Source organism: Dendrobates tinctorius, unplaced genomic scaffold, assembly GCF_039654945.1.
Source record: "Dendrobates tinctorius isolate UK_male_01 unplaced genomic scaffold, ASM3965494v1 ptg000058l, whole genome shotgun sequence".
NCBI lineage: Eukaryota > Metazoa > Chordata > Amphibia > Anura > Dendrobatidae > Dendrobates > Dendrobates tinctorius.
The window spans coordinates 18,792,250-18,864,338 of NW_027361726.1; the positions used below are offsets into that span (position 1 = coordinate 18,792,250).

The following is a 72,089-nucleotide window of genomic DNA, read 5'->3' on the forward strand; positions in this document are numbered from 1 at the left end:
GGAGGATGCAGGAGAAAGTATAAGCATGCTAGAACCCTGTTGTTCCTCTGGTCGACCATGGTCAGCTGAAGGTAAATATTCCTCACCCCATTTATTAAGAAAAAATGTTTACATGTCTAACCTTATTTTTTGAAAAAAATTTTGGCACTCAACTTTTGCGATATGTGAAGGATTTTATTTGCAGTCACAAGTATTGAACATTTCGGCTATGACAATAAGCCTTCATCAGTACACTGCAAATTTGACAAAACATATACATGCAAACAAATCAGACACTACTTGTAGTACAGAAATACAAGAAATTTTTTTTTTAAAATCAATAGTAATCCAAAGAAAGAAACTAAAATCAGTGCACAAGTGATTAGGGAGGACGGATTGAAGGTATTGGAGGGAGGGGAAAAAAAAAAAGAGGCAAAGGAAAAAGAAAAAATGCAGACCTACCAAGACTGCTCATGTTCAAAGAATCATTGAATATCTAGGATAAGATAAGAATGTGCGAGTATAAGCTGCCGTTGAAGCCATAAGTGAAAGAACGTATTTAAGATCAAGCTGGGCTAGGTCTATATAACTCACTTGAATGAAGCACCACTCATAAGAAAAATATGGGCCAAAATGTCCACAAAAGATCTGGAGATCTAAATACAAATAATGTGTCATTAGGCATAGGAACCGATTTAATGAATGTCATCTGGGTTCAATAAATGCTAAACTGACCTGGGCAGAAAATTAGAAGAATGGACATCAGTATAATATCCTCAGTATATGTGTATTATAGAGTGGAATCCCTTGAAAGGTCTAATGGAGGAAAAAAAAAAAAACATACCATAAGTATTGATTTATGATCTGCCAGAAAGAGCATGATGTTGAGACTTACCAATCTCACACATGGGATTAATATATTTATATCAGCTATTGGAAGGTGACAGCTTTGATAGTGTGTGGATAGTGGTCTGTAAGGTAAAAGTAACACGGGGGTTAATACTGCTGTAATATGTATAAGTGTGTGAATGAGCCAGTTTACCGTTGGTGGGTGATGGCGCTGTGTGACCTGGAGGAATGCGGTATCCACCGCTAGTGCCTCAGGTGTTAGTGGCCAGCATTGCTGTGGTCTAAATAGACAGTGGGCGGGACTATCGCCCAGATTGATAGGACAGCCTCACAGGAAGTGATGCTGGAGCACATCTTTCCCACATGACTTGGGCATCAATTGTGTTAGACGACGACTATTAAGATCTAACATGGATATTAACATGGTCAATTTTTGTGTGGAATTACTGACATTGGTACTTACGAATAATTATTTTCTCTTCGAAGACACATTTTACTTGCAGACAAGGGGAACCGCGATGGGGTCCAACGTCGTGCCCCCTTACGCAAATACATTCATGGCGACCTTTGAGGACGACATAGTGTACCCTAACCCGCTATTTAAGACCCATTGTCTAGTCTGGAAAAGATTTACAGATGATATATTTTGCACATGGACGGGTCCACTACATACCTTGGAGGAATTTCATAACACACTGAATACAGCCTGGTCAGGTTTATCTTTCACCATCACCAGTGATCTATGCAAAGTGAGTTTCCTTGATACAAACGTTATCAAGAACAAGGAGGGTCATTTAAGTGCTGACCTTTTTATCAAAAGCACAGACAGAAATAGCCTCTTACACTATAAGAGTCTACATCCTCTCTCTACTAAAAGATCCATACCCTCTTCACAATTTAAGAGGGTAGAACGGATAGTCTCTGATTCGACTATCAGTAAAACTAGAGTCAATGAGATGTACAATAAATTTAAGGATAGAGGCTAATGTATTGAAGGGTGATCACTTCTATCACCCACGTTCAGGCAAACGATATAAGATCAAAGACTTTACCACCTGTGATACTTCTCATGTGGTATACCAGATTAAATGCCCATGCGGGCTCCTTTATATTGGTGAAACTACTCAACCGATAAGGGACCACATCAGTAAGCATAAGTCCACAATTAGATGCAGCAATACATTATTACCATTACCGCAACATTTTATTACAGCTGGACATACTATCCCACAATTAAAATTTTTAGTCATTGAACATGTCGCTTCCCCCCGGAGAGGTGGCAATCGTGTCCAACTACTCAATCAGAGAGAGGCCTTTTGGATACACGAGTTACAAACACTAACACCAAAGGGCCTCAATAGGGAATGACCTATTATCATTTTTATAATTTGCTCTCCATATTTAAGGGGGAATGTATTTATGTTGACGGTTTCTCTATATAGTTTGTGGTATCCACTGCGTGTTTGTTTACTGGACTTGAACGTATGCAATTGGATTAGGGCTATGTTTACGATGGGATACTGTATTTGTCATTAAACATGTGATCTATACAATATGATTATAATATATTGTCTTATCTTCACAGAGTCATTTATATTGATCGTCACGCAAATGTCACTCCTGGTCTCCTTTTTACCACTCGGACTCTCCCCTCCCGCCTCCTTCTGTTCTGATATATTTTTTCGAATATTTTTGAATATTTTTGTCTATTAATAATTCCTTATATTTTTTCATTTTTTCAATTTTTCTTTTTTATAATTTTTCTGAAACCCCCCTTTTTTATGAGTATATACTTCATTTATAGAATGGCATCTGATTAGCAAAAACATGGGCACTTCTACTTTGATGCAGGTCAGCGTCTCAGGTGTTATAAGATATATACAAGAATATACAACGCTGACAAAACAAAGACTCTTTTTGACACCGCCCCCTGTTATGATTGAGTCACCGTAGGAGGCAAAAACAAAAATGCTAGCTAAGTCCAGAAAACCAGAGAGGTTGGCAGCTATCGGATTGCAGACCCCTGATCCTATCACAACAACTAGCAGTAGCCGTGGGGGGTTCCTACGATGCCCTAGACCCTCGATCACAGCCGGAGAATTAAATAGGCCTAAAGAAAGAAAGGGGAAATCTAAACTGCCCCAGAGCAGACCCCAAAGCAATAGGCAGCCCCCAACATATAATGACGGTGAAGCAAGATGAAAACACTAACACAGACAGAAAGATAGACTGAGCAAAGATGGGGCCCCAAACTATCTAGATAGGAAAGGACAGGAAGGCTGCTGTCTGCAATCCGTGAAAAACCCTATGAAAATAAGAGCCAACAGACTGACAGTGAAAAAGGCCCTGAAGACGCTAGGCTTCAAAAAAGCTATGTCAGTACTCAGGAATATTCTGAAGACAGAGCAACCGGCAAAAGGAGACTCAGTTCATCCCAGCAGGGAATGGCAGAATCCAGGAAAGAAAGGAAAACAAACACAAAACAAAAATGCAAACAGGCAAAGCAGAAACTTAGCTTTAGGGAAGCAGGAATCAGACTGCTGTCCTAGAAGTCTACAGAGAAATCACCCGCAGGGCAGAAGGGCGTCGGCAGCCTTATATCCAGTCAGTGACTCCACTCAGCCAGTCATCCTCATTAGACTCAGGTGCCTGATAATCAGGCTCATTACCTTCCTTCCAGAATAGGGAGTTCACCAGACCTCAGTGACGAAGGGGAAAATGAACTCACAACAGTACCTCCCCCTTGAGGAGGGGTCACCGAACCCTCAACCACGCCACCAGGGCAATCAGGGTGAGCCCGATGAAAGGCACGCACCAATCTTTTGGCATGAATATCAGAGGCAGAGACCCAGGAATTATCCTCCTGACCATAACCCTTCCACTTAACCAAATACTGGAGTCTCCGTCTAGCCAGACGGGAATCAAGTATTCATATTCCATGTTACCTTCAACCAATACAGGGTCTGGAGGTGCCACCCCAGGAACAACTGGTTCAACAAACCTCTTCAACAAGGACTTATGGAACACATTATGGATTTTAAATGTGACAGGAAGAGCCAAACGAAAAAAGACCGGATTAATAATCTCCAGAATCTTGTAAGGTCCAATAAATCTAGGCTTAAACTTAGGAGAAGCCACCTTCATAGCAATATTTTTTGAAGATAACCACACCATATCACCAATCTTAAACTGGGGACCAATGGTCCTATGTCGATTGGAAAACCGCTGGGCCTTTTCCTGGGAGAGAGATAACTTATCCACCACTTGGTCCCAGATCTGGTGCATTCTCTCCACCACAGTGTCAACACCTGGGCAGGCAGAAGGCTCCACCTGCCCTGAAGAAAATCGAGGATGAAACCCAAAGTTACAAAAAAAAGGTGACATCAAAGTGGCAGAACTAGCTCTATTATTCAAAGCAAATTCGGCCAAGGGCAAAAATGAAACACAATCATCCTGATCAGCGGAAATAAAACATCTCAAATACGACTCCAAGGTCTGGTTTGTTCTCTCTGTCTGCCCATTGGTCTGAGGGTGAAAAGCAGAGGAGAAGGACAACTGAATTCCCAGCTTGGAACAGAAAGTCCTCCAAAATCTAGACACAAACTGAACTCCTCTGTCAGATACAATGTTCTCAGGAATCCCGTGCAAGCGAACCACCTATTGCAAAAACAGGGGCACCAACTCAGAGGAAGATGGCAACTTAGGGAGTGGTACAAGATGAACCATCTTAGAGAACCTATCACAAATCACCCAAATAACAGTCATTCTTTGAGAGACCGGCATATCAGAGATGAAATCCATTGAAATATGGGTCCATGGCCTCCTGGGGACCGGCAAAGGCATCAACAACCCACTAGAGCGAGAACAAGATTTAGACCGGGAGCAAGTCCCACAGGACTGCACAAAATTCCTGACATCATGAGACAAGGTGGGCCACCAAAAAGAGCGACTCACCAGATCTCTAGTACCAAAAATACCTGGATGACCAGCCAATGCAGAGCAATGAACTTCAGACATCACTCTCTTCTTCCACTGGTCAGGAACATACAACTTTCCACTGGGACAACGCTCAGGTTTGTCCTCCTGGAACTCTTGCAGAGCAAGTCTCAAATCTGGCGAGATGGCAGAAAGAACTACCCCTTCACCTAAGATGGTAGCAGGCTTGGTCACCACAGGAGAATCAGCAAAGAAACTCCTAGAGAGGGCGTCTGCCTTGACATTCTTAGTTCCAGGAAGAAAAGAGACCACAAAATCAAAATGTGTAAAAAACAAGGCCCACCTAGCCTGTCTAGGGTTCAAGCGTTTAGTCGACTCTAGGTAAATCAAATTCTTGTGGTCAGTGAGGACCACAACTTGATGTTTAGCTCCCTCCAACCAATGTCTCCACTCCTCAAATGCCCATTTCATTGCCAACAGTTCCCAATTCCCCACATCATAGTTACGTTCAGATGGAGAGAATTTTCGGGAAAAGAAAGCACAGGGATTCATTTTAGATGTTACAGGATCCTTTTGGGACAAAACAGCTCCTGCACCAATCTCAGAAGCATCCACGTCTACCTGGAACGGGAGTGAGACATCCGGTTGCCGCAAAACCGGGGCGGAGGTAAATCTTCGCTTCAGCTCCTGAAAGGAAGCAACAGCCTCCGGAGACCAATTCAACACATCAGCACCCTTCTTAGTCAGATCAGTCAATGGCTTGGCAATACTAGAAAATTTTGCTATAAATTTCCAATAAAAATTAGCAAACCCCAAAAACTTCTGGAGGGCCTTCAAAGAAGTGGGCTGAACCCAATCATAAATGGCCTGTACCTTGGCCGGGTCCATTTCAATAGTTGACGGAGACAAAATAAATCCCAAAAATGAAATCCTCTGTACTCCAAAAAGGCATTTCGATCCTTTGACATACAGGGAATTCTCCCTCAAGATCCGGAACACAGTCCGAATATGTTCCACATGAGAATCCCAATCCTTGGAGAAGATCAAAATATCATCCAGATAGATAATCAAAAATGTATCGACAAAGTCTCGGAAAATATCGTTCATGAAGCACTGGAAGACAGAAGGGGCATTAGTGAGCCCAAAAGGCATCACCAGGTACTCAAAATGTCCCTCCAGAGTATTAAACGCCGTCTTCCATTCATCCCCCTGCTTAATGCGGATAAGATTATATGCCCCCCTAAGGTCAAGCTTGGTAAACCAGCAAGCACCTCTAACTCTAGAGAATAGATCCGAAATCAGGGTTAACGGATACTGATATTTAATAGTAATTTTATTGAGGGCACGGTAATCAATACAAGGCCTTAAAGAACCATCCTTTTTGGCCACAAAAAAAAAAACGGCACCTAAGGGTGAAGAGGATGGTCTAATATGACCCTTCTCCAATGCCTCCTTAATATAGGACCGCATAGCCTCGTGCTCGGGTACAGATAAATTGAAGAGCCGACCCTTGGGAAATTTACACCCCGGGCTTAGTTCAATTGCACAGTTATAACTCCTATGAGGAGGCAAGGACGCAGACTCATTCTCACTAAATACATCATAAAAGTCCGCCAAATAGTCAGGAACATCATGCGACTGAGGAGAGGTGGAAAAAACCGGAGCCTCACTAAAGGCACACCGACAACCCCAACACACCACAGACACAGACTTCCAATCCAAAACTGGATTATGAATTTGCAACCAGGGAAACCCCAGAACAATGGCATAATGCAGACCATGCAACACCAAAAATCTGCAATTTTCTTGATGGTCTGGGGCGACCCGCATGACCACCTGGGTCCAAAACTGAGGTTTATTTTTAGCCAAAGGAGTAGCATCAATCCCCCTCAAAGGGATAGGCGTCTGCAGAGGTGTCATCGGAAATTCACAACGTTTAACAAAATCCAAGTCCATTAGGTTTAGCGCTGCTCCCGAATCCACAAAAGCCTTGGCGGAAAATGTGGACAGGGAGCAGATCAGAGTAATTGCCAGAAGAAACTTAGGTTGAACACCACCAACAGAAAATGTGTGTGCAAAGCGTTTCTCTCATTTAGGACAAACAGAAATAATATGTGAGGCATCTCCACAGAAAAAACAGCTTATTACGCCTTCTGAACTCCTGACGTTGCGCCTTAGACAAAACTCTATCACATTGCATAGGTTCAGACATTTGTTCAACAGGTGGCAACATCTCTCGTGTAGTTTTGCGTTCACGTAAACGCCGATCCACCTGAATGGCTAATGACATAGAATCGTCAAGACCAGAGGGAACAGGAAATCCCACCATAGTATCTTTTACAGTTTCTGACAAACCCTTCCGAAAGAGGGCTGCCAAGGCACCATCATTCCAGGTAGTAAGGACCGCCCACTTTCGGAATTTTTGACAGTACAACTCTGCCGAATCCCGACCCTGGCTTAATGCCAACAGGGTCTTTTCAGCCTGATTAATAGCATTAGGTTCGTCATACAACAACCCCAAAGCTTGAAAGAATGCGTTCACATTAGTCAGAATAGGATCATCTGGTTTCAAAGAAAACGCCCAATCCTGGGGATCGCCACGCAGCAAAGAGATGACAATTTTAACCTGCTGCGCGGAGCTCCCTGACGAGTTAGGCTTCAAGGCAAAAAATAATTTACAATTATTTTTGAAACTCAAAAATTTAGATCGATCCCCAAAAAATACATCAGGTGTAGGGATCTTTGGTTCAACAGCATGCGAACGAGCAAGGTAGGCGGAAATTCCCAGCACTTCCGCAGCGAGCTGCTCCACACGATCAGACAATTGCTTTATCTCCATTGAGAGAAAAAAAAATTCCCCCCTACGGCCTCAGAGATATAGAGGAAAGAATATACACACACTTTTTTTTTTTTTTTTTGATCTGTGGTATGGCGGGTGATTCTGTTATGATTGAGTCACCGTGGGAGGCAAAAACAAAAATGCTAGCTAAGTCCAGAAACCCAGAGAGGTTGGCAGCTATCGGATTGCAGACCCCTGATCCTATCACAACAACTAGCAGTAGCCGTGGGGGGTTCCTACGATGCCCTAGACCCCTTGATCACAGCCGGAGAATTAAATAGGCCTAAAGAAAGAAAGGGGAAATCTAAACTGCCCCAGAGCAGACCCCAAAGCAATAGGCAGCCCCCAACATATAATGACGGTGAAGCAAGATGAAAACACTAACACAGACAGAAAGATAGACTGAGCAAAGATGGGGCCCCAAACTACCTAGATAGGAAAGGACAGGAAGGCTGCTGTCTGCAATCCGTGAAAAACCCTATGAAAATAAGAGCCAACAGACTGACAGTGAAAAAGGCCCTGAAGACGCTAGGCTTCAAAAAAGCTATGTCAGTACTCAGGAATATTCTGAAGACAGAGCAACCGGCAAAAGGAGACTCAGCTCATCCCAGCAGGGAATGGCAGAATCCAGGAAAGCAAGGAAAACAAACACAAAACAAAAATGCAAACAGGCAAAGCAGAAACTTAGCTTTAGGGAAGCAGGAATCAGACTGCTGTCCTAGAAGTCCACAGAGAAATCACCCGCAGGGCAGAAGGGCGTCGGCAGCCTTATATCCAGTCAGTGACTCCACTCAGCCAGTCATCTTCATTAGACTCAGGTGCCTGATAATCAGGCTCATTACCTTCCTTTACCAGAATAGGGAGTTCACCAGACCTCAGTGACGAAGGGGAAAATGAACTCACAACAGCCCCCATTAGATGTCAGACATAAACAATGCCTCCCATGTGCAGCTCCATTACACAGGCTCATAGGGTGATGACGCTACTAAGCGCCGCCCCTGCCTGACGTCACAGACAGACAACCCCTCCCATGGGTTTCCAGGTTACACAGACTCACAGGAAGATGACGCGTGCTCCAGCGTCACTTCCTGTGACGCTGTCCTATCAATCTGGGCGATAGTCCCGCCCACTGTCTATTTAGACCACAGCAACGCTGGCCACTAACACATGCGGCACTAACAGTGGATACCGCGTTCCTCCAGGCCACACAGCGCCACCACCCACCAACGGTAAGCTGGCTCATTCACACACATACATATTACAGCGGTATTAACCCCCCGTGTTACTTTTACCTTACAGACCGCTATCCACACACTACCAAAGCTGTCACCTTCCAATAGCTGATATAAATATATTAATCCCATGTGTGAGATTGGTAAGTCTCAACATCATGCTCTTTCTGGCAGATGATAAATCAATACTTATGGTGTGGTTTTTTTTTTTGCTTTTTTTTTCCTCCATTAGACCTTTCAAGGGATTCCACTTTATAATACACATATACTGAGGATATTATACTGATGTCCATTCTTCTAATTTTCTGCCCAGGTCAGTTTAGCATTTATTGAACCCAGATGACATTCATTAAATTGGTTCCTATGCCTAATGAAACATTATTTGTATTTAGATCTCCAGATCTTTTGTGGACATTTTGGCCCATATTTTTCTTATGAGTGGTGCTTCATTAAAGTGAGTTACGTAGACCTAGCCCAGCTTGATCTTAAATACGTTCTTTCACTTATGACTACAACGGCAACTTATACTCGCACATTCTTATCTTATCCTAGATATTCAATGATTCTTTGAACATGAGCAGTCTTGGTAGGTCTGCATTTTTTTCTTTTTCCTTTGCCTCTTTTTTTTTTTTTCCCCCTTCCTCCAATGCCTTCAATTCGTCCTCCCTAATCACTTGTGCACTGATTTTAGTTTCTTTGTTTGGATTACTATTGATTAAAAAAAAAATTTCTTGTATTTCTGTACTACAAGTAGTGTCTGATTTGTTTGCATGTATATATTTTGTCAAATTTGCAGTGTACTGATGAAGGCTTATTGTCATAGCCGAAATGTCTAATACTTGTGACTGCAAATGAAATCCTTCACATATCGCAAAAGTTGAGTGCCAAAAATTTTTTCAATTACTTATTCTGGTGTGGGAACCTTCTTTTTGTGCACCTACTCAGTAGTGCCACGATATATTTGAAATTGTAGAACCTTATTTTTTGGCTTCAACCACTGCAAAGCAATATCAATATATTAATTCCTTTTTTTTTCTTCGTACCACAGCACCATTTGCAGCACTCAGGAGCCTGCTGCAGAGTTGAACCCTTCTGGAGCGATCCCCATCTGCACCTTCCCTCACGCCTGGTCCCTCGGCCCCATCCACCAGTGCTGGAGCATCATAGCAGACTTCTTTACATGAAGCTGCTTGTGACGAGGTAGCTTTCCCTTTACCCCACCCCTCTGACACTGCCACCACCTCTAGAACAGCGCCAGAAAGGTCAGGAAAGGAGCTATGCGCCCGAGTTCTTGCATCTAAATGCATCCTTTCAGAACTCGATCAAACTTTTGGCAGAGCAAATGACTGCTGGATTCTTGCACAACAGCATGGTTGATTTGAGCAGTCATCTGGATAGGATGCATTTAGATGAAAGTAAGTCACCGAATCATTGCTTTTATCAGGCAGTACTCGAGTACACGGACAAGCTGACTCCTGACTACCAGATACATGTCATGCAAGCCTGCCAGGCTGCTCTAGCACAGGTCACCTCCCAAGCCCCTCCAACCACCACGGTAGTTTCTTCCACACCTACCCCCCCTCCAGCCACTGTCCCGCCTTCCCAGTACCAGCTTCCTTCCCGGTATCAGCTTTCTTCCCAGTACCAGCTCCCAATCACACCATTTGTACTTCCACTCCTTGCCCAACCTGTACTCCCTGCCCAACCTCTTGTTTTATCAACCCCTTCAACTTCCGATCCATCACCGTCCCAACCTGGTCTCCATTCCCCCCACTATCGATGTGGTCCGCCCTGTCAGCCCCTCCACTGCTATCTCCACCCCAAACTATTTATAATTGGGCTATAAATAAAAAAAAAAATTTTCTCAAAAAGATTTATTGTCTGCCATTTATTTAATGATAAGTTACAAAACTTTGGGTAAAAGGTACAAAACATACAATACTTTTTGTATAAGGTACAAAACATACAACATTGGGTATAAGGTACAAAATGTACAAAACTTGGGGGTAAAGGTACAAAACATACAAAACTAGGGGTAAAGTTACAAAACATACAAAACTTTGGGTATCAAGGTACAAAACTTTGGTTAATAGAAAAAAATTATGGTATAATCACAACTATGAAAATTGCAATAAGTTTGGTACACCAACCTACATTATATCAAAAGCCAAAAGATATCAAGCCATCTCATCTTGCCATTCTACTCTTCCTTGAGTTGACATAAAGTACTCAGCAAATGTGTCCCTCATTCTTGAAACTGCCACAGGACTCCGAATTGTAATATTTTGATAATCACGCAAGGTGGTTTCAACCAAATTGTCATCCATAGTAACCTGTTCCTTACATATTAGAAAATTTTGCAGTAACACACAAGCTTTCACCTCCTCATCCACAGTCTGAGTCTTTAGGTTAATAGCTGTCAACAGAACTCGCCATTTGGATGTTAGAATGCCAAAAGCACACTCAACCATTCTTCGCGCTCATGTTAAGCGATAATTGAAGACTCTTTTAGTTAGCATCAAGCCACTACTTGCGTATGGCTTCAGCAGGGGTGGCCAGAGTTGGAACGCTTCATCCCCAATACATACAAATGGCATCGGTGGCCCAGAGGTTTGAGGAAGCGGTTTTGGTGGTGGAAATTGGAAACTGTTACCATATAAGTGATGCCCCATTGCAGACATTTTGAAAACTTGAGAGTCATTGGAGCGGCCATAGGCCCCAATATCAACCGCTATACACTTGTATTGCCTGCACGATGGAAAAATACTTCTTGTAATTAAAATATTCAGAGCCAGATCCAGCTTGTTTGAAGATCCTTATATGCTTACCGTCCACTGCACCCAAGCAATTGGGAAACTGACAAATCTTTAGAAATTTTTCTGCTATGTCCAGTCAACTCTCCATTGTGGGATGTGGGATATATTCTGCATGTAAAGAGTCCCACAATGCGCGGCAGGTGTGTTTAACAATCCCTGATATGGTGGAAATCCCGAGTCAAAATTGAAAATGGAGAGAGGAAAGGGATTCACCAGTTGCAAGGAATCTGTTGAAAAAGGCAAGGCAATAATTACTAAATCCTACCAACAAAATTACAAAAGTCTGCTTTAGATGAGGAAATACAATACAAATGGCTTACCTTAGAGTCACCATCAAACGCTCCGCCGGTGAAATGAAGAAGCGGTAATATGTGTCTTTTCTCCAGATGAGGTCTCCAACCCGTTCAACCAAGATGTCAAAGTTTTCCACTTTCATCCAAAGATAATCAAAGAACTTCTCGTGGTTTTGTCTCAGCTCCATATATAATGTAGAATACACCCCACGTGTCATTCTCTGTGCAGTAATTGGGTGGATCCAAAAACATCGCCGACGCAGACTCATGATGCGCTGTCTTTCTCGCTTCTTTTAACGAACGATCACTGCCAAACGATTTGCCTCAAAAGTAAAATCCACATAGATCTTCACAATGTTCTTAATACCATCTTCCATTTTTGCCACTTGCTCTACAATCTGTCAAAGATGGGGTATAGAAACACTGTATATAGGTTTTCAGTAGCCAATAACATTTGGGAGCCTCCCATTTGGAATTTTTTAAAAAAACGGATCCGTCGAAAAACAGAAGAAATGGATGGAAAAACTGATGCGATGGATCAGTTTTTTCACCACAGAATCATAGAATCATAGAATCGTAGAGTTGGAAGGGACCTCCTGGGCCATCTGGTCCAACCCCCTGCTCAAAGCAGGATTCGCTAAATCATCCCAGTCAGATGTCTGTCCAGCCTCTGTTTGAAGACTTCCATTGAAGGAGAACTCACCACTTCTCGTGGCAGCCTGTTCCACTCATTGATCACTCTAACTGTCAAAAAGTTTTTTCTAATATCTAATCTGTGTCTCCTCCCATTCAGTTTCATCCCATTGCTTCTAGTCTTTCCTTGTGCAAATGAGAATAAAGTTGATCCTTCTACAATTTGACAGCCCTTTAGATATTTGTAGACAGCTATTAAGTCTCCTCTCAGTCTTCTCTTTTGCAAACTAAACATTCCCAAATCCTGCAACCTTTCCTCATAAGACAGGGTTTGCAGACCGGTCACCATTCTGATCGCTCTTTTCTGAACTTGCTCCAGTTTGTTGATGTCTTTTTTAAAATGTGGTGCCCAAAACTGGACACAATATTCCAGATGAGGTCTGACCAAAGAGGAGTAGAGGGAAATAATGACTTCACGTGATCTAGACTGTATGCTTCTGTTAATACATCCTAGAATTGCATTTGCCTTTTTTGCTGCTGCATCACACTGTTGACTCATATTCAGTCTGTGATCTATTAGTATACCCAAGTCTTTTTCACATGTGCTGTCACTTAGCCCTATTCCTCCCATTCTATATATGCTTTTTCCATTTTTATTGCCCAGATGTAGTACTTTGCATTTCTCCCTGTTAAAAACCATTCTGTTAGTTGCTGCCCACTTCTCCAGTTTATTTAAATCTTTTTGAATCCTCTCTCTCTCTTCTCTAGTATTAGCTATCCCTCCTAGCTTTGTGTCATCAGCAAATTTAATCAGTTTACCCTCAATTCCTTCATCTAAATCGTTGATAAAGATGTTGAACAATACAGGGCCCAGGACAGAGCCCTGTGGTACCCCACTTGAGACATTCTTCCAACTGGATGTGCAGCCATTTACGACCACTCTTTGGGTCCGATCACTAAGCCAGTTATGAATCCACCTAACAGTTGCCTTGTCCATTCCATACTTAATCATTTTTTCAATAAGGATTGTATGAGAGACTTTGTCAAATGCTTTGCTGAAGTCAAGATATACTATATCTACAGCATTTCCTTGATCCACCCAATCAGTGATACCGTCATAGAAGGAAATTAAGTTAGTCTGACATGACTTATTAGTTACAAACCCATGCTGACTCTGTTTAATCACTTCATTCTTATCCAGGTATTGACATACATGTTGTTTAATAATTTGTTCAAAGATCTTTCCTGGTATAGAAGTCAGACTCACCGGCCTATAGTTACCTGGGTCCACCTTCTTCCCCTTTTTGAAGATAGGAACAACATTTGCTCTTCTCCAGTCTTCTGGCACTTCTCCTGTTCTCCAAGAATTTTCAAAGATTATAGAGAGGGGTTCAAAAATTTCTTCTGCTATCTCCTTCAGTACTCTGGGGTGTAATTCTTCTGGGGTGTAATTCACCACATTCACATCAGTTTTAGTCCATGAGCCAAGAGCCAATTTTGACGATATCGGTACCACCCGGAGTGACTAATTCTCTTTGGTGTTTTTAGGTAGATGCATGTCTGTAGTTTATGTTTTGATATGATAGCCCTTGCACATCAGTAGCTTAACCCCTTCAGGCCTATTTGTACCCAAATGCCTAGGCCATTTTTTGTAAATCTGACCTGTCACTTCATGCGGTAATAACTTTGGGACGCTATCACCTACCCACGCCATTCTGAGATTGTTTTCTCGTGACATATTGTACTTCATGGTAGTGCTAATTGTGAGTCAATAGATTTTACCTTTCTGCATAAAAAATTACAAAATACACGAAAATTTGGGAAAAATTCGCTATTTTTGAACTTTGAAATTCTCTACTTTTTACAAAAATGCTGATACCCCCCATAACAGTTATTAGTTTACATTCTCCACATATCTACTTCACATTGGCATCATTTTGGAAATTAAATTTTATATTTTTCGGATGTGATAAGGCTCATAGTTTTATACGCAATTTTTAAAGTTTACGACTAAATTTCCAAAACCCATTTTTCCAAGGACCAAGTCAGTTCGGACGTCACTTTATGGGTCTTGTATAACAGAACCCACCCATACATTACCCCATTTTGCAAACTACACCCCTCAAGGTGTCTAAAACGGATTTTCAAAACTTTGTTAACCCCTTAAGTGTTGCACAGGAATTCAAGCAAAATGACAGTGAAATATCAAAATTTCAATTTTTTGGCAGATATTCCATTGTAATCCAATTTTACCTGCAACCCAGCAAGGGTTGACAGCAAACCCAAACCCAAAATTGGTTACCCCAATTCCGCAGTTTATAGGAACACCTCACATGTACACGTAAACTAAATTATGGGCACGCAAGAGGGCTCAGCACAGAAGGAGAGCTAGGCGGTTTTTGGGATAATAGATTACACTGGAAGAAATCCAGTGGGCCATGTCGTATTGGAGAGACCCTGAGGTACCCCCAGAGTGGAAACCCCCAAAAGGTTACCGCATTTTGGAAACTACACCCCCTAAGGAATGTTTTAGGGGGTATAGTAATCACTTCGACCCAACAAGCGCTCCATTGGAGTTTCATGCACTTGGTTGAGGAAATTGAAAAGTACGTTTTTTACCGAAAAATGTCGCTTTAGGCCCACATTTTTCATTTTGAAAAGGAGGACCAGGAAAAAGTACACCCCACATTTTATTCCCCATTGTCTCCCGAACACGGCAATACCACAAGTGTTGTCTAAAACCACAGTATTGGCGCACGGCAGTCTTCGTAAGCGAAGCTGCGGCAAAATTCACTGTAAGAAATCTATGGGGCCATGTCACATTTGGAGACACCCTGAGGTCCCGCACAGTGGAAACCCCAAAAAAGTGACCCCATTTTTGAAACTACACCCCCTAAGGAATGTTTTAGGAGGTACAGTAACCACTTTGCACCGGGAACCGGCTCCCGACCCACGGCGATCGCCCGGCAAATGATCCGGGTACGATTCGCCGTACCGCTACGGCGGCCGGCGCGAAGGGGTTAATGGTATTTTTCACCTTTTGAATAGATCCTACCTATATTTCCAAAAAATAATGATTAAAGGTCGATTTAGGAGAAATGCCAAAATGTCAATACAATGCATGTAGTATTTGTAACAAAATTTAATCCAAGTTATGTAAATACACACTGAACATGTCATGGGCTTGTCCATACTAATGTGTGTGTGTGTGTGTGTAGGTGTGTGTGTGTGTGTGCCAAGGGTTTTAATGTTTTTCTTTGTGTTTGCAGGTGTTTACTGACATATCTAATGGCATGATGGAAGTACCAGCGAGGAAGAAATCACGGATCGACTGTATCATACACTGCTCTAATGATGACAGTGATGATCTGGCGTCCCTAAAGGATTTGGACTCCTGGAAAACATTGCTTAGGGCTGCAGAGATCAGACAGCATGAATCCCGTCCTGGAAGCAGCTAAGGGCCTTGAAGAACGAGAAATACCACACATACAATATCACCGTAAATGTCGTAGTCTCTTTACAATGAAGAAGTCACTGGATTCTATCCTTGCCAAGGGTGTAAATGTCAAAACAGCAAGCGAAATCCCCAGGACGAGGCTACCGAGGGGTACCCCCAGTGATAGCAGGGTGTATGCCAAAGTATGTATGTTCTGCGAGAAGACAAGCAAGTATCTCAAAGGAGAAAAAACAAGGGAGCCAATCGTCCAGTGTGTTGAGCTACGAGCAGATGAGACGATCCGCAGAGCAGCGATAAGAAAGGCACACAGAGAATCCTTGGTTTACTTAGAAGAGACCTTGTTGCTTCAGAGGGGCACTACCACAAGTCGTGCTACAAACTATTCACAAAAGATGATTCCCAAGTGGCCTGTAGGTCTGGTGCAGCAGAAAATCAGGAAGAAAGCAAGGAAGTACGCTACGGAGAGGCAGAGAGAGAAGCCCTTGAAGAACTCTTCTTGTATATAAAGACTGAATTGTTCCCAAACCCAGAAGTACTGCCTATGATAAACCTCACATCTAGGCTTCAGAGATGCATGATGTCCCGTGGTATCATCAAACTGAAACCATCGACAAAGAAACATGTTCACCGAAAACTGGAAACAGAGTTTGGTGAATCACTCCGCTTTCTCTCCTATGAGAAAGGTAAGCTTCTAGTCTATCCATATAGCCTATCAATGGACGACCTTGCCCGGCAAGCACACAGCATGTCAAAAGATCTGCAAGAAGCAAGAGCCGCTAACTCTGGAGATGTTGTAACCAAAGCAGCAATGCAGCTGAGGAATGAGATCAAGAAGCAAGATGTGAGTCAGCCATGGCCTCCCGATACAGATCAGAATGTCGTTCCTGCATTAGTCACTCAATTCCTGCAAACCCTGCTTACAGGAGATTGTGAGTGCCAAACTCCCTCTGAAAGAGCTCAACGTCTTGCCACATCCTTCGGTAGTGACTTGGTTTTTGCTGTTACCAATGGAAAGACAAAGCCACCCAAGCACGTACTGCTGTCCTTTGCAATTAAGTCTTTGACCGGCAATACAGAACTGGTTCGAACTCTGAATCGTCTTGGCCACTGTGTGTCATATTCAACGGCTGAGGAGATCGATACAGCCCTTTGTATCCAAAAGTTGGAATGTTCAACAGATGACATCCCACTGCCAGCAAATATCTACCCTGGTGTGTTCACAACCTTGGCCTGGGATAACATTGACAGACTTGAGGAGACACTAAGTGGAGCAGGTACATCTCATAGAGCCAATGGCATCGCTGTTCAGTCCAATGTTGCATGCTCTGTGACAAAAGTCCTGCCAGATGTAACCAAGTCGAAGAAAAGAAGCATAATTCCGACAGAATTAATGCTACCAATATACAATGTTGGGCGGCGGGGAGGGCCACCCAGGATTGAGACTGCAAATGTTAACACTACCGAGGAGGTCCAGGATTCAAAAACCAAGAACCATATCTGGCTTCTGGCTAGAATGTCAGACCATGAGGATCAGACCATTAGCAGTTGGACTGGGTTCAATATCCAAATCCGCAGCGACATTGTAGTGGCCCAGGACACTGTAAGCTACTTGCCCACTATCAATGCTCTTGCAACAGCCATGTCCACTGTGAATGAAGTCTTGGAGCAAACACATGCCATCATGCAGACCCTGAAGCTTAACAGAATTGTGTGCGTGTTTGATCAAGCACTCTATGCCAAAGCTGCCGAGGTTATCTGGAAACAGGAGAAGTTCAAGAACATTATAATTAGAATGGGTGTCTTCCACACAATCTGTAATCTCCTCTCCATCATAGGTAAGAGATTTCAGGATGCAGGCCTTGGAGATCTGTGTGTTGAATCCGGTGTCATCGCTGAAGGATCAGTGTCTGGAGTGATGGACGGCCGGAGGTACAACAGAGCAGTGAGACTACACAAGCTGGTCTATGAAGCACTTATGAGGCTTGCATGGAAAAACTTCCTTCCATGGCTAGAAGAAAACCATGCAAGGGACCTTCACCATCTGGATGAAACACTGAAGAACATCACAAACTTTTGCATCACTGTGTCGCAGGGATCCTTCGAAAAGTTCTTGGATAATGAATCTTGCACACTTACCCTGAAGCTCTTTCAAGTTTATCTTGAGACCTTCAGAAATGAACAACTCTCAGCATTCTGGATGTCATACTTGGACATGGTCGAGACCATGCTGGCCCTGGTTCAAGCTTCAAGAGAAGGCAACTGGATGCTTCACCTAGGAGCAATCCGACAGATGATACCGTGGTGTTTTGCCTATGACAAGGTCAACTATGCCCGATACCTAACCTATTACTATGCTACGATGTCTCGGCTGCCCATAGACCACCCAGAGGTCCATGAATATTTCATGAAAGGTGGCTTTTCGGTCCAGATCAGTAGCAAGAATCCTTTTGGACGGATTCCTGTGGACCAGACCATCGAAGAAACAATCAACAAAGACACCCAGACACCAGGGTGCACAAAAGGCTTCAGCCTCAAAGTTGGAGCTGTCGCCAGATTCTACCTGACATCGGAATACCGCAGCATGTACTTGAGGCAGCTGAGGGCCCTAGTAGGCCAACAATATACTGACTTCAGTCATTCAGACCTACAGGTGTCCAGGATTAGAAGAGATGAAGCCGATGTCCGATCTTTTGTTGAACTGCTGGAGACTGGCTGGTTGAACCCCTTCAACAAAGAGCATAATGGTGAACTTATCAGTTTATCAACAGCGACTGGAGCACCACCAGATGTAGCCAAAGACCTTCTAGGGGCATACAGTATAGGAGAGGATGCATATCACACATTCAAGGATGAGCGTTTGGGTACCGATACGCCAACTACACTGTTTCATGACAAGATGACGAAGAACAATCTTAAAACGTTCTCTAACATCAGAATGAAGACACACAGACAAGGCCTTGGCAAGGAGGTAATTTTGAAGGCTGACAGGAACCTATTTGGCCAGATGATACTTGTAGCTGAGAACAGAAAGCTACAAATGAGTGATGTCTTGACTCATCCCCTGGGGCCATTGCCATGGGCACTTGCCAGCGGTGATGGGTCTATCCGCAAGACCAACAAGGCTGCCCTAGCAAGGGAGTTGGAGAGGAATGCTCCTCCTGCAGAGGTGATCCCTGAGCCCTCTGCAACCATCATTGATGGGATGAGCCTGGTTCAGAAACTGAAGGGAAACGATGCAACATTTGCCCAGCTAGCAGGCACAGCAATGAGTCGCGCTATCCATGAGGGTGCTAAGAGCAAGCGCATTGATATTGTCTTTGACGTCTACAAGGAGACATCCATCAAAGATACAGAAAGAGTCAACAGATATGAAGGCACAGGGATCCATTTCAAGAACATTCAACATGGGCACAACATCCAGCAGTGGAGAAAGTTACTAAGTAATTCCTCCAACAAGGCAAGTCTCATAAAGTTTCTGGTAGAAGAATGGAAGGCGAAACACCACAGGGAGAAGCTTGAGGAGAAGGAGATGTATGTCACATGTGAGCAGCTCTGCTTTAAGATCACCAAAGAACAGTGGAAAGAGGCTGCTGACCTTAAGTCAAGTCAAGAAGAAGCAGACACACGCCTCCTTCTCCATGCTCTTCATGCAGCAGAATCTGGTTACAAGTCTGTCATCATCACTTCAGAGGATACTGATGTCATGGTCCTGTGTCTGGGCATGTGCCACAAAATCCCATCCCACCTGTTCCAGAAATGCAGTACACAGAACCGGACAAGATTCCAGGATATCACCACTATGAGCAGAACATTGGGAGGCAGTGTGTGTGATTCATTGATTGGTATGCATGCATTTACAGGCTGTGACACACAGTCAGTGCATTCGCTGGCCGTGGGAAGATGACAACACTCTAGCAGATGAAGATGAACAAGACATACCAGGATGCCTTTCAGGAAGTTGGTCGTTCATGGGAAGTGTCTCCCGAACTCTTTGAGAAGTTACAGGAAATCACCTGCCACATGTACCTGCCAACTACCCAAACAACTGAGGTAAACAGGCTCCGGTATCAGCTGTTCTGTGCCAGATGTGGAGTGGTAGAGTCAAGTCAACTCCCTCCTTGCTAAGATTGCCTTTTCATGCATGCACTGCGTGCAAACTACCAGGCTGCGATTTGGAGGAGAAGTCTGCAGAGCCAGCCATTTGTTGCAAACCCAACAGACTGCGGTTGGATGATAGATAATGACGGAAAGCTTGTTGTCAAGTGGATGCGAGGGGCACCAGCACCAGAAGCTATTATCCAGCTACTGTCCTGCAAGTGTGTGCGGTCATGCGAACTTCCTCAGTGTACTTGCCTCAGCAATGGCCTGAAGTGCACGGACATGTGCAGGTTACAGACATGCCAGAACAAGGGTATTGAAGACAAGCCAGTAGAACAACAGTCAGATTCAGAGTCTGATGTTGAAGATATTATGGAGTAACGTTATATAATTATACATACACACACAATATATATATATATATATATATATACACACACACACACACACCTACACACACACACACATTAGTATGGACAAGCCCATGACATGTTCAGTGTGTATTTACATAACTTGGATTAAATTTTGTTACAAATACTACATGCATTGTATTGACATTTTGGCATTTCCCCTAAATCGACCTTTAATCATTATTTTTTGTAAATATAGGTAGGATCTATTTAAAAGGTGAAAAATACCATTAACCCCTTCGCGCCGGCCGCCGTAGCGGTACGGCGAATCGTACCCGGATCATATGCCGGGCGATCGCCGCGGGTCGGGAGCCGGTTCCCGGTGCAAAGTGGTTACTGTACCTCCTAAAACATTCCTTGGGGGTGTAGTTTCAAAGATGGGGTCACTTTTTTCGGATTTCCACTGTGCGGGACCTCAGGGTGTCTCCAAATGTGACATGGCCCCATAGATTTCTTACAGTGAATTTTGCCGCAGCTTGGCTTACGAAGCCTGCCGTGCGCCAATACTGTGGTTTTAGACAACACTTGTGGCATTGCCGTGTTCGGGAGACAATGGGGAATAAAAAGTGGGGTGTACTTTTTCCTGGTCCCCCTTTTCAAAATGAAAAATGTGGGCCTAAAGTGACATTTTTCGGTAAAAAACGTACTTTTCAATTTCCTCAACCAAGTGCATGAAACTCCAATGGAGCGCTTGTTGGGTCAAAGTGATTACTATACCCCCTAAAACATTCCTTAGGGGGTGTAGTTTCCAAAATGCGGTAACCTTTTGGGGGTTTCCACTCTGGGGGTACCTCAGGGTCTCTCCAATACGACATGGCCCACTGGATTTCTTCCAGTGTAATCTATTATCCCAAAAACCGCCTAGCTCTCCTTCTGTGCTGAGCCCTCTTGCGCGCCCATAATTTAGTTTACGTGTACATGTGGGGTGTTTCTATAAACTGCAGAATTGGGGTAACCAATTTTGGGTTTGGGTTTGCTGTTAACCCTTGCTGGGTTGCAGGTAAAATTGGATTACAATGGAATATCTGCCAAAAAATTGAAATTTTGATATTTCACTGTCATTTTGCTTGAATTCCTGTGCAACACCTAAGGGGTTAACAAAGTTTTGAAAATCCGTTTTGGACACCTTGAGGGGTGTAGTTTGCAAAATGGGGTAATGTATGGGTGGGTCCTGTTATACAAGACCCATAAAGTGACGTCCGAACTGACTTGGTCCTTGGAAAAATGGGTTTTGGAAATTTAGTCGTAAACTTTAAAAATTGCGTATAAAACTATGAGCCTTATCACATCCGAAAAATATAAAATTTAATTTCCAAAATGATGCCAATGTGAAGTAGACATGTGGAGAATGTAAACTAATAACTGTTATGGGGGGTATCAGCATTTTTGTAAAAAGTAGAGAATTTCAAAGTTCAAAAATAGCGAATTTTTCCCAAATTTTCGTGTATTTTGTAATTTTTTATGCAGAAAGGTAAAATCTATTGACTCACAATTAGCACTACCATGAAGTACAATATGTCACGAGAAAACAATCTCAGAATGGCGTGGGTAGGTGATAGCGTCCCAAAGTTATTACCGCATGAAGTGACAGGTCAGATTTACAAAAAATGGCCTAGGCATTTGGGTACAAATAGGCCTGAAGGGGTTAAGCTACTGATGTGCAAGGGCTATCATATCAAAACATAAACTACAGACATGCATCTACCTAAAAACACCAAAGAGAATTAGTCACTCCGGGTAGTACCGATATCTGGCCCGGCTCATGGACTATTTTTCACAATCACGATCCGACGGATGGCGACTGACGCCAAAAAACTGATATGTGAAAGGGGCCTATGAACCTTCATTTTATGTAAGTACTTTTTATTCAGCAACAATGCAGTTTAGATCTCATATTTTCAGTGTTTGCATATATCTTGGCCCTTACAGAGTGCTGCTGTGATCTTTCTTTGTGCGCTCTCCAAACCATACGGATCATCATGGGCAGGGGCGCAACTACCATGGTCAGAGCAGTTGCCACTGCGATTAGGTCCGGAGGTAGTCAGGGGTCTGGCAGGCATATCCCATTTTTGAGCCTCCCCCCACCCGCGTCCCACCCGGGAGTCTATTTTTCCGACACTGCACTGAGCCGCCATGCTCCCCATGCACCGACCCCATCCTCGCCCTCCCGCAGAGCACCACACTGACAGCAGCCCCCCACAGCCTGCAATGAAGTCGCTAGGCTGTTTTCTCTAATGTGCCCACAGGGCCTGTGATGAGGTCACTTGAGGGGAGGAGTCAGGGATCACATGATCAAGGGCCTCGGTGTCTGCAGGACTCTGCTGTGCAGGTTGTCATAGTGCTGGATGAGGTAAAGTTTATGTGTGGGGTCAGGAGGGGTTTATAGGGTGGATGTAGCAGAGCCATGTGTGTACAATTTTGGACGGAGTGGAGCCAAGTGTGTGCGAGGTGTACGGAGCAGAGACGTGTGTGTGCGAGGTGTACGGAGCGGAGCCGTGTGTTTACAAGGTGTATGGAGCGGAGCCACTTGTGTACAATGTGTATGGAGCGGAGCTGTGTGTGTACGAGGTGTATGGAGCGGAGCTGCGAGTGTACGAGGTGTATGGAGTGGAGCCATGAGTGTACGAGGTGTACGGAGTGGAGATGTGTGTGTATTATGGCATGGGGGTCCCATTTGAAAGTTCGCATCGGGGCTCATAACTTTGTAGTTACGCCACTGGTCATGGGACATGGCCTTTAATGGATTATTGCTGAAAAGGTGATAATAACTTTGTTTTTTGATTTTTGGTGAATAAATGGGTAAAAAAGCATCGGGGAGTTTTAATTTCAAATGAAGGAGTCTGTGTGTTTATTTCAATTAAAGGACTTTTCTCGGTGTGAGTCTTTATTGCATTTGACTATGGGGTTAGTAATGGGGATGTCTTATAGATGTCTTCCAATTACAAACCCCTGGGCTTGTTGTTAGCTGACATTACAAATTTGACATCTACCCCAATACTATTACCCCAATTGCCACCTCACCAGGGCAAGTGGGAAGAGCCTGGCAAAGCGCCGAAATTGGTGCATCTAATAGATCCCCACTTTCTGGGGCCGCTGCAGGCTGCTATCTTTAGGATGAAGAGGGTCCAATATCCATGGCCCCTCCCCAATCTGAGAATGCCTGCTTCCACTGTCTACTTTAGCTTGGCTGGTTATCAAAAATGTGTGGTAAATAATTAAAAAAAATGACATGTGGGCCCCTCTATTTATGATAGCTAGCAAAGATAAAGCTCACAGATGAGGGTATTGGCTGCACTAGAAATAACAAATAGAAAAAAATACACATTTTTTTTTCACAGTGTTTGCCGGTCAATCAAAACCATGCCAATACTTACCTTTCAAATTTCATTCAGGCTGCCAAACCTGAATAGTGTCATGGACTTCCTGAAGAAGTCAGTGTTTGGGGTCCATGCAAGAATACTAGGTGTCTGACACGGACCCCAAACTTTACTGTTCAAGTTTGCCCATCCCTACACAGTAGCCGTCAACAGAGTGAATACTCCTGTGTATGTAGAAGCGTTACATGCCAGCCAAAACAACATTTGTCTGTTCATTAATGTGTATGGATCAAAGAATATAGCAAATATGGGCAGCAAATAGTTTGAGACATCTCAAAAACAAATAATTTTAATTGACTTTGGCAAAGACAATCTCGCAGGGTGCAGGATACATGGTTAATGATTGGCGAATGAAACTTTCACAATAGGATAGAGCCATCATCCTATATAAAGTCATTTGTGACACTGAAGCCACCTGCAAGTCTGGAGGATCCACAAACACCGTGAGTACAAAGATGGTTTATATAATGGATGTTTTTCCCATTTGCAATATTGCTGACTTTGAAGAATTTTCTCATGTTTTTCTTCTCTTTTCTGCCTCGATAATAAGACTCATTGAATCCAGTGGTTTTATGATGTCCCAGATCTGCCTACCCTACCTTAGTGTCAGGTGCAGATATAGCAGAGCTTAATATGCCTTTAATCTGCATTTAGAACTAGGCGATATGTATTTTATGAAGCTCACTATATTTAAAGGGGTTTTCTTCTTTGAACAGTTCATTTTGTTAGAAGGATGAAACAATGGGGGACTTAGGGTATTACATGGAGGTCTATGGAAACCTTTATACTGTCCTAAAAATGCACTGATGGCCAAAGTAATTAAAGCATCCAGATCACATGTCTTAACTTATCTAGCATCTAAAGGGGATATCCAGTGTGAAGAAACAGGATTATATCTTAATTATCCAGAAAACTATTTTAGCAAACCAAGAAGAAAAGTCTGTTATCTATACTTTTGCTTGTGTAAGCCTGTAATATTGAATTGTAAGTTGATATTTCATGTAACATAGTGTGCTCTTCACCTTGATGACTAGTGATGTTTGCTGATATGCTAATTATGCATTGTGTTATGGAGTCAGCTTGTTGACACATCTCCATTCTTCCACTTTTCTGTGATGCTGGACTGAAGGATACTTGTTAAATCTAAAAATAGGTTGACTCTATATAAAGAGACTCAGAGACACAGAGAGAACCAGCCAGAGATTCTGCCAAGACATTCTAACATCCAACAGACCAGAGACAGGACTGCATTCTACAGGAAACAACCTAAGGGTTTGAAAGAATGCTGATCTGCTCCATTGACCATCGCTGAACCATGGATATATTAGGAGAAAGCCAGAATTGGGACCCGCTGGTTGCCTGGCTCCATGGAGACATTTGGAGAAGCCAGGTTGTGACTCTCGGGTTAACTAGCCTTGTACCTTGGATGGTCTGTCTTCTTCCTATGCTTGTCGTTACCGTCTCTCTGTGTGTATGCCACAGGTGGGGTAGTCGACCCTGGAATATGAAGCCAGGTGGTGATTCTCGGATCATCTGGCCTTGTATGGCCTGAATGGACTGTCATCTTCCTATGCTTGTAGTTACCTCCTCTCTGTGAGTACCACAGGTAGGGTAGCTGACCCTGGGAACTCTGATGTAGCATCTGTCATTATAATAATAATCTTTATTTTTATATAGCGTTAACATATTTCGCAGTGCTTTAGTTTTTACACACATTATCATCGCTATCCCTGGGGGGGTCACAATCTAAATTCCCTATCGGTATGTTTTTGGTATGTGGGAGGAAACCGGAGTACCCAGAGAAACTCACGCAAACACGGGGTGAACATACAAACTCCTGGCAGATGTTGTCCTTGGTGGTTATCCCGGCAGGTTAGCAGAAGGGTGAGACTATGTAATGAACACCATTTTGGGTACTGTGCTGGGGCTGTTCTATGTGTTATCTGCCTGTTTTGTGGTTCAATAAAGCATTGCCACACTGTTTTACCCTCACCCTGTGTTGTCAGAGTAACGTTATGCCCACAATAACTGGAGAGCAGGCATTCGGCAGGAAGATCCCTTGTCCATGCAGTTCCGGCTAGCGTACCTGGGGCCCCTGCTGACCCTCGTGCCTCCACATCCAGGACTTTAAAACAATGTGCCTAATCACTAACAAGCATGTAGTTACTAACACAGGTAACAACTTGCATGTTGTATCCGGTGCCAGTCATTCACCGCTCCTGCCGGAGATTCAGAGGGCTTTCTGTCAGCAGCGTAGCGGTTTCTCTTCCTGTTGACATGACGTGTAAGGAGGAAGACTGGGCTGCAGGTGCCTGTATTGAGCCGGGTCTGGAACTGTCGAGGCTGCGTCCCATGTTGCCCAGGGGAAGGAATAGGGGACCGGACAAGCCCCATGACCCGTGAAGAGGAGGCGTGTGGATACAGGAAGCAGAGTCAAAAGCACGCGAAGCAGCAGGCAGTTTTCCGCCATCAGGGAGAGTGCAGGAGGGATAATTCACTCTTCACACCCAGAGCAGCAGTGCCACGATGTATTGCGGCCGTGATCTCCCGAACACTTCACCTGGGAAGTAAGGGTGGAATGCACCATGCGCACGGCTAAAGGTAAGACCGCGCTTGTGCAGGGGAACGTGAGCCAGCTACAGGTAAAGGTAAAGGAGAAAACAAGGGGAACTGCTACCTTGGATCTAATCCTTATAAACAGGGAGGAAATGGTTGAGGAGGTAAAAGTGGCTGGGACCCTAGGAGGTAGCGACCATGCTATTTTAGAATTTTGGATAACTAGAGGCGGAAGACCTGTGAAGACTCAGACGTCAAGGTTAGATTTCAGAAAGGCAGATTTTAAGGGATTCAGAAAGAGAATTGGCGGGATCCAATGGCTGGATATCCTTAAAGACAAAAATGTCCAGGAAGGATGGGAAATCTTGAAAAATGAAATTCTCAAAGCACAGTTGTTAACAATTCCGAAAAGAGGGAAGAATAGGAAGCATTTAAGGAAACCAGGATGGATGAACACAGAACTTAAGCACATGCTAAAAAGGAAGAAAAAAATGTTTATAAAATGGAAAGAGGGAGGCATATCTAAAGAAGAATATAATGCTGTCTGCAGAACCTGCAGGGCACAAATCAGATTATCTAAAGCTGAAAATGAATTGAGGCTTGCAAGAGATGTCAAAAGCAATAATAAAGGATTTTGGGGATATGTCAAAAGTAAAAGAAAAGTCAAAGATGCTATAGGATTTTTACAGGATGAAAATGATGAAATGGTAAGACAGGATGTTGAGAAGGCTGAACTTTTAAATTCCTATTTTGCATCTGTTTTCTCTCAGAAAGGAAATGTAACATCAACTGTTATTCACTGTCCTATTAAGGGAATAGAAGAATCCAGGATATCTATAAACAGAAAGATAGTGAGGAAACACTTAGCTAACCTAAATGAATTCAAGTCTCCAGGTCCAGATGAATTACACCCCAGAGTACTGAAGGAGATAGCAGAAGAAATTTTTGAACCCCTCTCCATAATCTTTGAAAATTCTTGGAGAACAGGAGATGTGCCAGAAGACTGGAGAAGAGCAAATGTTGTTCCTATCTTCAAAAAGGGGAAGAAGGTGGACCCAGGCAACTATAGGCCGGTGAGTCTGACTTCTATACCAGGAAAGATCTTTGAACAAATTATTAAACAACATGTATGTCAATACCTGGATAAGAATGAAGTGATTAAACAGAGTCAGCATGGGTTTGTAACTAATAAGTCATGTCAGACTAATTTAATTTCCTTCTATGACGGTATTACTGATTGGGTGGATCAAGGAAATGCTGTAGATATAGTATATCTTAACTTCAGCAAAGCATTTGACAAAGTCTCTCATACAATCCTTATTGAAAAAATGACTAAGTATGGAATGGACAAGGCAACTGTTAGGTGGATTCATAACTGGCTTAGTGATCGGACCCAAAGAGTGGTCGTAAATGGCTGCACATCCAGTTGGAAGAATGTCTCAAGTGGGGTACCACAGGGCTCTGTCCTGGGCCCTGTATTGTTCAACATCTTTATCAACGATTTAGATGAAGGAATTGAGGGTAAACTGATTAAATTTTCTGATGACACAAAGCTAGGAGGGATAGCTAATACTAGAGAAGAGAGAGAGAGGATTCAAAAAGATTTAAATAAACTGGAGAAGTGGGCAGCAACTAACAGAATGGTTTTTAACAGGGAGAAATGCAAAGTACTACATCTGGGCAATAAAAATGAAAAAAGCATATATAGAATGGGAGGAATAGGGCTAAGTGACAGCACATGTGAAAAAGACTTGGGTATACTAATAGATCACAGACTGAATATGAGTCAACAGTGTGATGCAGCAGCAAAAAAGGCAAATGCAATTCTAGGATGTATTAACAGAAGCATACAGTCTAGATCACGTGAAGTAATTATTTCCCTCTACTCCTCTTTGGTCAGACCTCATCTGGAATATTGTGTCCAATTTTGGGCACCACATTTTAAAAAAGACATCAACAAACTGGAGCAAGTTCAGAAAAGAGCGACCAGAATGGTGACCGGTCTGCAAACCCTGTCTTATGAGGAAAGGTTGCAGGATTTGGGAATGTTTAGTTTGCAAAAGAGAAGACTGAGAGGAGACTTAATAGCTGTCTACAAATATCTAAAGGGCTGTCACATTGTAGAAGGATCAACTTTATTCTCATTTGCACAAGGAAAGACTAGAAGCAATGGGATGAAGCTGAATGGGAGGAGACACAGATTAGATATTAGAAAAAACTTTTTGACAGTTAGAGTGATCAATGAGTGGAACAGGCTGCCACGAGAAGTGGTGAGTTCTCCTTCAATGGAAGTCTTCAAACAGAGGCTGGACAGACATCTAACTGGGATGATTTAGCGAATCCTGCTTTGAGCAGGGGGTTGGACCAGATGGCCCAGGAGGTCCCTTCCAACTCTACGATTCTATGATTCTACAGGACCTTAAGTTGCGGTCCTCTCTGCTGGACAGCGTGCATCAGCCCACGTTTGATATCAGGATCCTTGCAGCTCTCTTTACTTTTGCTGCATAGGCTTATGGGCTAGGGGCTCAACAGGCAAAACCGGAGACCACCTGTTGCCACCAGAAGTTGGACAGTTAGGTTTGAGACACCATCTACGCTGGCCATTGTCGGTACTACAACCCCAATGGATCATCTGCGGCTGAGGAACCTAAGGACACAATAAGTTGATAACTGGACTGATGTTATATTATAATTTTCTCTTGCAATTTAACTGTTATCTCCCTGTGAGGAGCCTTTTTATTGTTCCAATTAAATTGTTAATCTGTTAACCCTTCCTCTGCCTCCATTGTGCCACTGCATTCTGCAACCTGCTGTGATGTCACAGGAGATTGGATACTCCGCCTCCAGCAGGACGAATTTCTATGACACCCATGACCCTGGATATACCACCTCCAGCAGGGCGAATTTAAACAATGAAACGTGCAGCCGAATACACTGCCTCCAGCAGGCGAATTTCAATAGTTACACGTGTATCTGGATACACTGCCTCCAGCAGGGCGAATTTACAGAAATATGGGAAACACCAGGGAAACCGATTCAATGGAGGGCCCTGCAATAGGGAACGGGGACGTGGAGACCTTCTGCACTCCCCTGAGTCAGTGTCTCTACACTCCTGACGGTCCCTAGGCAGGTTCCACACCTGGCGACGAGCAGGATACCTAAAAACCATAGCTCACCCTGCACCTATCCCTTTCTAATGAATTGGACGGTGCAGAAACTAATCCTACCACTGTACTAAAACACACATAAGGAAAGTTGCAAACAGGGAAAAACCACTTAGCTTTGCTCTCTTGCTATCGCTCCCAGCAACAGACTCCAGCACCTGAGTGCAGCTTTCCTCCTGAATTGCTGCTACTTCACCAAAGCTCTGTCAGAGCTGCAAGGTACTCCTCACTGTTGCTCCTTCCACACCAGGATTCTGACTGAGCTGCAAGGAACTCTAGCTCCTTCCTCCACCAAGGATGGTTGGAAATGACCAATATCACCAACACTGGGTGAGACCACCTGACTCTCCTTTATAGGCAAGAGCCACAGCCATCACAGCTGCTAGTAATAATACTAGCCACCACCAAGGGCAAAACTAGAACTAAAGACACCACTGTGTAATGACCTAATGGCCACCGGGGGCAAAACTAACTTTAAGAAAACAGCTTAAAGGAGAAAAAAAGGTTACATGTGCTTTTATCTGTCACAAACCAACATGGATCGTGACACCTGCATTACAATGGGACTACTGTTGTCATGCTGATTGACAGCCGTCTTCCCCCAATTAGGCAGCAGAAAGCCAGCTGTCAATCAGCATGATACCAATAGTCCTGTCATGTCAACAGGAAAAGAAACTACTGCTCTGTTGATGTGGTGACAGCTTAAGTCTGTGACGGTGAAGAATGGCAAACAAGTGAGTACCAAGTAGAGATGAGCAAACCTGAACAGTCAAGCTTGAGGTCCATACCAAACACCTGCTGTTCAGGCACAGACCCTAAATACAGACTTCACAAGGAAGTCTGTGTTACTGTATGCATTTGGCCACCCGAAAACCAGGTGACTTTATTACTTACAATTAAAGTATTTTATTTGAAATAAAAACAAAAACACACTTTTACTTTTTTATTTAAAAATAACAAACATAGTGTGGCGGGGGCTAAGGGTTGTATAATCGATGGGAGATATGTGTCTCATAGATGGCTAGTCTCCATAATGTAAGGCATAATAGATGTTGCTTTATTACTGTATTTGCAAGGACCTGTGGTTAGGTCACAGTCATGCGACCAGTCAGCTGCTGGGTCCGTGGGTGTGGCTACACCCTTATAATGTGGCCTGCTCCTGAACCAAGCAGCTGTATGCGAGGAGGGACAAGCCTCCTGTGTGTGTGCTGAGGCTCCAGGAATGAGCCTGAAGAAACGGACCTTTATGTTTTCCTTTTGAGCTGAAGGCTATTTTCTTTGTTACTTGCTGCTGGATGGGTTTATGATGTAATAAACCGCATGAACTTTAAAGGAACCTGCCTCTTGACTGTCTCCCGCTGCACCTGAGCAAGTTGAATCCCTACAATTGGTGCTAGATGTGCGGGCAGCGTTCCCAGTAGAGCCGTGAGACTGTTACTGCATGTCCCGGGTCAAGTTTGCAACAAGCCAGCAAGCATTGCCTGGAAAAATGGAGGACCTGCTGAAACACCTGGTTCAGGCACAGTCACAACAACAGGAGACCAACAGGTTGTTGTTACAACAGATCCAGCAAGAGCAATGGCAGCAGATGCAGCTTCTGACAACCGCCATCCAGGAGGGCAGGACGAGCGCCCCAACCCCAGGTCTGACTGATGACACCCACGTCAGGAAGGTGGTAAGACGCGCATTGCAAAAAATGACTCCTGAGGATGATATTGAGGCCTTCCTGACAGTGTTTGAGAGGGTGTCTCACAGGGAAAAACTTCAGCCAGAGCAGTGGGCAGAGGTTCTGGCCCCATACCTGATGGGGGAGCCCCAAATGGCATACTATGATTTGACTTTGCAAGATGCCAAGGAATATCCAAAACTAAAAGCCGAGATTCTCGCACATTTGGGGGTGACAATGACTGTCAGGGCACAGCGAGTTCACCGCTGGGCTTATCACCGGCACAAACCACCTCGCTCCCAAATGTTCGACCTGTTGCACCTGGTCCAGAAATGGCTGCAGCCCGAGGCTTCTACACCTGTGCAGATGGTAGAGCGAGTGGTGATGGATCGATTTGTGCATTCTCTGCCGAGACCCTTACAGACTTGAGTTGCCCAGAGTGATCCTCAAAATGCCGATGAACTGGTTGGGCTGGTCGAGAGATACCAGGGGATGGAAGGTTCCTTGGGGAAGCAGCCCATTCCATATTGGGGGTCCCAGCAGGGGGCGGAGTCCCAAAAAGGGGTGGCGCGTGCAAGGTCAAAAGGGGCGGGGAAGGTGGTGCTCATGGTCCCCACGGGTGATATTATTTGCTGGAAGTGCCACGGGCCAGGACATATAGCTGCCCGTTGACCCCAGACCACCGAGCAGATGGACTGCAGCATGGGACGCCTTAGTTCATACTATGCATATCCAGCTTGCAGTGTGAACTCGCCACCTAACGAGGGGCCACAAGCGTGTCCCATGAAGGTGAACGGTTGAGCAGTAATGGCGGTGCTAGACTCCGGGGGCTTGGTGAGTCTGGTACAGGCCACTTTTCCTCTCAGCCTACTCCCGGGTAAAAAGGTTGGTGTTTGGTGCATACATGGCGATGCAAAAGACTACCCTATGGCCAGGGTGAACATTGAAACGGCGCATGGCACCGAGTCCCATGAAGTTGGCGTCGTTCGAGACTTGTTGCATCCGATAATTATAGGCCGGCATTTTAGTCTGTTTTGGGATCTATGGGGTAAGGGTGCTGAGATTGCTAGCCAGAGCAGGGAACCAATGAACTCTAATAAGGTATCGCCACCATCAGAGGTAGATGGGTTTCCTTTATGTGTCCTTGTTGGGGATGAGGAGGAAGGGGCCCCTGTATCTGACATTCTGGAATTAGGGGTGGCTGGTGAGAATTTTGGGACTGCCTAACATAGGGACCCAGCCCTGAGGAAAGCCTTCAACAATGTCACCATCATTAATGGGGTTACACAAGAGCCGGGAGCAGACACAAGGTTTCCCTATTTTATGTTGAGTGGGGAACATTGTTATACCGGGTTACAAAAAGAAGGGAGGAGGTGGTAGAGCAGTTAATAGTGCCACGCCCCTATAGACGGAAAGTGTTGGACATGGCCCATTCACACATCTTGGGGGGACACCTGAGGGTGGAAAAAACACAGGAACGGATTGTACAGAGGTTCTTTTGGACTGGGTGTCACCGGGAAATAGCAAACTATTGCAGGACCTGCCCGACATGTCAGTTAACTGCCCCCACATCTCATTTTCGGAACCCCCTTGTGCCACTGCCCATTATTGAGCTGCCATTTGAGAGAATTGCCATGTACTTGCTCGGTCCCTTAGTTAAATCAGCTCGGGGCCATCAGTATATATTACTCATCCTGGACTATGCCACATGCTATCCTGAGGCAATTCCCCTGAGAAACTCCTCCGTGAAGAGTATAGCCCGCGAGTTGGTCCATGTGTTTTCCCGGACGAGTTTACCGAAGGAGATCCTGACCGACCAGGGGACACCTTTTATGAGCAAGGTGATGAGGGAATTGTGCAGAGTCCTGCAAATCTCCCAGTTGAGGACTTCAGTGTACCATCCGCAGTCAGATGGCCTTGTTGAGAGGTTTAACAAGACACTGAAGAGCATGCTAAGAAAAGTCATAGAGAAAGATAGTAGAGACTGGGATTGCCTCTTACCGTATCTGCTGTTTTCTATCCATGAAGTCCCCCAGGCCTCCACAGGGTTCTCGCCCTTCGAGCTTCTGTACGGCCGACATCCGCAAGGTCTCCTAGATATAGCCAAGGAAAACTGGGAAGCCGAAGTCACGCCACACAGAAGCGTCATTGAGCATGTGGCCCTGATGCAGCAGAGGGTTGTGAAGGTGATGCCCATTGTTAAAGAACATCTCCACCAGGCACAAGAGGCTCAGGCCAGGGTCTACAACCGGTCAGCAAGAGTGAGGCAGTTCAATCCAGGAGACCGAGTTCTCGTGCTAATCCCGACGGTGGAGAGTAAGTTCTTGGCGAAGTGGCAAGGGCCGTATGAGGTGGTGGAGAAGCTTGGAGACGTATACTACAAGATCCACCAACCCGGAAGACGGAAGCCATACCAGGTTTAGCATGTCAACCTCATCAAGCCGTGGCAAGATAGAGAGCCAGCGGTAACTCCGTGCCTGCTGGGCAACCTAGAAGGGGTGGTTGGAGTGGTTACCATAGCGGAGATGCTATCAAAGGCCCAGAAACAGCAGTGCCGGGAGTTACTCCAGAAAAACAGGGACCTGTTTTCAGAGTTGCCGGGGTGCATGAAGGTTGTGGAGCACAAAGTTCTGACTGAGCCACATGTGCGGGTGAACATGAAACCTTATCGAATTCCTGTGGCCCGACGAGAGGTAATCTCCAAGGAGGTCCAGCATATGTTGAAGCTCGGGGTCATTAAGGAATCTAAGAGTGGCTGGTCGAGCCTGATTGTCCTGGTCCCAAAACCTGAGGGTGAATGGAGTTTCTGCAACCATTACCGGAAGCTGAATGAAGTCTCCAAGTTCGACGCTTATCCCATACCACGCGTTGATGAGTTCATCGAGAGACTTGGAAATGCCAGGTACATAACCACCTTGGATCTGACAAAGGGATATTGGCAGATCCCCGTGGCACAGGAAGCCAGGGAGAAGACTGCATTTTCTTCAGCCGACGGGTACTTCTAGTATGTTCAGATGCCGTTTGGCCTGCAGGGAGCTCCGGCAACCTTCCAGAGGGCTATAGACACAATCCTTGTGCCTCATAAGCTATACGCTGCCGCGTACCTGGATGATATCGTCATCTTTACCCCAGACTGGGAGACTCACCTGGAAAAGGTCCAAGCCGTGTTTGATGCGCTAAGAGAGGCGGGGTTTACAATAAACCCGAAGAAGTGTGCCTTGGTTAAAGAAGAAGCCAAGTACCTCGGATATGTAGTGGGACATGGTGAGATCAAACCCCAAATCAATAAAGTGGAGGCAATTCAAACATGGCCGAGGCCTCTGTCAAAGAAGCAAGTTAAAGCCTTCCTGGGGATCGTGGTATATCAAAGTAGGTTCATCCCAAACTTCGCCACAATGGCTGCACCTCTAACTGATCTGCTTAAGGGGTCAAAGTCAGTGATGGTCAGATGGTCCGAAGAGGCAGAGTCAGCCTTCCAAGAAATAAAAGGAGCTCTAAAGTATGTAAACAACCCGTTCTGGTGGCCCCAGACTTTAAACATGAATTTGTCCTCCAGACAGATGCCTCAGATGTCAGGGTAGGAACAGTCCTTTCCTAAGAGATATGTGGGGAGGAGCATCCTGTTCTCTACTTGAGTAGGAAGTTGTCTTCTTGTGAGAAAATTTACTCAGTTGTAGAGAAGGAGTGTTTGGCCATAAAATGGGCAGTGGATACATTACGGTACTACATGGTGGGATAGAAGATTAGATTAATATCCGACCATGTCCCACTCAGATAGATGAGGGAAACAAAGGGTAAGAATGCTAGGGTCACTTGTCCCACTCCATAATCCATGTCTCGGGGATAAACCATTTTCTAACTTGGCAGTTCCAAGATGTGACCATCCAGGCTGAGAACCACTGATGAATGAGCTGCTGCGAGTACAGCAACAGTGACTAGAGGTGACACCATTGCGGTTACCGCATGTCACTGCGGCTGCGTTCCCAGCTGGTCAAATGAATTGTGGTGACTTCAGTGAGTTCACCACTAGCACACTGGTGCAGAGGTGAGTTCACCACAGTTTTTCTCACCATAAACAGCAGTGAACTCACTGCCTAACTGTGAGACTTTTTCTCTCTGTGCTAGAGGTGATCTCACCAAGGTCACCACAGTTCAGGGGCCCGGATGGGAATGCAGTCTCAGTGACTTGAAGTAACTGAGCTAGTCACTGAAGCTGAGCTCGCAGCAGCTAATTCATCAGTAGTGCCAAGATGCGTGACCATCCAGGTTGAAAACTATTTATCCCCAGACATGGATTACAATGTGGTACAGAGCGACGGATAGATGAGGGATATGGTTGTTTTTTTTTGTTTTTTGTTTTTTGTTTTTTACAGGAGACGTTGGCTTCAGTGAAATTGGGTATTAGGTGAGTATAGCTGTGTTTTATTTAAATAAAAGAAAATGTGCTTTTTATTTCAAATGAAGGACTTTATAGTCCTTAGGATTTGCTGTGTGCTTCTTTACAATATAACTATAGGATTAGTAATGGATAGGTGTCTCATAGACACCTCTCCATTACTAAGCCATGAGCTTGAGGTCACCTGACAACACAAAGATGACATCAACCCCACAAATATGAACCCCTCTTGCCACCTCTACATAGCAAGTGGGATTAGCCGGGCAAAGCGCCAGAATTGGCAAACACTGGATGTTCAAGCCTCGTATTCAAATGAACGGGATTCGAATACTGTTCTGGTACCAAAACCAAAATTTTTTATTTAACTGTTACATCCAGGGGTTTGCCCATTTCTAGTAGGAACTACTTGTATGTTAGTGTTTAGGCACATTTTTTGTTTTTCTCAAAACCTGGATATATCCTTCAATTCCTGTGTATAAGGAAATGTGAAAGTGGTTGTCCAGGCTTATCATGGCTGCCGGATACACATGAATTAACCAATATATGCTCTAAGTATTCTCAATTTTTATAAATTTATAGAGGAGCAATGTAATTAAAAAGTCATATTTCATGTTTGTACGCTATAGCGCTACACAGAGCAACTTTATTTGTTGGTTATATATGGAGATGGTTACTGTAAATAAGCACCAGTTCACACCTGTTTTCTGTTTGGATGTGCTGGTCAGTCTTTTGATATTTGTATACATTAGCTCACTGACTGAGAACTCCACCCCTCAGGTGTTTTTAATTACAGCGGGATCCTACCTTCCCATGTAGACTTTAGTCTATGGGCCCCATCACACATAGCGATCTCGCTAGCGAGATCGCTGCTGAGTCACAAGTTTTGTGACGTAACAGCGATCTCACCAGCGAGATCGCTGTGTGTGACAGCGATCAGCGACCGGCCCCCCTGCCGGTATCGCTAATCGCTGTAGTTAAGTCCTGGACATTTTTTTGGTCGCTGATCGCCCGCAGGCCAGCACGCATCGCTGCGTGTGACAGGCGGGAAACAAGCGATCAGCTGGTAACTAAGGTAAACGCAGGGTTTCTAAGCACTGCGCTGTGCTTAGAAACCCTCTGTGCACCTTAGTTATCAGCGCGCTGATGCAGGGAGCTGGTAACTAAGGTATACATCGGGTTTCTAAGTGACGCACGTCCCTTAGAAACCCGATGTGTACCTTAGTTACCAGCTCCCTGCATCAGTAGTCCTGATCGCTGGTGAAGCTGTCTGTCTGACAGCTCACCAGCGATCATGTAGCGACACACCAGCGATCCTGACACATTGATATAGTTGTCGGGATCGCTGGTGAGTCGCTATGTGTGACGGGGCCCTAAGAGAGGATTCACATTAAATAAGTTCCCAGCAACGAGAAATGCCTTATCGTGGCTCTTGGGTACACATGAATTGCCCAATTTATTTGCGCCTTTACGTTTTCATTTTTATTACTTTGCTTTTCTTTCGTTCAGTATCATGGGTGTGATTTGGGGTTTACAGCTTTAAAAAAAAATCACTAAACTTTGGCGCAATCATACTCCAGCCCCATCCCTCTCCAGTGATGTTATGCACGTCAGAATTTTTTATAGCAAATTTGTTACATTTTAGTGGAACATGCACCTTTTTGAGCTTAAAAGTTTTAACCCCTTAGTGACGGAGCCAATTTTTAAAATTCTGACCAATATCACTTTATGTGGTGATAACTCTGGAACGCTTCAACAAATCCCATTGATTTTGAGATTGTTTTTTCATGGCACATTATTATTTATGATAATGGTAAATTTAGGTTGATATGTTTTGTGTTTATTTATAAAAAAAATCAGAACCTTGACAAAAACATAAAAAAATTGCAATTTTCAAACTTTGAATGATTATCCCTTTAATCCAGATAGTCATACCACACAAAAACATTAATAAATAACATTTCCCACATGTCTGCCTTACATCAGCACCATTTTTAAACTGCTAATTTATTTTGTTAGGCTTTCAGGAGGTTTAAAAATGTAGCAGCAATTTTTCATTTTTTCAAGCAAAGTTACAAAATTTATTTTTTGAGGGACCTATCCTGGTTTGCAGTGACTTTGGGGGTGCTATATATTGGAAAACCCCAAAAAGTGATATGATTTTAAAAACAGCACCCCCTGACATATTGAAAACTTCTCTCAGGTAGTTTATTAACCCTTCAGGTGATTTTCAGAAATTAATGCAAAGTGGTATAGCAGGAATGAAAAAATGTTTGTTTACCACATAAATGCCACTAACTTCTGAACTGACTGCTATATTCGGGAGATTCTAAGGCCGCTATTTTGCCATGAGCTGCTATGGCAAACATCAGGACCACACAATCATAATCTCGGTGTGTCAATTAGATTAAAGTGGAAGCCCCCACAATCTTTTAACCATTCTTCCGATGTAGTCACTTTTGACAGCAGCAACTAAGGGGTTAAACAGATATGGCTGATGCCAACACTGATCGTTTGTGATACAGCAAGTTGTCAGCTATAGTGTACAGCCGACAGCTGCTGGATTGTCACCTGTGTGGGGATGATATTCTCTTATATCTCAGGTCAGTAAAAAGACGTATTGGCTGTCATTAAGGGGTTAAAAATGTTTACAGTCAAATATGTAGAACATTTTTTTCATTCTTCCAAAAATTCATAAACCGCATGGCCTATTTTGAAAAATTTGACAAAAGTCAAGAAATACCAGAAGACAAAAAGAAAAAAGTGCAAATGATGAATCTGGCACAAAAGTGTTTCAACATCTAAAACAAAAATGCCTAAATAATACAATAGTAGACCCCATTGCTAAGTAATTAATGCCAGGTTATAATGGTTGGTATATAGATCACATTTTTGATATTCAGTATAATCTGCTTAATAGTGAAATATTCTTCTTTCAGAAACATGAGGTTCTTGCTGTTTTTGGGAGTGTCCCTATTTTTCACACTGGCTTTTGCTGATCATCATGAGGGCGATCATAAACATAACAATGACCACCATGATCACAAAGATGGCCATATCAAGAATGGGGAAAACCAAGGCAAGGAGCACCATCAACACCATAACAAATCCATGCTCGGCATAAAGGTAGCTCAATACAATTCAAAATTTTCCTTTGACCTGTATCGGCAGGTGGCTCTAGAGCATCCTTCTGAGAACATAATCTGCTCCCCGGTCAGTATTTCTATTGCATTTGCTGTCCTGTCTCTTGGTGCTAAGGCACAGACACACTCACAGATCATTGATGGACTCAATTTCAATATTTCGGAGATCTCAGAACGAGAAATCCATGAAGGTTTCCACCATCTTCTGGATCTCCTCAATAATGCACACAGTGAGCTGCAGCTCAGTGGTGGGAACGCGCTCTTTATTTCTAAGGAATACAAGATTCTCCAGACATTCTTAGAAGAGTCCAAGAAACTCTACTACTCCGAGGCATTCCCTACTGACTTCAAAAATGAAGGAGAAGCAAAAAATCAGATCAACAGTTATGTGGAGAAGAGCACCCATGGCAAGATCGCCGAGCTACTGGATTGTGTAGACCAGGACACCATTATGGTTCTCATCAACTACATTTATTTCAGAGGTAATTATAATGTAACACGTCGGCCACCACACATGGTCATATAAATGCTGCCTTCATCCTCCATCCACACTCAGTATGACCCATGTTGGAGACTTCTTCTAAGAAGGAAATGATGAAAAAAGAACATTTTCAGCACTAGTAAACCATCCTTTGCTATCACTGGGTTGTTACACTAACAATTAGGTAAAGTTTTATTATACGCCACAGTCAGACATTTCTTTCAGTTTAAGTAATAACTGACACATAATATCACAGCCACCATCATCCCATACAATAATATATCAGTTATCTTTTTATTTTTTCATAGGGAATTGGAAAAAAACATTTGAAGAAGACTGGACAGAAGAGGGAGATTTTCATGTCAGTGAAAACACAACTGTGAAGGTGCCGTTTATGACCAGAATAGGAGCTTACGATGTGGCTTTTACTGATGAGGCCACAGTGATCTCCATACCTTATGAAAGAGATGCCAATGCCTTATTCATCCTGCCGAAGACGGGAAAGTTACCTGAAATAGAACAGAAGTTTAATAAAGAAACAATTCAAAAGTGGAAGAAATTGATGAACAGGCGGTAAGGAAAAATACAGTATGTCCACCTATCTTTCATCTCGTATGTACACTATCTACAGTGTTTACCTATTTCTCTATCACATACTTAATTTTGCCCATTTTCAGATAGCATTAGTATGTAATAAAGCTGTTTTTCTTGCCGTAACTAAAAAGGGAGTTGTAGCAGTAGTCAGCCATTAGGGAGGCTATGGAGGACAGTCACCCAAAATAAATGTGTACACCGCCTCTTCCTTACTCTCCCTTTTCTCTCTTTCTATTCATTGTGCTTCTGTCACTCTTATATATTTATCTTTCATAATAAAAACCTTATGTATACTTTTTTTAATCTTGGAGTAATTTGGGGGTACGCTTTAGCGAGGTAGTGATCCTCATGTGTCATGATCAAGAAATAAAATCCCTCTCATGGCATTTCCTTTTCTTCAAGGCAAGACACAGCCTGAAACAACGGGACAATATATTAAATATGCAACATAGGTATTTTGATGCAGTGGAATACTATTATGATTACTATTAATAATTGTAATAAAGTATTTTCTTTATGTATATGTATGTATATACTGTACATGTACAGCTCTGGCTAAAATTAAGAGACCACCACATCAAAACCTTGTAATGGGCAGCCCATTCTCCAGACCTGAACCCCATTGAAAACCTCTGGAATGTAATCAAGAGGATGATAGATAGTCACAAGCCATCAAACAAAGAAGACTGGTGGAAAGCATGCCAAGACGCATGAAAGCTGTTTTTAAAAATCATGGTTATTCCACAAAATATTGATTTTGTCTTCCTGAGTTAAAACATTAGTATTGTTTTCTAAATGATTATGAACTTGTTTTCTTTGCATTATTTGAGGTCCAAAAGCACAGTTTTTTTTAATTTCGACCATTTTTCTTTGTCAGAAAAAAATACAAACTTTATTGCTTGGAAATTCGAAGACATGTCAGAAGTTTGTAGACTTAAAGAACAATTTACATTTTACACGAAAATATACCTATAAAGAGAAAAAAACAGACAAACTGAATATTTGAAGGTGGTCTCTTAATTTTTGCCAGAGCTGTATATGTATGTACTACATATATATATACTGTATATAATTGCATGTATATCATTTAAGTTTCTAGACTTAAAAACTCTATTCAGCTGATGTATTGTGAAGACATGGGTGTAACTTTTGTGAATGCTAGCTGTCTTTCCTCATCTTATGTACAAATAAAGATGTCATCGCTTTCTCTTCTCTGGTAATGTAGATAAGGGAAGCTGACAGTTAAGCATATTCCTACATATGTACTATTTTGCAAACTTTGTATTTTGAACACTCTTCTGTTGTTCTTGTCATGGTCTGCCTGGAATTTCTGTTACGCTCCTTCTAGGGTTAATGCTATGGGGCCTCTCTTTGGTTTGGGGAGGGCTATAAGAAACCGCACTGGTGCTATGCTCATTGTCAGTGATGCTTCCATTCCTGGCTGAGAAGCTGACCCTTGTACACCTGTGTATATTGCCTGCTTCTGTACGATTGCTCTGTGTATGACCCTGTCTGTTTCCTGTTTGATATTCATCTGCTGATTCTGTACTTTCTGTGTTACTCTTGGTTCTACCCCGGCTACATCCCTGACTTTCCATCTGCCTGATCCCCTGGTATTGCATTGCTCTCTGGCTTCTGACTCCTGGCTTGCTTCTTACCACTCTATTCGTGTGACCCACTTGTTCTTGCGCTGCCCTCTGGTCTGACCTTGGCTTTACTGACTATTCTCCTGGCTCTGCTGGGTCCCACTATCCCTGATAAGAGTTCGGGACATAGCTCCGCCCCCAGTCACTCCCCCAGTGGTCACGTGTTGCAGATCCTGTTCCTCCTACAGCACACTTTCAGCCATGTTTCTATACTAATGCACAAAGCATGGGCAACAAACAAGGAGAATTGGAACTACTAACACAGGAAAAGAAATATGATGTCATTGGAATCACTGAAACTTGGTGGGACAATACACATGATTGGAATACAAGACTAGAAGGATACAACTTATTTGCAAGAAACAGACTTGATAAACGAGGAGGGGGTGTCGCATTGTATGTTAGAAACGCGTATATCTGCACAGAGATTGAAGCTTCAGAGACTGGGAGTTCTGTGGAAACTGTTTGGGTAAGAATACAAGGACAGAACAATGGAAAGGACACCATTGTAGGCATTTACTACAGGCCGCCTGTGCAAGCTGAAGATACGGATGAACTCTTTATGCATCAAATGGCCAAGTTCTCCAAAAAATATAACATAGTTGTCATGGGAGATTTCAACTATCCAGACATTTGTTGGGAATCTCTCTCAGGCAAAACTAACAGGTCAAGGAAATTCTTTTCCTCTCTTGCTGACAACTTTATCTTCCAAAAGGTAGGGGAGAAAACAAGGGGAACTGCTACCTTGGATCTAATCCTTATAAACAGGGAGGAAATGGTTGAGGAGGTAAAAGTGGCTGGGACCCTAGGAGGTAGCGACCATGCTATTTTAGAATTTTGAATAACTAGAGGCGGAAGACCTGTGAAGACTCAGACGTCAAGGTTAGATTTCAGAAAGGCAGATTTTAAGGGATTCAGAAAGAGAATTGGAGGGATCCAATGGCTGGATATCCTTAAAGACAAAAATGTCCAGGAAGGATGGGAAATCTTGAAAAATGAAATTCTCAAAGCACAGTTGTTAACAATTCCGAAAAGAGGGAAGAATAGGAAGCATTTAAGGAAACCAGGATGGATGAACACAGAACTTAAGCACATGCTAAAAAGGAAGAAAAAAATGTTTATAAAATGGAAAGAGGGAGGCATATCTAAAGAAGAATATAATGCTGTTTGCAGAACCTGCAGGGCACAAATCAGATTATCTAAAGCTGAAAATGAATTGAGGCTTGCAAGAGATGTCAAAAGCAATAATAAAGGATTTTGGGGATATGTCAAAAGTAAAAGAAAAGTCAAAGATGCTATAGGATTTTTACAGGATGAAAATGATGAAATGGTAAGACAGGATGTTGAGAAGGCTGAACTTTTAAATTCCTATTTTGCATCTGTTTTCTCTCAGAAAGGAAATGTAACATCAACTGTTATTCACTGTCCTATTAAGGGAATAGAAGAATCCAGGATATCTATAAACAGAAAGATAGTGAGGAAACACTTAGCTAACCTAAATGAATTCAAGTCTCCAGGACCAGATGAATTACACCCCAGAGTACTGAAGGAGATAGCAGAAGAAATTTTTGAACCCCTCTCCATAATCTTTGAAAATTCTTGGAGAACAGGAGAAGTGCCAGAAGACTGGAGAAGAGCAAATGTTGTTCCTATCTTCAAAAAGGGGAAGAAGGTGGACCCAGGCAACTATAGGCCGGTGAGTCTGACTTCTATACCAGGAAAGATCTTTGAACAAATTATTAAACAACATGTATGTCAATACCTGGATAATAATGAAGTGATTAAACAGAGTCAGCATGGGTTTGTAACTAATAAGTCATGTCAGACTAACTTAATTTCCTTCTATGATGGTATCACTGATTGGGTGATCAAGGAAATGCTGTAGATATAGTATATCTTGACTTCAGCAAAGCATTTAACAAAGTCTCTCATAAAATCCTTATTGAAAAAATGACTAAGTATGGAATGGACAAGGCAACCGTTAGGTGGATTCATAACTGGCTTAGTGATCGGACCCAAAGAGTGGTTGTAAATGGCTGCACATCCAGTTCGAAGAATGTCTCACGTGGGGTACCACAGGGCTCTGTCCTGGGCCCTGTATTGTTCAACATCTTTATCAACGATTTAGATGAAGGAATTGAGGGTAAACTGATTAAATTTGCTGATGACACAAAGCTAGGAGGGATAGCTAATACTAGAGAAGAGAGAGGATTCAAAAAGATTTAAATAAACTGGAGAAGTGGGCAGCAACTAACAGAATGGTTTTTAACAGGGAGAAATGCAAAGTACTACATCTGGGTAAAAATGAAAAAAGCATACACAGAATGGGAGGAATAGGGCTAAGTGACAGCACATGTGAAAAAGACTTGGGTATACTAATAGATCACAGACTGAATATGAGTCAACAGTGTGATGCAGCAGCAAAAAAGGCAAATGCAATTCTAGGATGCATTAACAGAAGCATACAGTCTAGATCACGTGACGTCATTATTTCCCTCTACTCCTCTTTGGTCAGACCTCATCTGGAATATTGTGTCCAGTTTTGGGCACCACATTTTAAAAAAGACATCAACAAACTGGAGCAAGTTCAGAAAAGAGCGACCAGAATGGTGACCGGTCTACAAACCCTGTCTTATTAGGAAAGGTTGCAGGATTTGGGAATGTTTAGTTTGCAAAAGAGAAGACTGAGAGGAGACTTAATAGCTGTCTACAAATATCTAAAGGGCTGTCACATTGTAGAAGGATCAACTTTATTCTCATTTGCACAAGGAAAGACTAGAAGCAATGGGATGAAACTGAATGGGAGGAGACACAGATTAGATATTAGAAAAAACTTTTTGACAGTTAGAGTGATCAATGAGAGGAACAGGCTGCCACGAGAAGTGGTGAGTTCTCCTTCAATGGAAGTCTTCAAACAGAGGCTGGACAGACATCTGACTGGGATGATTTAACGAATCCTGCTTTGAGCAGGGGGTTGGACCAGATGGCCCAGGAGGTCCCTTCCAACTCTACGATTCTATGATTCTATGATTCTATGTTCTCATTCCACTGCAGGAGTCCTTCAGTTTCCCCAGCACGTCTTTGGACATGCATACAGTCTCTGGTGGTGAGTCTGATATGGTGTCCATCACAGTTCTATTTAAACTCAAGGAATCTGTGTTGGGGCAGACAGGTGACTGCTCACATCTGGTGCGGCCATCATTCTCTTTCCATGTTGGCATGATCAATAAAGAACAAATCATCTTAGTTATTCAGGTTTGGACGATTTCTAATTGGAAGATTAAAATGCCACTGACAAATTGTTTATATTATCAATACAAGGGTAACCTCCTCACACGTAGCAACAGGAAATAAACCAATAAAGACTAAGGGGTAAACAGTGGAAACAGTAATTCAGAATGGCAGTCTATATTATAATTCCACTCAGCATGACACGGCTGTCCATTTCATCTCCTGAGTCAGATGGTTAGTCGGCTGCCGGCTGAGGCTGATGATGAGTTCTTCCGGCTTCCCCGCCTAACAAGTCAGTCTCACTTCTGGTGGTAGCCCCTAGTCTGTTATGCTGCAGTGCAGCAAACTGGTGTTCACCGCATTTTCCACTCGGTGTGTGTTCTTCTGCACGCCCGCCGAAACCTGGGAGTTGTCACTGCACCCGGCCGTGATCGCTATATGCGACCTATTTTTCCTCGCAGCCTATCGTCGGTCTTCTCTGACTCCTCTCTCTGGCAGGAAGCCCCCTTCTTTTCCTGTGCAAACCTTCCCTGGCTCGGCATGCCCCTTCTACACAGGTTCAAGGATTGCTCCATCTCCAATCTCCTTCCCCCTGCAACAGTAGGTTTGGCCCCAGCAGTTCTGGACCCGGTGTCCTGTCTGCACCCACAGCCCCCTCTTCTCCTCTACACCCCTGCTGTCCTTTAATTTGTCATTCTACGGGCGAGAGCTCTTTCACCAGGCATTCAAAATTCTCAACTTCTTTGATGATTCGTTTCCAAATGAATTGATCTTTCTCATAACGGGTGGGAGTCACTCCAGCTGTGGTTCACTCTGATCATTGCAATCCGGGCTCACTAATGGGAGGCGTAGAACTACTCTGGTCCGGTGGGCTCAAGAATTCCGTGGCTTCAAGCATTGGTAACTCAGCGTTTCTCCCTTGGAGTGGCAGGTAATGAGGCATTGGGGTCTGGGAGAAAGGCTCGCACCCCATCCTCTTCGTCTAAGTCTGTAACCATTAAAATGGGTACTTCAGTAGTTTTCAGTGACTCCTCTCGACCTATGGACAGGCAGAGCCACAGCATGCTATGGTGGACCACTCAGGTGGGCGCTCCTTGCACCAGTTCAGGCTGAATTTCATACACCGGCCCATTAGAGCCTACTTGTCATGTCACTTGCTGCGGGGTTCGTTCCCATCGGCTTTCCAGTTTTCCTGGGGCCGATTATTCCGGACCAGCACCTGATCCCCGGATCTCAAAGCTATCCCTCGGATAGGTGGTGCTTCATGATGCTTGAGTTCTTGGAACTTCATCTGCACCAGCCGACAGAGTCTGCAGTCGATGCTGGTGCTCTTGAACCCAGGAAGACACCCCCGTCCGTGGGTAGTCCTCCTCCAGGTCCATTTCCAAACTAAGAGATCTCTCGACCCCTTCGCCCGAACAGCAACATATACGGAGTGAACCCCGTCAAACTGTGCACTTGGTTATTGTACACCCACACCAGTTCAGCCTCAATCTCAGGCCACCGTATCTTCCAATCTTCCTCTAATGTGTGTAGCATCTGGATCAGTGTCCGATTGAAGCATTCACAGGCCCCATTCCCTTGTGGGTGCTAAAAATTCTTCCATCACTTGCCCCTTGAAGTAGGCGCCCTGGTCGGAATGGATCCTCTTTTGACAGCCGTACACGCGAATGAAATCCCGGAGAATGCCCTGCGCAGCTGACTCGGCGGTCTGGTCTCTGGTCTGGGTTACCACAGCAAACTTTGTGAAATGGTCGGTCATTACCAGGCAAGGTTTATATCCAAGATGCCCCAGGCCTACAGTCAAGTAATCGATCATCAGCACCTCCAAGGGAGCAGAGGTCACGATGGTCTTGATCGTGGCCCACTGATCTGGGGGTTTGAACAGCTCACAGCTCCGATATTGTTGGCAAGCCTTCTCCACTGCAGTCCTCAATTTTAGTGTTACACCAACTTCTGTAACCACCAGAATGTTTTTTCTGAACTGAAGTGAGCCCCACGCTTGTGAGCCTCCATAGCCACTACTCTGATCAACTTCTCTGGAAGCGCTACTTGCCCAATGACCTCCTCTTTTCATAACAGCTGTACCTTTCGGTATTAGAATCCATTCTTCAAATAGAGCCTTTCCCATTGCCCCAGAATCCACAAGGTTCCTCTCCGGCTGGGAAGTTGTTTCAGTGCCACCCACTGTCGCAGCTGGGCAATTTTCTTATCCATCTGTTGAAGTCGATTCCAGTCGTCCCGGAGCCTCCCCAGTACCTCATCTTCAGAAGCCTCTTTGATTTGTACCTGCATCGCCGCTAACAATTTGACCAAGTTTTGTAAGTCAGAAATCTCTTCCGCCTCAAGCTCTTCATCTCGATCACATTCAGGTCCCTCATAAATCACCCTAGAGAGAGCGTCAGCATGAGTGTTCTCAGCCTTAGTGTGGTAGACAACCTTGTACTGATACTTCGCCATCACCCATCGTTGTTCTAAGGCCCCCAACTTTGCATTTTCCAGGTGGGCCAAGGGATTATTGTCCGTCCGCACCAGGACCTCCGACCTGGACAAGTACTCCTCAAACTTCTCAGTCATTTCCCACACCAGCGCCAGCAGTTCCAACTTGAAAGAGCTATAATTGTCTAGGTTCGTTCCGAGTCATGAAGAGACCGGCTTGCATTGGCTAACACTCGTTCTTTCTCCGCTTGCATTTGTGACAGGACTGCCCGCAGACCATGTAACTTCCATTGGTATGGAGAATGAAGGGCTGTTAGAAATCTGCATAGGCGATTATTGGGGCCTCCGTCAGCACCATTTTCAAAGCTTGAAATGCTTCTTCTTGATGGCTTCCCCATTGAATGGTTCGGTTCTTCGAACCGACCGGCACTCCTTTTAGCAGCTCCAGCAATGGGTTAGCTATGTGGGTGAAATTTTCACAACTCTTCGGTAGTACCCAGTAAGCCCCATATGTCTTTCACTGTCGTGGGGGTGGTCTCATAAATTCAGTCTGTTTGCAAAAGAGATGACATTTTTGTGGCTTCACCTTCAGGCGATGGCTCTGTAACTGACTTAGCTGCCGTAGGTGTTCTTCAAAATGTGGGCGCGTCAAGATACATCAGTGTGGCCTCGAAAATCAAATCTCCCAGGCATCTCTCCATCAAGTGCTGGAACATCCCAGGAGCCCCATATGTCTTTCACTGTCGTGGGGGTGGTCTCATAAATTCAGTCTGTTTGCAAAAGAGATGACATTTTTGTGGCTTCACCTTCAGGCGATGGCTCTGTAACTGACTTAGCTGCCGTAGGTGTTCTTCAAAATGTGGGTGCGTCAAGATACATCAATGTGGCCTCGAAAATCAAATCTCCCAGGCATCTCTCCATCAAGTGCTGGAACATCCCAGGAGGCTTAGTTAGGTCAAATGGCATACAGTTGAACTCAAATAGTCCCATGGGTAATACAAACGCCATCTTTGGCCAGTCATGTTCAACCATGGATACCTGCTAGTACCCGCTGGCAAGATCAAGGGAACAAAAGTGCTTCACCTGTCCCAAGGCCAATAGGGACTCCTCAATTCTTGGCAACAGATAGAGTCCCACACTGTACAGGCATTCAGCCATCTGTAATCGACACAGAAACGTAAGGTCCCATCTTTTTTTTGGACCAAAACAATGGGAGCTGTCCACGGACTCTGACTTTCTCATATCACTCCACTCTGCAACATGTGAGCTAACATCTCTTTCACTTCTTTGTACATCTGGGGAGGTATATGTCAGTATCTTTCCTGAACTAGTGTGGCACACCCCATAGGAATTTCATGAGAGATGGTCTGTGTGCAACCGAAGTCACCCACATGGCGGGCAAAAACCTCTTGATAACGCTCCAGCACATCTTCCACTTACTGCACCTGCTGGGGCGATAGTCCCGTCAATTCAGCCCGCATTTGCTCTAAGATCCTATGAACCTCATGAACATCCTATGGTCGCATTAATTTCTCTGGCATTCCCGGGATCTGGGCCACTTCACTCTTAGGTAGGAAGGTGAGACTGTCTCTCTCCAGGTTGATGCACCGTACTACAACGTTGCCATCTTGAACTGTGGCTAATGTCCGAGCTACGAGCAGTCGAGGCTGCACTTGATCCATTGATGTCGGCTCTATTTACACTTTTTTACCCCTAAAGGGGTGTACAAGCTCGTACTGGTAACATGAGCACTGTCTGGCCATGTGGTAGGGTAAGTTTTGCAGCTGCAGGAACCATCACCTTCCCCAAGACTTTTCCTTCCCCAGACGTCTCCTGAGTTTGGGTAGCTCGGATCAGTTGCTGGAACACCTTCCGTTGAGGGTTTCGGGAGCTCCACTGGTTCAAAAAAGGGCTCTCGTGGCTCATTGATCAGAAGCTGTCCAATCTCTTTCAGCACTCTCTTTCCAAGAGTCATTACAGGCCAGCAGCTGACATTTCCTGTGACTAAAATGACTCTTTTATGGTCTACATCCTTCCAGCACACACTGATCTCCATCCAGACCACCCTGTTGACCAGTATGGGCAAAAGGTTAGCTGTTGTCAATCTAATTACTTGCCCCCCACTCTGGCTGTGATACTTCTGGGATATGTTGTCTGAAGTAAGCTTCCAGAATGGTGATCACCTGGGACCCAGTGTCCATCAAGTGCTGAACAGCTCTCCCATTTACTTCAGCCCAGACTGTTGGGCTCGCAGAAACTATGCCTTTGGGTTTTCCTTCTCCTTTCCTTTGTCTTTCAGGCTCTGGGCTACGTCCCTCAGCCCCGGAGCACACTAATGTAACAGTTACAGGGACTGACCTCGGCTCGTACAGACCTGAGCGTAGTGTCCTGTCTTTCCACATCTGTAGCAAGTCGGGTCCCCTTCTGCACTAAGTGGTCTCACACCATGATGGGGTCCGACAGAAGTGCGGGATGCTACATCACTCTTATCTCGGGGCTTGATGGTTCTTGGGCATGAGCAGGGGCTATTCTGAAGCTGGACCAATCACTCCGCATTTCTTGTATCTCCCTCCGGATCTATCAGGCCCACTCCAGCTCAGCTGCGGTATTTTATTGCTCCAGACCATCCCTGCTAGGGCCACCACACCCAGTTCCTGCTCTAGCTCATGCGCCTCTGCCCCTACATCTAGGAAGGTCATATGTGACCTAGTGCACAGGCTTTCTTGCAAAGCCTGCTTAAGCGGCGCATCCCTGGGACCCAACACCAACTGATTTCTCAATATCATATCAAGGGGCCCCACTCCCATGGTCCTCACATCATCACTTTTAGAGTTGTGCACATGCTCCTCCTGCAAAGCATTGATATACTGCGTCACCTCTCTCCCTCCCTCCCTCTGAAACAATCGCATCTGCAACTCACCCACATCAGTGAGATCACCATGCATTTCCTCCAGGATCTGCACCAACTTATCCAACGTATCCCGCTTGTGGTTGGGAGAGAATCCAGAACACAACAGAGTACCGGGCCTCACCATCCAGGGTCATTAAAGCAATTTCAGCCTGCATAGCAGGGGTCATGGGGTGCATCCACAACATTCTCTTAAACCTCTTAGTCCAGTCACACAACATCTTATTACTTTGGGAGGTTGCTAAGCAGGCCCCCAACGGCAATATAGACCTTGGGGTACTCACGATGGACTGATCTGCAGCATCTGTGTCCAAAGAATGCATCCTGCCAAATACTCCAAATGCAACACAGGTATTCAGATGCAGTGACACAGAAGCACAGAGCAAGGGTTAACAATTTTTACTTATTTTATCAATACAGGGGTAACCTCCTTGCAGGGAGCAACAGGAAATAAACAGATAAAGGTTGAGAAGCAAACAGGGGAAGAGTAATTCAGAATGGCAGTATATATATATTAATTCCACTTAGCATGACTTGGTCGACTGTTTCTTCTCCTGAGTAAGATAGTTGGTCGGCTGCCAGCTGAGGCCGGTGTGGGTTCTTCCGGTTTCCCACCTAACATGCCGATCTCATTTCTGAGTCTTGATTGCTACTATGTGGCATATCTTTTCCCACAGCCCAGTGCCAGTCCTCTCTGACTCCTCTCTCTGGCAGGAAGCCCCCTTCTTTTCCCTAGCAAACCCTTTTATACCTTCCTGACTCACCACGCCCCTTCTACACAGGTTCAGGGTTTGCTCCTGTGTCCAACCTCCTTCCTCCCTGCATCAGTAGGTTTGGCCCCAGCAGTTCCGGACCCGGTGCCCTGTCTGCACAGACAGCCCGGTCTTCTCCTCTACATATATGTAGGGATGAGCCATGGCAGTAGTCGTGGCTGAGCTTAACAGGCCTTGCGCGCCCTGGCCTCTCTCTACATAGAAATCACATTTTACTTTTAGCTTATTTGCCTCTGCATTCTCTGCACCATCAGGGTTCTTCCTTTGTTCTTTAAGGTCACCTTTGGCCTTTTGTACAATAACAGACACAGTCTACTTGTAACTTGAAACAATAAACTTTACTTTCGGAATTCTAAGGGCATCCAGACTTAACACAGTGTTCACAGCACTTTCCACATTATATGTAACTTCAGCTTTCCCTTCTCTGCTCTCCTTGTCACATGGCTCGAGATCGGGTCGTACCGTGCTGTATGTTTTCCCAGCATCCTCCCTGTGCTGCCTTGCTTGTTGTGGGGGTTTCCTCAGCCACCAGTTCGCTCCCTTTCGGAGGGCATCTGCCACATGGTGAGTGACCCGCCCGTCTATCCTGTCATGTCCTTCTCTGTAGCCTTTCTTTCTCTCTCTGCAGCTCCTGTGGCGATGACTGTGTAGTGTCCCACCTTCTGGATGCCTGGGCTCTCACTTAGAAGGAACGTTACAGGGGATTTACTGCTGCTCGGGCCTTTGCCTATCTGATCTTTATGGGCGCCATCGCCCTTCTCCAACTAAACAGGAAGCTCCCTTCCTTTAACCAAAGTGACCCCTCCTACAGTTAACTATCTACATTATTGCTAAAGCGTTATCCTATATTATGCTCACTATCTCCATCTAATGGTAAAAAACTAATATTACACTTTCCCTATACAAAACATATATTACAAGATAGTTACACGTACAAACGCCATTAAGGAGCAACAGAATATATGTATACAGCAGAATAATGTACACCTGTTAAACACAGTATAAAATACATGCCCTAACGACATTATGCAGCAATGATATATATAAATGTACATTATGTATACTTTACACCCGGACATGCTTAGGGGTTCAGGACGGCTACTATGACCCCCTTACATTTATGCAGTATGACAATTTACAGATATACTCCCCTCTCACATAAGATCCCTACTGTGGATACATTATAGAATATATACCTGTAGGGTGGTGGGTTGTTTTATTACAGATCTGTCCAGGTTTGGATGTTTATGAAGCATCTGAACATTATCTTATCTATAATTCTGTTCCTCTTTATTGTTCATAGAGTGGTGGACTTATTCCTCCCGAGATTCAACATCTCCAGCACTATCAACCTTAAGGAAACATTAAGTAAGATGGGAGTAGTAGATGTCTTCTCCAACAATGCTGATCTATCTGGTATCACTGGAGATGCCAACATAAAGATTTCTAAGGTGAGATTGATTAAACTAATGGGTCACCCTCCCAGGGCTGTGGAGTATCGGTACCGGGCCAGTTCATCAGAGGGGAATGTCACAGCAGCAGTGACCCAGTCTGTGGCCCTGGGCGCCCATGTAAAAGGGGTTGAGTTGGGAATAAAGTTTATAAGTGATTTGTGACGCCTCCTGTGGTGTTCGGCAATGAAGATGTTAAGCCAACGCTGCATGCAGATCCTCTGGACTATGATGATCTATGCAGCTATGATGTTGTTGCCCTCCACAGGCAGGGCTGTAGTCCCAGGGCAGTGTAGATAAAGGGTTAGGAAGAAGGTGTAGTGTTTGGCACAGAGATGTAGCAGTGCGGAGGATGTTGCAGGAAGGAGGCAAGGACACAACAGGGTACAGTTTCTTTACCTTTACTTGGCAAACACAGTCCAGGGTCCTGGTTACAGATGGCACAGGAGCAGGCTAGCCTGGAAGCAACTCAGGTATCTCTCTATTAGATGGGTTGTGTAGTCTTCTTCCTAGCGCTGGCTTGAGGTACATGCAGTACAGTGTTACACTGAAGTTCCTCCTTATCTTCTCTTAGAACTACCTCATATGGCAGACAGCTGTAGCCCTCTATCTCTCTCGGCTCATCCATCGCTGTTGTGCCTCTCAGCTCAACCTCCAGCTCCTCTCCACACATCTACACACGTTGCCCTCCTCACACTAAATAACTATTTACCCTCCTGGCCCTCAGAGCACGCTCCTCCCCCAATCCTGGTTCAGAACTACCTCTGCTGTCCCGGAGTGGGAATGTGTTGCATGTAAATGATTAACTGTCAGAGAGACCCTTCCTTGCTTCCAAGCATGACATCACCCTCCCTGGAGGAAGGCAATGCCATTGTGGCGACCATACTCCTGGGGGCGCCACACTAACTATTATCTATCTATCTATCTATCTATCTATCATCTATCTACTATCCATCATCTATAATCTGTCCATCATCTATCTATCTATCATCTATTGATCTATCATCTATATATTATTATTATGCATATATATAGCGCCATTTATTCCATGGCGCGGTACTTGTGAAAAGGGGAAATATAGACAAGTATAATAAACATATGTAAGACAAGGGACACACAAGAACATAAGGAGAGGGGACCCTGCCCGCGAGGGCTCACAGTCTATATATCTATCTATTATCTATCTAGCTATTATCTATCATCTATTATTCTGTATCTATCTTCTATTATATATCTATCTATATATTATCTATATATTTTCTATCAATCTATCTATCTATCTATCCATCTATCTCTTTTCATTGTACTGTATGCACTAAATATGTTAGTAACCCTCATTTTATCCCCCTCTGCAGGCCATCCATAAAGCTCTGCTCCGTGTTGATGAGAAGGGGACGGAGGCGGCCGCCGCTACAGTGGTTGAGGTGGTCCCTGAGACCACTCATTCTGTTGTTAAGTTTGACCAACCTTTCATATTTTCTTTGTACGACTACAAATCCAAAAGTATTCTCTTCATGGGAAGAGTCCTCAACCCCCAGAAATGATTCTCTACAATATTTTAATTCAATAAAATGTTACATTTCATCAGAGATATCATTTATTTTCTGCAATATTCATTCTTTCTATGTGGTTGTATGCAGTCACATAGAGAGACTCCAGGCTTTCATCCCCGGACAACCCCTCTAATAGCCTCAGTGATAGCAGCAGAGGCTGAAGGTGCTTGGATTTCTGCATGTGGCTCAGTCTCCAGAGGTCCTGAAAATGTTGTTTCCATTTCTTCATTACTTGTAGATCAGCAGTATCATCATCTGGTGATTTTCATTAGGCCGGGGTAAGACGTGCGATAAACTCACATGAGTGTCGCATGTCAATACCCGTCACTGCCGCCGGCACTCAGGACCGGAGCGTACGGCTGCCTAGAAATACATGCAGCCGTGTATATCCTTCTTAGAAAAATATATATCAAGAGAATGCCAACAGTGTGCAAAGCAGTAATCAAAGCAAAAGGTGGCTACTTTGAAGAACCTAGAATATAAGACATATTTTCATTTGTTTCACACTTTTTTGTTAATTACATAAGTCCACGAGTTAATTCATAGTTTTGATGCCTTCAGAGTGAATCTACAATTTTCATAGTCATGAAAATAAAGAAACTCTTTGAATGAGTTAGTGTGTCCAAACTTTTGGTCTGTACTGTATATATATATATATATATATATATATATATATATACTAGCTGAAGAGCCCGGTGTTGCCTGGGCATAGTAACTAACTGTGGTTAGTTATAGCAAATTATAATTATCCTCCACCCCAAAGTCCCGTGCCCATATACCCATCATACATATCCACGATCTCATAGGCCCGTGCCCATATACCCATCATACATATCCTCCATCCCATAGTCCCATGCCCATTTACCCATCATACATATTCTCCATCCCATAGTCACATGCCCATATACCCATCATACATATTCTCCATCCCATAGTCCCATGCCCATATATCCATCATACATATTCGCCATCCCATAGTCGAGTGCCCATATACCCATCACACATCCTTCAGCTCATAGTCCCATGTCCATATACCCATCATACATATCCTCCATCCCATAGTCCCGTGCCCATATACCCGTCATACATATCCTCCATCCCATAGTCCAGTGCCCATATACCCATCACACATCCTCCATCCCATAGTCCCATGCCCATATACATATCCGCCATCCCATAGTCCCGTGCCCATATACCCATCACACATCCTCCATCCCATAGGCCCATGCCCATATACCCATCATACATATCCTCCATCCCATAGTCCCATGCCCATATACCCATCATACATATCCTCCATCCCATAGTCCCGTGCCCATATACCCATCATACATATCCGCCATCCAATAGTCGAGTGCCCATATACCCATCACACATCCTTCATCTCATAGTCCCATGCCCATATACCCATCATACATATCCTCCATCCCATAGTCCCGTGCCAATATACCCATCATACATATCCGCCATCCCATAGTCCCGTGCCCATATACCCTTCATACATATCCTCCATCCCATAGTCCAGTGCCCATATACCCATCACACATCCTTCATCTCATAGTCCCATGCCCATATACCCATCATACATATCCTCCATCCCATAGTCCCGTGCCCATATACCCATCATACATATCCGCCATCCCATAGTCCAGTGCCCATATACCCTTCATACATATCCTCCATCCCATAGTCCAGTGCCCATATACCCATCACACATCCTCCATCCCATAGTCCCGTGCTCATGTACATATCCGCCATCCCATAGTCCTGTGCCCATATACCCATCACACATCCTCCATCCCATAGGCCCGTGCCCATATACCCATCATACATATCCGCCATCCCATAGTCCCGTGCCCATATACCCTTCATACATATCCTCCATCCCATAGTCCAGTGCCCATATACCCATCACACATCCTTCATCTCATAGTCCCATGCCCATATACCCATCATACATATCCTCCATCCCATAGTCCCGTGCCCATATACCCATCATACATATCCGCCATCCCATAGTCCAGTGCCCATATACCCTTCATACATATCCTCCATCCCATAGTCCAGTGCCCATATACCCATCACACATCCTCCATCCCATAGTCCCGTGCTCATATACATATCCGCCATCCCATAGTCCTGTGCCCATATACCCATCACACATCCTCCATCCCATAGGCCCGTGCCCATATACCCATCATACATATACTCCATCCCATAGTCCCATGCCCATATACCCATCATACATATCCTCCATCCCATAGTCCCATGCCCATATACCCATCATACATATCCGCCATCCCATAGTCCCGTGCCCATATACCCATCATACATATCCTCCATCCCATAGTCCAGTGCCCATATACCCATCACACATCCTCCATCCCATAGTCCCGTGCCCATATACATATCCGCCATCCCATAGTCGCGTGCCCATATACCCATCACACATCTTCCATCCGATAGTCCCATGCCCATATACCAATCATATATATTCGCCATCCCATAGTCGAGTGCCCATATACCCATCACACATCCTTCATCTCATAGTCCCATGCCCATATACCCATCACACATCCTTCATCCCATAGTCCCGTGCCCATATACCCATCATACATATCCTCCATCCCATAGTCCTGTGCCCATATACCCATCACACATCCTCCATCCCATAGTCCCATGCCCATATACCCATCATACATATCCTCCATCCCATAGTCCAGTGCCCATATACCCATCACACATCCTCCATCCCACAGTCAACCATTATGACATCATAATGAGCGGCGGCGAGGCTTGAAACCTACGATGACATCAGCGTCGCCATGGCAACCATTGTGACATCATAATGAGGGGTGGGGCTTGATGCGCATACACTTTTTCCCCAGTATGTAGATAGGGGCAAAATTGTTTGGTGAATTGGAACGTGCGGGGTTAAAATTTTGCCTCACAACATAGCTTAGGACGCTCTCGGGGTCCAGACGTGTGACTGTGCCAAATTTTGTGACTGTAGCTGCGACAGTGCGGATGCCTATCCCGGACATACACACATACATACATACATACATACACACTTTGAGCTTTATATATTAGATGTATATACACATACTAGATAGTGGCCCAATTCTAACGCATCGGGTATTCTAGAATATGTATTTAGTTTATTTATGAAGATTTAAGAATAATGCACCCCCCAATCCTGATATGCATGGTCCTCTCACCCCCAATCCTGATAGGCATGCTACCCCTCACCCCCCTATCCTGGTATGCATTGTCCTCTCAGCCCCCTATCCTGGTATGCATGGTCCTCTCACCCCCTATTCTGGTATGCGAGTTACCCCTCACCACCCAATCCTGTGATGCATGGTCCTCTCACCCGCCAATCCTGATATGCATGGTCCTCTCACCCCGAATCCTGATATGCATGCTACCCTTCACCCCCCTATACTGGTGTGCATGGTCCCCTCAGCCCCCTATCCTAGTATGCATGGTCCCCTCACCCGCCAATCCTGGTATGAATGGTCCTTTCACCCTCTATCCTGGTATGCATGGTCCCCTCACCCCCCTATCCTGGTATGCATGGTCCTCTAACCCTCTATTCTGGTATGCATGCTACCCTTCACCCTCCAATCCTGGTATGCATGGTCACCTCACCCCCCCTATCCTGGTATGCAAGGTCCCCTTACCCCCCTATCCTGGTATGCATGGTCCTCTCACCCCCCTTCATCGGTATGCATGGTCCCCTCACCCCCCAATCCTGATATGCATGGTCCTCTCACCCCGAATCCTGATATGCATGCTACCCTTCACCCCCCTATACTGGTGTGCATGGTCCCCTCAGACCCCTATCCTAGTATGCATGGTCCCCTCACCCCCCAATCCTGGTATGAATGGTCCTTTCACCCTCTATCCTGGTATGCATGGTCCCCTCACCCCCCTATCCTGGTATGCATGGTCCTCTAACCCTCTATTCTGGTATGCATGCTACCCTTCACCCTCCAATCCTGGTATGCATGGTCTCCTCACCCCCCCTATCCTGGTATGCAAGGTCCCCTTACCCCCCTATCCTGGTATGCATGGTCCTCTCACCCCCCTTTCCTGGTATGCATGGTCCCCTCACCCCCCAATCCTGATATGCATGGTCCTCTCACCCCCAATCCTGATATGCATGCTACCTCTCACCCCCTTATCCTGGTATGCATGGTCCTCTCACCCCCCTATCCTGGAATGTATGGTCCTCTCACCCCCCTTTCCTGGTATGCATGGTCCCCTCACCCCCAATCCTGATCTGCATGCTACCCCTCACCCCCCCATCCTGGTATGCATGGTCCCCTCACCCCCCTATCCTGGTATGCATGGTCCTCTCACTCCCCTTTCCTGGTATGCATGGTCCTCTCACCCCCTTATCCTGGTATGCATGGTCCTCTCACCCCCCTATCCTGGAATGTATGGTCCTCTCACCCCCCTTTCCTGGTATGCATGGTCCCCTCACCCCCAATCCTGATCTGCATGCTACCCCTCACCCCCCCATCCTGGTATGCATGGTCCCCTCACCCCCCCTATCCTGGTATGCATGGTCCTCTCACTCCCCTTTCCTGGTATGCATGGTCCTCTCACCCCCCTTTCCTGGTATGCATGGTCCCATCACCCCCCTATCCTTGTATGCATGGTCCCCTCACCCCCCTTTCCTGGTATGCATGCTACCTTTCACCCCCCTATCCTGATATGTATGGTCCACCTCACCCCCTGCACACACACCAAAAAAACCCAAAACATTTATACTCACCTTTCTTTCCTGTGCTTCAGCGCTGTCCCATTCTGCTGGAGGCCGGGGGAGGAGTGTGGCCCTGGAGTACGTCCATGCCCATACCGTGCGGTCTCGCGCCATATTGCTGAAGACACACTGCAAATGTGTCTTCAGGAAAATGGCACCAGAGAGCGCTATGCGCATGCGCCATTCTCACGCGCACTCCTGCCCCGATCCCCGGAAGACGAGAAGTGCTGTGGCAACGCTCCTCCCGTGAGGTAAGTATGTAAGTATGGCGCCAGAGATCGCGGTGTGCAGTGTCTATGCGTACCTCGATCTTCGGCGCAATACCCATTACCATACAGTATCTGTCTGCCGGGCGCGACCAATGAGCGATGCAGGATTTCCGATACAGACAGACAGACAGAATTAGATAATTATATAGTAGAAATATATATATATATATATATATATAAACTATGAACCCGTTCTACGCCCGGGGGCGAGCATTATTATTGGTATGTGGTCTCCCATCCTGGTATGTGCTGCCCCCCCTCCTATCCTGGTATGCATGGCACCCCTCATCCCTGTCCTGGTATGCATGGTACCCTCACCCCCAATCCTGGTATGCATGGCGCCCTATTCCACATCCTGGTATGCATGGTCCCCTCACCCCCCAATCCTGGTATGCATGGTATCCCCTCATCCCTATTCTGGTATGCATGGTACCCCCTTATCCCTATCCTGGTATGTATGGTCCCCTCACCACCCCTATCCTGGTATGCATGGTACCTCTCATTCCCCTTTCCTGGTATGCATGGTCCCCTCACCCCCAATTCTGATCTGCATGCTACCCCTCACCCCCCCTATCCTGGTATGCATGGTCCCCTCACTCCCCCTATCCTGGTATGCATGGTCCTCTCACTCCCCTTTCCTGGTATGCATGGTCCACTCACACCCTATCCTGGTATGCATGCTGCCTCTCACCACCCCCATCCTGGTATGCATGGTACCCTCACCCCCCAATTCTGGTATGCATGGTCCCCTCACCTCTCTATCCTGGTGTGCATGGTCCTATCACCCCTCCTATCCTGGTATACATGATCCTGTCATGCCCCTTTTCCTGGTATGCATGGTCCCCTCACCCCCCATCCTGGTATGCATGGTCCCCTCACCCCCCGATCCTGTCCTGGTATGCATGGTCCCCTCACCCTCCTTTCCTGGTATGCATGGTCCCCTCACCCCCTTTCCTGGTATGCCTGGTTCCCTCACCCCCCTTTCCTTGTATGCATGCTCCGCTCACCCCCCTTTCCTGGTATGCATGGTCCTCTCACCCCCTATCCTGGTATGCATGCTGCCTCTCACACCCCCCTATCCTGGTATGCATGGTCCCCCTCATCCCCCAATCCTGGTATGCATGGTCCCCTCACCCCCCATCCTGGTATGCATGGTCCCCTCATTCCCCAATCCTGGTATGCATGGTCCCTTCACCCCTCAATCCTTGTATGCATGGTACCCTCACTCCCTTATCCTGGTATGCATGGTCCCCTCACCCCCCAATCCTGGTATGCAAGGTTCCCTTACTCCCCTTTCCTGGTAGGCAAGGTCCCCTCACCCCCCTTTCTTGGTAGGCATGGTCCCCTCACCCCCCTATCCTGGTATGCATGGTCCCCTTACCCCCTTTCCTGGTATGCATGGTCCTATCTCCCCCCTTTCCTGGTATGCATGGTCTTCTCACCCTCCCTATCCTGGTATGCATGATCCTGGCTGTCACCCCCTTTTCCTGGTATGTATGGTCCCCTCACCCCCCTTTCCTAGTATGCATGGTCCCCTCACCCCCCTATCCTGGTATGCATGGTCCCCTCACCCCCCTTTCCTGGTATGCATGTTCCCCTCACCCCCCTTTCCTGGAATGCATGGTCCCCTCACCCCCTTTCCTGGTATGCATGCTCCCCTCACCCCCTTTCCTGGTATGCATGCTCCCCTCACCCTCCTTTCCTGGTATGCATGGTCCCCTCACCCCCTGTCCTGGTATGCATGGTCCCCTCACCCACCTTTCCTGGTATGCATGGTCCCCTCACCCCCCTTTCGTAATATGCATGGTCCTCTCACCCCCCTATCCTGGTATGCATGGTCCCCCTCTAAACTATACACATACAAAAAAAACATTTATACTCACCCTTCTTTCCTGTGCACCAGCGCTGTCACGTTCTGCTGAAGGCCGGGGGAGGAGTGTGGCGGTGCCGGAGTATGCCCATAGCGCTGTCTGGTGCCTTATTGCTGAAGACACACTGCCAATGTGTCTTCAGTAAAATGGCGCTGGATCACGCTATTTGCATGCGCGATTCCGGCCGCACTCCTGCCCCGGTCTCCGGCCGAAGAGAAGCGCGGCGGCAATGCTCCTCCTGGTCAGGTAACTATGTAAGTATGGTGTCGGAAATAGCGGTATGCAGTGTGTACGTGTACCCCGATTTCCGGCGCCACACACACTCTTCACCGCTGAATGCCTCATTCAGTCTGGAGCCAGACTGCGCAAGCGCATCACACTTGCGCAGTCTATAAAGGCTTCGGACAGAGTGACGCTTAGAGCATTATATTATAGATATATAGTAAGATAGCACTCACTGTATGTGTTGGGGGACACTCGGCAACGGGATTAAGGCACACAGGAATGGTTTCTCACTTAACAGACCATCTGGTTTATTTAAACTTCGCATAAACCGTATAGAGTACAGTCCGTTCCGATACATCCATGGAAGCATAATAATATTCCAGTCTGTTCATGTAGCAGATACACCTCTCTCCCTTCCTAACCTTGTCTGAGGTTACCTTCCAGGATCTCCTCTCCATATGCTGACTTCTTGTCAGTCCTGGCTTCCAGAGAAGCTGCCTAACTGTGATCACTGTCCCGGACGATGATATGCTCAACAGGTCAAACCCGACAGTTGCAGACCCTCAGAAGGATGGTAGCTTCCCCCAACCCAGTAGCCGTCACAGACTCTGCAGGTACATGGCCTCACCATGTGCTATTCAAGAAGTCTGTCCTCTTGTAGGACCTTCCAACACAGAGACCATGTGACCCAACCACAGTCTCATTATAACGTATGAGACATACCCCTTGATGGGAGGTAGGTGGTTGGTTGGACTGACACGCCCAGCTCTCCAGCCAACCCTGTAGGCCCAGCCCCTTATATGCTAAACAAAGCTTGTGTAACTACAGGTCCCAGAGCATTCCGGCCATTCACAACAACGCCAGTCACTGTCTCACTATATATATATATATATATATATATATATATATATATGTATATATATATATATATATGTAAAAAAGATTTTTTGGCACAGCCAGCTCACCGCTTTGAAGAGAACCCGGAATAAGTCCAGCCTAAATTTACTCCAGGAAGGTGTATCAATTGGAGCTTTGGATGAAAAAATAAAAAAAATACTGCTATTTGGACCATCCTGTCATCCCAGTGTATCATTCCCTGCCAAAGATTCACAAGAATATATTTCCACCTCCTATGAGACCCATAGTGGCAGGGATTGGTGCACTGGGTGAAAGGCTGGGTGAGTGGGTGGATGCACATCTTCAGCCACTAGTTTAATTGACTCCCAGCTACATGCGAGACACGAAAGCAGTGGTTACTATTATGCAAGCTTTCAAATGGAAGGCTAATTTCACATGGTTTTCATGTGATGTAATTGGTCTGTATTCATCTATTCCCCATAATAAAGCTCTTAAATGTTTATCTTTCTATCTCAGGAAATATAGCAACTATTCGGAGGTTCTATGTCATTTTTTACTTGAAGCAACAAAATTTCTCTTAAGCCATTATTATTGCATGTTTGACAATAGGTATTTTTTTTGCAGATCAGCGGTGTGAGTACGGGGGCAAAATTTTCCCCTTCACTCGCTGATATCGTAATGGCGACCTGGGAAGAGAACTTTATTTACATATCTTCAAACCCATTCAGAGCAAATCAGGTGTGGATGGGAAGATATATTGATGATCTGGTCTTTGTTTTAAAATATATGGATGATGCTGCTCAGCTTTTCCTTGAATATTTAAACAACAATGATTATAATCTCCAATTTACTGGTTTTTCTGAGAAGTCACATATTGATTTTTTTAGATGTAACATTTGTTGCTAATATTGAGGAAAATAGGGTATTGGTGCTTCCTTACCGAAAACCAACTGCTTCAAACAGTATACCGGCAGCTACATCTTGCCATCCCCCACATGTCATCAGAAACGTACCTGTTGGTGAGCTCATCGGGATTAAACAAAATAGTTCTGATGACTCTACATACATAAGTGAGAGTAAAAAAGTTTGTAGCAGATTACAAAATCGTGGTTACCCCAAGTGGTGTTTGGAAAGAGCTCAATTTATTCTTGGTAACATCAGCAGAAATTCTTTACTTCAACGTAAATGTAAGGAAAATAAAACAAAAAATATCATTACATTCACCACGGGGTATAGTCCACAATAGTGTTGAGCATTCCGATACCGCAAGTATCGGGTATCGGCCGATACTTGCTGTATCGGAATTCCGATACCGACTTCCGATATTTTTTCAATATCGGAAGTCGGCATCGGAAGTTCAAAGTTGATTGACAGCCGAAATGACGTCATCATGATGCGCGGTGTGTGCGCATCATGATGCGCCGTCATTTCGGGCCTTCCGGGGGTCTCTGCCGGCCTGCTGGGGGGCTGTGTGGACTGCCCGGGGTCTGTACCGGCCTGCCGGGGGGCTGTGCCGGCCTGCCGGGGGGCTGTGCCGGCCTGCCGGTGGTCTGTGCACCCTGTGGGGGTCTGTACCGGCCTGCCGGGGGGCTGTGCCGGCCTGTCGGTGGTCTGTGCACCCTGTGGGGGTCTGTACCGGTCTGCCGGGGGGCTGTGCCGGCCTGCCGGGGGGCTGTGCTGATGTCCGGGGGTCTGTGCAAGCATCGTCCGATGGGACTATAAGTCCCATCTGGCGATGCCTGCTACCATGACAGTGATTGACACAATAGCCAATGATGGGACAGTAGTAGTCCCATCATCCGGCTAATGTGTTAAATGTTAAAAAAAAACAAAAACAAAAAAATACTACATACATACAACATACATACTACATGCATGCTACATACATACTACATGCTACATACATACTACATATATACTACATGCATGCTACATACATACTACATGATACATACATACTACATATATACTACATGCATGCTACATACATACTACATGCTACATACATACTACATATATACTACATACATACTACATACATACTACATACATGCTACATACATACTGCATGCTACATACATACTACATACATACTACATACATACCACATATATACTACATACATACTACATGCATGCTACATACATACCACATACATACTACATACATACTACATATATACTACATGCATGCTACATACATAACACATATATACTACATGCATGCTACATACATACTACATGCTACATATATACTACATACATACTACATACATACTACATGCATGCTACATACATACTACATGCTACATACATACTACATATATACTACATGCATGCTACATACATACTACATGCTACATACATACTACATATATACTACATACATACTACATGCATGCTACATACATACTACATGCTGCATACATACCACATACATACTACATACATACTACATACATACTACATGCATGCTACATACATACTACATGCTACTTACATACTACATATATACTACATGCATGCTACATAAATACTACATGCTACATACATACTACATATATACTACAGACATACTACATGCATGCTACATACATACTACATGCTACATACATACTACATATATACTACATGCATGCTACATACATACTGCATGCTACATGCATGCTACATACATACTACATACATACTACATGCTACATACATACCACATATATACTACATACATACTACATACAATACATCCATACAATACATACATAGACATACAGTACATATAACATAGAGTAACATACTTACCAATACTTGTCACATTGTTCCCCAAAGCCATTGTCTTTTACGGAATAAATATTAAAATAACAAACCACAAAAATACTCACCCACGATCCGAAGCAGTCCACGAGTGTGTCCCACGACGATTTTGGGTAGAGAACTGCAGCATCAGCTGATGCTGCCGCTCTCTACGGGCTGCAGGAATCCAATGACGGAAGGTAGGTATCCTTCCGCACTGTATTCCTCCGCCACTTTAAAAAAAAAAGTCCCACACAGCAAAGGCATAAAGTGAGACTAGGGACATTTTTTTTTTAAGTGGCGGAGGAATACAGTGCGGAAGGATACCTACCTTCCGTCATTGGATTCCTGCAGCCCGTAGAGAACGGCAGCATCAGCTGATGCTGCAGTTCTCTACCCAAGATCGTCGTGGGACACACTCGTGGACTGCTTCGGATCGTGGGAGAGTATTTTTGTGGTTTGTTATGTTAATATTTATTCCGTAAAAGACAATGGCTTCGGGGAACAATGTGACAAGTATTGGTAAGTATGTTACTCTATGTTATATGTACTGTATGTCTATGTATGTATTGTATGAATGTATTGTATGTAGTATGTATGTAGTATATATGTGGTATGTATGTAGCATGTAGTATGTATGTAGTATGTATGTAGCATGCATGTAGCATGCAGTATGTATGTAGCATGCATGTAGTATATATGTAGTATGTATGTGGTATGTATGTAGCATGTAGTATGTATGTAGCATGCATGTAATATGTATATAGTATGTATGTAGCATGCATGTAGTATATATGTAGTATGTATGTAGCATGTAGTATGTATGTAGCATGCATGTAGTATATATGTAGTATGTATGTAGCATGTAGTATGTATGTAGCATGCATGTAGTATGTATGTAGTATGTATGTAGTATGTATGTGGTATGTATGTAGCATGTAGTATGTATGTAGCATGCATGTAGTATGTATGTGTTATGTATGTAGCATGTAGCATGCATGTAGCATGCATGTAGTATGTATGTAGTATGTATGTAGTATGTATGTGGTATGTATGTAGCATGTAGCATGCATGTAGTATGTATGTAGTATATATGTGGTATGTATGTAGCATGTAGTATGTATGTAGCATGCAGTATGTATGTAGCATGCATGTAGTATATATGTAGTATGTATGTAGCATATATGTAGTATGTATGTAGCATGTAGCATGCAGTATGTATGTAGCATGCATGTAGTATATATGTAGTATGTATGTAGCATATATGTAGTATGTATGTAGCATGTAGTATATATGTAGTATGCATGTTGCATGCATGTAGTATATATGTAGTATGTATGTTGCATGTAGTATATATGTAGTATGCATGTTGCATGCATGTAGTATATATGTAGTATGTATGTTGCATGTAGTATATATGTAGTATGAATGTAGCATGTATGTAGTATGTAGTATGAATGTAGCATGTATGTAGTATGCATGTTGTATGTATGTAGCATGTACGTAGCATGTAATTTTTTTTTTTTTTTTTTTTTTTTTACATTCAACACATTAGCCGGATGATGGGACTACTACTGTCCCATCATTGGCTAATGTGTCAATCACTGTCATGGTAGCAGGCATCGCCCGATGGGACTTGTAGTCCCATCGGACGATGCCTGCACAGACCCCCGAAGCCTGCACAGACCACCGGCAGGCCGGCACAGCCCCCCGGCAGGCCGGCACAGCCCACCGGAGCCTGCACAGACCACCGGCAGGCCGGCACAGTCCCCCGGCAGGCCGGCACAGACCACCGGAGCCTGCACAGACCCCCTGGCAGGCCGGCACAGCCCCCCGAAAGGCCCGTACAGACCCCAGAGAGGCTGTACAAGGCAAAAACAGGGTTTTTCTTATTCCGATACCGGAAGTCCCATAGACTTGAATGGGACTTCCGGTATCGGAATCGGCGATACCGATACTTTTTTTTAAGATCGGCCGATCCATTCCGATCCGATACTTTGAAGTATCGGACGGTATCGCTCAACTCTAGTCCACAATTCAATCAGATCTCTAATATCATACGGAAATATTTACCTATTTTACAACAAGATACAATTCTCAGAAAGATTTTGGACAATCACACACTCCGATTTGTGCCAAAAAGAGCGACTACACTAAAAAACCTTTTGTCTCCTAGCTTATTTGTGGACTTGGAACGAGATCAAAAGAAAAACTGGCTCAATACGTTGGTTTCCACAAATGTGGAGCTAACGTGTGCAAATGCTGCCAATATGCCACAAAAGCTATAAAATGTGTCTCCTGCAAAAATAAAAAAGAGTTTCCAATACGCAGTTTTATAACTTGTAATACAGATAATTCTGATTCAATGTAACATCTGTCAACTTCAGTATGTAGGTTGTACTATGAACCCTCTGAAAAAATGTATCCATAAATACTTGACCGATACGGTTAACTTACCGCTGGCAGGTTACTCTGCAGTCTCACGGCATTTTGCTATCAAACATAATGGAGATCTAAAATCTTTCACCTTCAAAGGAATAGAGAAAGTGTCCAAGCCTACTAGGGGGGGCAATTTACATGAAAAAATCCTGGCAAGGGAAAGCAAGTGGATTTTTTTTTACTGGAAACTCGAGTGCCGTGCGGTTTGAATAGCCGTATGGACTTGATAACGCAATATTAAACAGTAATTAATCCAGTATCAAATAATTCTAATATTAACTATTCTTGTGCTGTGGAATATCTGAATGTTTCAAACAAATCTCTGTATCTTATAGGTATCGATTGATTTTATTTTATTTGTTTTCAATATTGATTTTAATCATTTGCTTTTTTCAGGTTGGCTGATTCCTTGGGGATGGAACAACACTGCAAAGGGTTACTGCTGGTTATAGGGTTAATTTGGCTGCACTAAATCCACTTGGAATCTCCTATACACACCAGCTAGTTTCTGGAAAGGGTTAACACCCAGAAATTCTGTGGTGTTTTTCCCTGGCTTCGTACTATATATGCGGTTTTGATTCATTCCTCACTTGGACCTGGAGGAAGACACATGTAGTGTTGAGACTTGTCGTCCAAAAGGGATTGACCATATGCAAAATTGTCACTGAAGAAACCTGGAACCTTTTTAATGAATACTAAAAGTCATATTTTACCCCACCATTTGACTGATTGCTGGAGAACCAACACTATTTCATATATATATATATATATATAAAGCTCAAAGTGTGTATGTATGTGTGTATGTATGTGTGTGTGTATGTCCGGGATAGGCATCCGCACCGTCGCAGCTACAGCCACAAAATTTGGCACAGTCACACGTCTGGACCCCGAGAGTGTCCTAAGCTATGTTGTGAGGCGAAATTTTAACCCCGCGTGTTCCAATTCACCTAACAATTTTGCCCCTATCTACATACTGTGGGAAAAAGTGTGTGCGTGTCAAGCCCCGCCCCTCATTGTGATGTCATATGCCCCTATTTGCATACTGGGGAAGCAGGGTGTGCGTATCAAGCCTCGCCCCTCATTATGATGTCACAACGGTTGCCATGGTGACGCTGATGTCATCATAGGTCGCAAGCCCCGCCGCCGCTCATTATGATGTCATAATGATTGACTATGGGATGGAGGATGTGTGATGGGTATATGGGCACTGGACTATGGGATGGAGGATATGTATGATGGGTATATGGGCATGGGACTATGGGATGGAGGATGTGTGATGGGTATATGGGCACTGGACTATGGAAAGGAGGATATGTATGACGGATATGGGCACGGGACTATGGGATGGCGGATATGTATATGGGCACGGGACTATGGGATGGAGGATGTGTGATGGGTATATGGGCACTTGACTATGGAATGGAGGATATGTATGACGGGTATATGGGCACGGGACTATGGGATGGCGGATATGTATATGGGCACAGGACTATGGGATGGAGGATGTGTGATGGGTATATGGGCATTGGACTATGGGACGGAGGATATGTATGACGGGTATATGGGCACGGGACTATGAGATGGCGGATATGTACGATGGGTATATGGGCACGGGACTATGGGATGGAGGCTATGTATGATGGGTATATGGGCATGGGACTATGAGATGAAGGATGTGTGATGGGTAAATGGGCACTCGACTATGGGAAGGCGAATATGTATGATGGGCATATGGGCATGGGACTATGGGATGGAGAATATGTATGATGGGTATATGGGCATGGGACTATGGGATGGAGAATATGTATGATGGGTATATGGGCATGGGACTATGGGATGGAGGATGTGTGATGGGTATATGGGCACTGGACTATGGGATGGAGGATATGTATGATGGGTATATGGGCACGGGCCTATGGGATTGTGGATATGTATGATGGGTAAATGGGCACTCGACTATGGGATGGCGAATATGTATGATGGGTGTATGGGCATGGGACTATGGGATGAGGATGTGTGATGGGTATATGGGCACTGGACTATGGGATGGAGGATATGTATGATGGGTATATGGGCACGTGCCTATGGGATGGTGGATATGTATGATGGGTAAATGGGCACTCGACTATGGGATGGCGAATATGTATGATGGGTGTATGGGCATGGGACTATGGGATGAGGATGTGTGATGGGTATATGGGCATGGGACTATGGGATGGAGGATGTGTGATGGGTATATATGGGCACGGGACTATGGGATGGAGGATAATTATAATTTGCTACAACTAACCACAGTTAGTTACTATGCCCGGGCAGCGCCGGGCTCTTCAGCTAGTATCTAATATATAAAGCTCAAAGTGTGTATGTATGTGTGTATGTGTGTGTATGTGTGTGTGTGTGTGTGTGTGTGTGTATGTCCGGGATAGGCATCTGCACCGTCGCAGCTACAGCCACAAAATTTGGCACAGTCACACGTTTGGACCCCGAGAGCGTCCGAAGCTATGTTGTGAGGTGAAATTTTAACCCCGCGTGTTCCAATTCGCCTAACAATTTTGCCCCTATCGACATACTGGGGGAAAAAGTGTGTGCGTGTCAAGCCCCACCCCTAATTGTGATGTCATAATGCCCCTATTTGCATACTGGGGAAGCAGTGTGTGCGTATCAAGCCCCGCCCCTCATTATAATGTCACAACGGTTGCCATGGCGACACTGATGTCATCATAGGTCGCAAGCCCCGCCGCCGCTCATCATTACGATGTCATAATGGTTGACTATGGGATGGAGGATGTGTGATGGGTATATGGGCACTGGACTATGGGATGGAGGATATGTATGACGGGTATATGGGCACGGGACTATGGGATGGAGGATGTGTGATGGGTATATGGGCACTTGACTATGGGATGGAGGATACGTTTGACGGGTATATGGGCACGGGACTATGGGATGGCGGATATGTATATGGGCACGGGACTATGGGATGGAGGATGTGTGATGGGTATATGGGCACTTGACTATGGGATGGAGGATATGTTTGACGGGTATATGGGCATGGGACTATGGGATGGCGGATATGTATATGGGCACGGGACTATGGGATGGAGGATGTGTGATGGGTATATGGGCACTCGACTATGGGATGGCGAATATGTATGATGGGTATATGGGCATGGGACTATGGGATGGAGAATATGTATGATGGGTATATGGGCATGGGACTATGGGATGGAGAATATGTATGATGGGTATAGGCATGGGACTATGGGATGGAGAATGTGTGATGGGTATATGGGCACTGGACTATGGGATGGAGGATATGTATGATGGGTATATGGGCATGGGCCTATGGGATGGCGGATATGTATGATGGGTATATGGGCACTCGAGTATGGGATGGCGAATATGTATGATGGGTGTATGGGCATGGGACTATGGGATGAGGATGTGTGATGGGTATATGGGCATGGGACTATGGGATGGAGGATGTGTGATGGGTATATGGGCACGGGACTATGGGATGGAGGATAATTATAATTTGCTACAAGTAACCACAGTTAGTTACTATGCCCGGGCAGCGCCGGGCTCTTCAGCTAGTATATATATATATATATATATATATATATACACAGCTGTGGCAAAAATTAAGAGACCACCACATCAAAACCTTGTAATGGGCAGCCCATTCTCCAGATCTGAACCCCATTGGAAACCTCTGGGATGTAATTGAGAGGATAATGGATAGTCAGTTAGTCACAAGCCACCAAACAAAGAACTGCTTAAATTTTTGCGCCAGAAGTAGTGATGGGCAAGCACTAAAATGTTCGGGTGCTCATAGGGTCGAGCAAATTGGAATACTCGGACAGAACAACGAGCCCAATGTAAGTCTATGGGAGACCTGAGCATTTTTGCCACGATCCCACCGAGGGTCCTTTTAAGGTCTAAAAACATCTGAAAATAATGGAAACACTACTCAAATGACACAGGATCATCATGGGGATCGCCCCTGGAAGCATTCCTGACTCCTAGTTCACAGCTTTAACCCCTTAACCCCCAAGGGAGGTTTGCACGTTCATGATCGGGGCAATTTTTACAATTCTGACCACTGTCCCTTTATGAGGTAATAACTCTGAAACGCTTCCGTGGATCCCGGGGATTCTGACAATGTTTTCTTGAGACATATTGTACTTCATGATAGTGGTAAAATTTCATTCAAATAACTTGTGTTTATTTGTGGAAAAAATGGAAATTTGGCAAAAATTTTGAAAATTTCACAATTTTCCAACATTGAATTTTTATGCTGTTAAATAATTGCGATATGGCACTCAAAAAACTTAATAAATAACATTTCACACATGTTTACTTTACATCAGCACAATTTTGGAACCAAAATTTTTCTCTGTTAGGAAGTTATAAGGGTTAAAAGTTGACCAGCGATTTCTCATTTTTGCAATACCATTTTATTTTTACGGACCTCATCACATTATAAGTCACTTTGAGGGGTCTATATGATAGAAAATACCCAAAAGTGACACCATTCTAAAAACTGCACCCCTCAAGGTGCTCAAAACCATACTCAAGAAGTTTATTAACTCTTCAGGTGCTTCACAGGAATTTTTTGAATGAACATTTAACTTTTTTCACAAAAAAATTAATTCAGGTACAATTTTTTGTATTTTACCAAGGGTAACAGGAGAAATTGGACAGCAAAAGTTATTGTGCAATTTCTCCTGAGTACACTGATACCTGATATGTGGGGGGAACCACTATTTCGGCGCATGGCAGAGCTCAGAAGGGAAGGAGCGCCATTTGACTTTTTCAATGCAAAATTGGCTAGAATTCAGATCGGACGCCATGTCACGTTTGGAGAAACCCTGATGTACCTAAACAGTGGAAACTCCCCACAAGTAACCCCATTTTGGAAACTAGACCCCCCAAGGAACTTATCTA

General features: G+C 44.6%; 1 protein-coding gene across 1 annotated transcript; it reads left to right on the forward strand.

The window, feature by feature from the left end:
• The first annotated feature begins 24,297 nt into the window (after positions 1 to 24,297).
• On the forward strand, positions 24,298 to 53,948 carry LOC141092136 (alpha-1-antitrypsin-like). Its single transcript, XM_073578073.1, has 5 exons — positions 24,298 to 24,362; positions 38,638 to 39,323; positions 39,631 to 39,895; positions 52,217 to 52,364; positions 53,720 to 53,948. Exons 2-5 carry the CDS (start codon positions 38,642 to 38,644, stop codon positions 53,906 to 53,908), a joined length of 1,284 nt encoding a protein of 427 aa, XP_073434174.1. The 5' UTR covers positions 24,298 to 24,362; positions 38,638 to 38,641; the 3' UTR covers positions 53,909 to 53,948.
• Positions 53,949 to 72,089: the final 18,141 nt, after the last annotated feature.

Coding starts and splice junctions, on each gene's coding strand:
- LOC141092136 (XM_073578073.1), top strand. CDS start 38,642: ATGAGGTTCTTGCTGTTTTTGGGAGTGTCCCTATTTTTCACACTGGCT. Junction 39,324..39,630: donor CAACTACATTTATTTCAGAG/GTAATTATAATG, acceptor ATTTTTTCATAG/GGAATTGGAAAAAAACATTT. Junction 52,365..53,719: donor CCAACATAAAGATTTCTAAG/GTGAGATTGATT, acceptor CCCCCTCTGCAG/GCCATCCATAAAGCTCTGCT.